Source organism: Zophobas morio, unplaced genomic scaffold, assembly GCF_036711695.1.
Source record: "Zophobas morio isolate AGI-343-1 ecotype UQ-CSIRO unplaced genomic scaffold, CSIRO_AGI_Zmor_V1 ptg000216l, whole genome shotgun sequence".
Taxonomy (NCBI): Eukaryota; Metazoa; Arthropoda; class Insecta; order Coleoptera; family Tenebrionidae; genus Zophobas; species Zophobas morio.
In genome coordinates, this window is record NW_026972320.1 from 99,650 (window position 1) to 168,453 (window position 68,804).

The window sequence follows — 68,804 nt, forward strand, 5'->3', positions numbered from 1 at the left end:
GACAAAAACCCCTCTTTTTTCCTCAACAGGAATACTAGGACAATTAAAAAACTGAGTCACATTAATATTGTTCCCATGGACCCTAATACCCCCAGTAATTACATTTTGTTGGGGTCAGCATCGCTAATTTAAGCTGATTACGATAAAACTTTTAACTCTTCCATCCAGTCGAATCCTAAAAAAAAATTTGCCATGTACAAGGACGTCTAGTATAGTGGTAAAGCCGTCCCAATATTTGTAATGTAATCTATTACTCCCCTTTAAAAAAAGGTACAGTGTGTCACCTACTTCAAGATTTCCGCATATTTACCTTCTTGTCATAACTTCTTTCATAAATTTTGTCTATCTTTTGCTGCTTTTCCGCCCATATATATTTCATATATCCTTCACCTGTCCCCATCTTCGCCCAACCTTTAAAGGTGCACCATCTTCATCATTATCCAGCTTCACCACTTTCTCCGTTTTCATTTTAAACCATTTATAAGTAGCATTTTCCTTAAACAAAATTCAATAAGGGCTAACTCCTAAAGCATTCGAAATCCTGTTTAACAGTATATATAATCGTCTAAAGTATTTATTACTCTCAAAACAATTTTTCATTATTAAGCTCTTGTCTAATAATTGTATGGCCCTTTCTACCATAGGATTACCTTGACGGTGGTTGACAGTGACTTACTCTACTTTTTGTGTTAAATTCTTTCATAAACTGCTTTACCTCTCTGTATCAAATTTTTGCCTCCTTATCCATAATTTAAAAGGCTGTCTTAATTTGAATATTTCTCTTAGCTCACTGACTACCTATTCCGCATTTAACTATTCGAAAGCCCGGGCTAAGACCAATCCAAAATACTTATCAAGTATAGTAAATGCGCTCTCGTAATCCTTCCGCATTTTAATCATTTTAAAAATATTCATAACCTTATGTTCCATAGACATTTTAGAAATTTCTTTTAAATACATCTGCAACTGAGTTTACAACACCTATCACAAAATCAGATATAAGTGTTACATTCACGAATGATCTGCTCCGCTAATCCATTATCCAGTTTTTCTCCAAAACCGCTTCATCTAATTTGAACCAATATGATAAAATTGTCTGTGTATTTCTCTATGAAGTGTTATAATAAAAACTTTATCTATTACTAATATTTCCTATTAACTAGATACTTACTAACAACTAGATTATTTAATCAATTACTAGGAAGATCAACCTTGTAGATGATCAATACATATTACGTGCTAATCCTATAGAAAATTATAACAATTATTAATAGCTATAACAAGGATCAATCCAGACCTATAGACTGGGGCCTAAAGCCGATCAAAAAAGATAACAGACGAAGCGACACGAAGCAGGGAGCAAAAAAACCTCTTCCTCTATTAAAATAGCTATATATATATGGTGCAATTTAGAATCCCTAAAATACTATTTGCACCCTTTGCCATGATGATACAAATTTACTTTGATATTTCCACGTGCGCTAAGCAACGCTTATTATAAGTGGTTTTCAGTCATTGGTACGTTAAGTAAAAAGTGTCGTTAGTTCATAAACCCCGTGCTGATGAGTGATCATTTCAATGACCTGGAGTTTATTTTTGCTACTCGTAATGCTCCTACACATTCAAAGTTTTCTCCTCCAAAGACGCAGTAAGGGTACTTTTCTCTCAATGTTTTCTAAACCTTTCTCTCCAGTCCACTTTGGACTAACGCAGTTTTTATCCCTCCCCCCCGTCTAGCTTAAACCAAGAGTAGTTCCCATGTTAAGTAGGTGGTAGAGCTTCGGGATTATAACGTATCAACATTCGTACAAAATGCATATAATAAAAGTATATTAAAAAATATTAAAGCAAAGAGTACTTGGTTGGCCAACTTTCTGTCTGTATTTATACCTTGCAAAAGGTCAAAAATGCTTTCATATATGTATATTTGTATCATAAATTTAATTAAACAAGGTTAGTTTTTATAAAATTTTACTTTGTAAAGTTTGCATCCAATTAAAAAAGTGAGTTAAAATTTTCTAGTATTTATTGGCGTTTTTCAGGTTTTTATTGGTTCACTTACGGACCATTTTTTTCTGTGAAAAGTTAGAATATTTGTGATTTCTGTGTTAGGATTGGGTACCGTTTTAAATAATTTCCTGACCCCGTAAGGTGTGTGTCCACCTTTCGACGTAGTGAGAATCTAACAGATTAAGAGTTTAATGCTCTAAGGTTCGAGTCCACCGTCCCTAAAAAAAATTGATTATAAAGTAAATTTGGACTTATGAAGTAAAATAAATTAATAATGCCCTTTAGAGGCGGGCGTCCACTTTTGAGGGTGGTGGAAAACCTAACGCGCTTGTGTCTGTAATTTAGGTTTGCGTTTCGGTGTTTGTGTTTTATGGTCATTATAGTTTATACTCAATGTACCCCACTATCTATTTTTGTGGTCTATGCTTTCTGTTTATGTTCTATCTCTTATTTATGTTTATCTTATTGTGTTTTCCGTATTTAGTGTTTTTTGCAATTTATTGTATTGAGCTGTGTCTGAGGTGTTTTTGTATACTGTGTTATCCCCATAAATAGCGTTAATAATATAAATATAACTGAAAGCATCAACAGTACTAGTAATAAAAATAAATGAAGTAGTAAATATAGAATTATTAATTATATTGGAGCTCAGAGACTCAGAGGAGCCCATAAAGCTTCGCCTCATACCGTGACATAAAGACGGGCAGTGTAACGGGTTATTCACTTAGAGCCATCACTCTATAATTGAGGGTTGTCGTTGCAGCTCAGAGGTTAAGAGTATTGACGCGAATACTCAAGATCATGGGGTTGCGTATTTAAACCTCGCTTTCTTTTATTCTAAAACGTTATAAGCAGACCTGGGTAGTTAGTCGATCTTGAGTGTTCTTATGTTTAGCTCATAGCATTGTGCTTCATAACGTATAAAAATTTATGAGGGTGAAGTTTACTAGCAACCATCAAAACCAAAAAAGAGAGCCGCGTCGGTGCGTCAACGGTAATTTTCGACCCCGAGACGTTGGCTTAATCTGTTAGTGTTTTTATTACCACCCCTATTATAAACGAACAGTCATTTATTGCAGCAATACCCCTGCGAACTCTTATAAAGAAAACCCCATCTTCACTTTATGAGAAAAACAACAACTTTTGCAAACCAACGGCATAAGGATCCCAAGGTCAAGAGATACTCGCTTAGGAATTAAAATATCTTCGATTACGGCTAGTGCGCTATCACAAAGAACACTGAAGATTAGTCATTTAGATTTTTTTTATGAGAAATATAGTGTGAACTCGATATTTCCACTGGTCGAGGCGGACCTGCGCACACAAAGCATCGCGCCCCTCCGACTGCACACGAAGGAACGGAACACTCGTGAAAGTAAGAAGCGTCCTTTGCCACTAGTGCTTGGTACGTATCTACAACCGAACGACAAAAACACACTTAAAATTGAAGACTGCCTCACATCTTTAAACTGAATTAAAGAACTACCTAGAGTTTTCCCGTTCGCTAACGCAATCGTGCCAGCTCCTTGCTGCACCTCGATGAACCAAATGAGGTGAGGCGCACTTGACTGCGGAGTGCACCAAACATGAGTCTCGCCTGCTAGGTAGCGAAATTGTGGGGAGGCGAGGCTCGCACCCCTAACTACCGAGGGGGAAAATGACATCCCGGAGGCCTTAAACAGCCATGAATCTACTCTGTCAGAACATCCGTTACCCACTCCAGGTCCTACTATTACCCCCACTAAGCAAACTCAGCTGTTCAGCAACAGCAAGAATAGCAAAAACAATCGATATTGCGGTAACTGTTAGCTATTTTGAGGGCGAAACTCTCCACCATGCTCGAGCCAATAGAATCCATCAGACGCGTAAGCAATTTTAACTACCATTCCGGAATGCAGAAGGCGTTTGGAATAAAATACATGAACTGAGGAATTGATTCGGTGGATCGTCAGTAAAACGCAAATCTCTAAAACTTTTGTCGTGTATCGCCAGGATTTTAGCTTTATGCTATCGGTAAGGGAGTAGCTATCCGGATTAAACTAAGCCTCCGGCATTAACTAATAGCATTTCCTGCTCTGCAAGGCAATGAGACAGTTGGAAATACATTTAACTTTGCTAAACTTGGGTCGGTAACCGAGATTTGTATCTTATAGCCTCTCCAATAAGAAACAGCAATATTAACTCGCTTAAAGGCGATTGTTGACGCTCGTAACTTGGAGCCTTAGTTTAAATGTTAAAAAGAAGTCAACAAACCAACCAATTCTTCTCCTGACCAAGTGGAGGACCCAAGATTTATTTTAAAGAAACCCATTAACGCTGTCTTTCTCGATGTCGTCGAGAAGTTATTAAATGAGTAGAGTATGTAGGCTTCTTACTGAATCTGCACACTAGCGATTCCTGGTTGCGGCCTTCGTGTGCTCAAGTCGAATTGAAAGGTCTTATTTTCTATCACTGCCTTCTGCCAGGCAATCCTCACACGCTGGTTGTCCTTTGCGCCGATATACGATGATTTATTCGTTGTCATAATGGCCCGTTTTACTAAGCCAATATTTTAACTTTATCTCGACGCGTTTACAAGCTGGTGACTTCGTTATGACGTCGTTGTTAACACAGAAAAGAGAAGGCGACCTTTCTAGGAAAAAATGCAGAGTGCTGCCGACGCCGGTAACTTTGGTAAAACACCTGAAGGCCACCGTGAACTTTAAGATGTCGTGGCGACCGTACGAAAATTACGTTTAGATAAAAATTCATAGCATTGACCTCAGCCGCTTAATACTCTACTGTGCAGCAAAGTAAGTTTTCGTTGCACTATTAGCGAAGGCTTTATGTGTTGTGCACTCATCTTATTAATGACATATGCAACTGCTCTCTAAGCCTACGATTTCCGGGCAATAGCTTTCTCTCTGCAAGTATGGCAAAATCAACTGCTGCGCCTTTTAAGAAAAGCTCCGTTTTTTTGGGCACAATGATACTCTTCACTGCGAACTACAAATTGAACCCTGACCATAATCTTAAAAGGTACTGTCTTCACCCTTTACGGACGAATAGCTCGACAAGTTCTTCGCCTTTTACCAAGTAAAATTCTTGCGGATTGTGGGGCGGCGCACAATACCGTCCTCCGCGTCTCATGGTTAAAGTAAAGTTGGGGTTGCAATTAAACGTAGACACATTTTTCAGATAATAGTTACGTGTGACTATAGGCGACGAAACCTACTTGAGAGCTCCAGTTTACGAGAGTGTTAGCTCGGTCGAGCACAAGAAAATTCCATCTATAAATAAATCACAAAATAGAAAGTCAGCTGCACTGCAAAATTTTAAGATATCGACTATGATGCATGAATATTTTTTAAAGTTACCCAGTTAAAAGTTTGTTCGTGCGTGGTCTAGAATACCAAGTATATTCCAAATAAACGTAAAACGTACAGAAGGGATATAAATGTATTATTTTTATGGGAGGATCGGTAGGTAATGCTACGCTCAGCGTTTGCTTAAGGCTTAACCGAGCGTTTACTTCTTACTAGCCGTTTGACCCATATTTTTTAATAACAAAACTTTCACTAAAAGGTTCCACAGTAAGCTGGAAATATTATACCGCTAGCTTAATTAGAAGTTGGGTAAACCCAAAAAGGCTACAATATACATAGACGAAATTTTACCAGTTACTATTTATTGAGGTCTAGGAGACCATAAGTGTGGTTTGTGAAGTTCTTCATAGATAGAGCTACATAAGAAACCGACTCACTACATCAGCAAAACTATCTTTATTTGATGGTAAATTGAACATTTGAACTCCTACGAGTTGAAGTTGCTGTTGTTTTTCAGTAATTAAAGATAAATATAAATTTTAAAAGGGAGCTTTACCTCGTGACTACCCTCCAACAGGTCCAAGCTCGGTGCAAACTCGTCGCACAAAGATTTGAACATGATCGGTGCGTTATATTCACAAGTTTTTAAAAGAAAACCACAGAATTTTATAAGAAGGGAGCGTTCGTAAACGTCGTTATGCGGGGAGAGTGTCCTCGAGTAAAGAAGATTAGCTCGGCGCAGATCTCCAATGCTTAATAATTTCAGAATAGCAATCGTAAGTAAACATTCGATAGTCTCCTTCAAATAGTTTAATTAGAATTTAGAGATTGCAATAATAAATTAAGTAAGTTTTATAAATAACACTTTATTATAAGAATCAGAGGCACAGTTGTTTAAAGTTTCAGCCCATAACCTTACGGATTGGTCCTCATAACATTTGAGAAAATATTCTTGAGCTTCGAGGTATTTACTTTCCTTTAAACAATCTAAACCGAAGTTCAATAGAAGAACGGGATCTCCTTCGCAATATACTCCCTCTCTTTGGCTCCATCTTTATTATTTTTAACAAAACATATAAAAATATTCCAGGATTATAAATTACCTTAGGCAAGAGAAAATAAAGCGATTTTTTAGTGAATGGTTGGATGGGAAAAGAGAAAACAAATGTATTATCCTATCCCTGTTCTCTTCATTTACTTGAGCTTTGCACTCAATATAAGTTTCCAAGACAAGAAGAGATAAGTCCGCTGCAGAGTTGTTTTGATTATATAAAAACAATTTTTTTGCACCATGAAAGACAACAAAGAGTGCGTCCCCCCAACGTTTTTGGTTCATATACCTATAGTTGAGACATTAATATAAAAATTTATTGAAAAATCATTAATATTTTTTATTAAAAAAAACATAAAAACCTAAAATAAATTGTCTTATATAGTTGATGGGCTTCATAAAATTCGCCACTTTCAATTTTACTTTCTGCTCTTTTTATAACTTTTAAACCTCCCTCGCGAACATCCCTGGGGCTGCAGCGCATTCTGTAACGCTATATATATGATCGTGATGAAATTTTTTTCTCTTATATACGCAAGACCACAAGAAAGCTTCAGTTGCCCAATCTACCTTTCCGAGGAAAAGAACGGACCACCTGCACTAAATGCGTATAATTAGCATAAGTTTAAGGACACTTTTGGCGCATACTTACCCTTTCCTTTTAAAGTGCCCGGAGTTATGGGCTAATAGCCTAAAAAACTCATTTATTTATAAACTCAGAAACTTTTAAACTAATTTAATTTTTACTTCATTAGTTGTCATTTATGTTAGCACCAACATAAGTTAACACCAAAAAAAAATGGAAATCGCAAACAGCTTTAAGAGCTGTGAGATCGCATTACTTTATTTCTCTACGGAATCTATTAGCCCTATACAAAAGCTATGAAAAAGGCCCAAGGTAGCTTATTGAATCGCTTTTCACACCCACCTCAACAGCAGCGCGTTACATACATATACATATCTTACAATAGTACTACGATCTTTACGTTTTAAAAACCTTTTTAGAAAGTTAAATAGTTTCCACTTTAACTCTTGATTAATAATAATAAGTGCTCTAACTTTTTCGTTTTGACTCACTATTTCCCACATTATTAAAGAACAAACGCTTGATGAGGCACTTACTTTACTAGAAGTAATTTTTGGTATGAGTACTAAAGCGTGCGATCCAGTTGGGTAAACTAATCTTACGCTTATATTTCTCCCGGCAACTGCATACACTTATATTGTTAAAAAAAATTGAAGACTATGATATATCGTTTAAAACGTCTTTGAAACACTAAAAGCTTTGCCACGTAATCATGTTCCCCAAGGCCTCTATCCTCAGTCACTAGGAAAATGTAATCATCTTACCTCGGTTATTCGTAGAAGTGCTCAATTAAAAAAATTGCAGGACTTTATAAAAATAGTCTATAATTTGTTACGTGTAGTTCTGCTTTCAAAAATACCATTATATTCACTCAATAGGCTTTCTGTTACGACTCTGCAGATCGTAAGGTTTTCTCTGATGAAAATAAGCGCTCAACGGTGAACTTATAGGAGTTTAAATATATAAACAGAAAAACAAAATAAGAAACTATTTAACTTTGAACAAAAATAACTAACAAACTAAGAACTTAAAGCAAAAGTGGAGCTGGTATACAACTATATCGAAGCTCTGCAAAGGCGGAAATAGGACTCAAAAAAAGCCCGTAAACTAAAAACAGAACTTAGAAAAATTAGTCGTAGAAGCCAAAGTAACTTAAAAGAAAAAATATGCGAAAAAGGCCCCACACAGAGAATATAACGGAGTCAACTCTTACTTTTTTTTATAATTATTATGTGCAGATTCCCGGTATCGAACGCAGACTGCTTGTCCTCGCAAATAATTTGTATTATTAGGTTAGACCATATTTAGTTTCGGAAGGTCATTTCACGATAGACTTTCTACATATATGTTAAAGGTATAACACATCTGTAATTGTGCGCTTAAAGTTCATCGCAGGGCCTTCGTAAGCGTTCGCCTTTCCAGTGTTCTTATGTAAGTTCTTGAATCCACTGGTGGTTTGGATGCCTACTAACACGTTCAAAAGAGACTAATGTTGCATTTTGCAAAATGACTTCAGTTCGTTCCAAACCCAGGTCGTCATGCAACGTTCCGCTCGAAATAAGGTGCACCAGTCATTATTCGCAGGGTCTTGCATTGCTGCATCTGGAGGGGTGCAGTTGTTGACGGTTTATCATACGTCCAAGCAATAGATGCGTAGGTCATAAAAGGACGACCCATACTTTACAAAGGCGCAGTTTTTTGTGCAGGGACATCGCGCTTTTAGCATATAGCAGCGGGTAAAGTGCGTGAATTACTGCTTTGACCTTAGTCGTAACCAACTCTACTTGTTGCCTCCAAGTTAGTGGCTTATCGGTGGTAACTCCCAAGCATTTGGCTTAAGAGGCTCATGGGATCTTAACATTTTAGAGAGTTTAAGGAGGGGTAGCGGGATGCGTCTTGAGACGAAAATGGCTTTGCTCCTCGTTCCATTGTTTACTCCCCTTTGCCTACACCAGTGGGCAAATGTTTCCAAATAATTCTGCAGGAGCTACAGTAATATTGAGGGACTCCTGGAGGACGGATAAACTGCAGTGTCATTGGCATAGAGTGCAACGCGGGTGTGAGGGCTCGAAAGGCGCAGAATATCTCGCATGTATAGCGCGAAGAGTAGGGTGAGACAGAAAGCCTTGTAAAACATCAGCTGTCAGTCGACGGTATGGCGATAGCGCAGCCCCACCCTCACTGGAAAGGTGTCTCCGCGTAGAATCGACGCAAGTATGCTGTAAAGGGCCAACAAAATAACCTAAGGCGCGTAGTTTGCATAGGAGACCCTCGTGCTATACGCGGACAAAGGCCTTTTCAACATCGAGAAGTACGAAGCCCTTGGATTTCTTAAAATTAGAGTTCCGAATTGTCTACCCAACAAAGAGCAAAAATTTCTTTGTTATCGAGTGACCTCTTCGTATTTAAATTGGAATTCAGGAAGCATTTTGTGTGTTTCTCCAAACTCTTCCAGTCTTTGGAGTAGAATCGCCTCCATGGTTCTGTCCACCGCTGAAAGAAGGCTAATGGGGCGATATTTACTTGAGCCGCGAAGACTTATTTAGCATCACGACAGTGGCCGTTTTCTATAGCGTTGGTAGGAGTCAAGCGATATTTCAGGAGTTACAAGACAGGAGATTGTTAATTGCAACTAGCGGCAGCTTTTTTTAGCATTTCGTTGGTATACCATCGTGGCCGGGTGCTTTCCGCCATAAAATTGCAGAAACTATATCAGAGATTTCATCATGTGAGCTCGGTTTAATAAGTCCGTCAATAATAATTGGGGGATCCTGCAATGTCTTGTCTTCGTCCTCAAAGGTTGCCCAGCTTGGAGATGCACTTTGAGCAGCTAGATGTTCGGTAAAGAGCGTCGCCTTCTCTTCGTCGCTTTAGCCGCTATAACGTCATTATTAATTGGTGGAGGTGGTGTGTGGCAACGATTTTTAATCGGTTTGACAAAGCGCCAAAAGATAGCCATTCTTCTTCTGCCGCTACAGACATGCCCTGTAGCTTCGCCTCCCAGCGGAGGGCGGCCAGCTCCTTTCTAGTGTGTCGATGAAGACGGTTTAGAATCAGTTTGGCGCCGGGGTTTTTTGTAGCAGCGGCCAGGCGTATTAGCAGGCGACGATGGCGAATAAGGCTCATCAAAGTAATCCGGTAGAAGTTAGGGCGATACGAGACTTTGCGGCTGGTTGTCGCGGATCATGAGCAGCTGTCAATGCGACCTCAAAACTATCAACTGTGTCTTCTAATGGAAAGGGAAACAAGTCGGGGTAGTCATTCATTTGCTGCTGTAAAGTTTGTCCAGTCCTTTAATGATCGCCTCCAGTGTTTCGCTGTAGCCTTGCCTTCGCCTAACCCAATAAGACGGGGAGTAACTCTTTCACTCTAAAGGTTGAAACCTTAAATACTTGTTTAAGCGCTAACGCAAATTTTTGCTGCATTGGTCGCATTCAACTTAGGATATCCAATAAAAATAATGATAGGGATGCATGCTAGACCAAAACACTTTTTGAGCACGTCCGGACAGCGTTGAATTATAAAGAAGACTATCAAGCTATACTCACGATAATACCAAAAAAATTCAAGTGTTATTATTTTAAAAATTTTCTTCAGAAATGAGGAATTATATCTAGCTAAACCAACTTAAGGATTGATGCTATTTCTGAAATTTATATAGAAAGTTATCTTTTAAAGTGCATTTTAGTTAAAAAGTAAGCCGTAAATTACCAGCATTAATAATTTCATCTAAAAGAATCCTCTTACCAGATTTTTTCTTAATAAAACACATATGAATAAGTTTCAACCGTGTACTATAATCTATAAAAACACCAAGCACTATCGTTACCCCAGGGGCCGCTTACGCGTCCTTTTTGAGACAAAACCCCACAATATTTGGTTAGTTTCCAAAGCTCCTGGCCACTCTTCTACTACAAAGGCTGATCAGCAACTGCAACTATTACAGAGGACCTTACGGCAGCTGTAAACAATTTTAACGACGAATTTATCCTACACGCATAAAAATATGAAAGGACAAGAATTTGTTTGCAACGGTTTCTTAAACAAAAAAGGCGCCGCCACATTCGACTCCTGTTCTGGAATGCGAATGATACTTAGGGTAAGAAGGATGATCTTCAAGAGCTGTTACAACGTGAAAAAATTGATGTTTTCGCCATCCCCCTTTAACTTTTCACGTATCGCCAAGGCCGGATTGACGCCCGCCGCGGCGTGGCTGTTTAAGTAACGGCGCATTTCCATATTATTCGATATATATTCCAGCTCTACAAAGGGCAGTAATAAGGGATTTTTCTTAACTCTCCCTTATCTTTATACTTGTCAGTTAGAGGCGCTACAATTCAGTCGAAACAACTGGGTGTAAAGGAGGTCGAATATAACAGAATACATTAAAGCAAATAATAGGCAAAATATTTTAGTAACTTGCCTTCATATTAAAAATTTATTAGACGAAAAATAATGCAAATGTACAAGTCCTAACAAAATTGAGAAAGAAAATTCTATAAAAACGTTTAGTATTATTACTTGATAGTAGGAAGTGTAATTAATCAAGTCTTAGAAAATACGTTATTACTAAACTAATCTAATATTCTCACTAAAAGGACTACTAGCAAAATTAGCATTTAATAATTATTCTTCAAGTCCTATATACTTTTAAAGTTAAAACTTTCATTTTACTACTTTAATCCATGATAACTTATGAAAATTTCTTATAGGAAAGACTACTTTAATGACTGCTGATTGAAATTCAGGTCCCAAGTGTTCTCTGTAAACTTCTAAATTTTTTGAATAACTGTGGGAAAAGAGCAATAGTATATTAAATAAGACAAAAAATGGGGTTTCCTTTGCTTTCAGTTTATATGGCCTATATACATAATTTCCCAGTAAACTTTTTAGAAATTAGAAATGCTGGAGAATAATTTTATTTCAAAAATAATTTAATGTTTTGGTAATTGTAAGCCCATTATTAGTCTATACTAGATATCAATTTTTAATAGAAAGGTTCTTGAGAGTTATGTGTTCCATCAAGAGTAGTTTTGCAAATATGTCCGTTAATATTCTAAGGTGTATACTCAAGGCGAGTACTGTAACGCACCAAAAACTAACGTCATTCGATGAAAATTACTGGAGGTTGTGTATTATGAGTGATATTTACTTCGACAACTTTCAGAACAGTATGTAGTTGTCGCGCTGAATTTCAATTTGTTTCATTTTCGGTGTAAAATGTTAACTTGGTATTTATAATATCAGATAGTAGGTTCTTAAATTAGGTTTTTTAATAGCTATTATTATTATAAAAGCATTACTCAATGTTGTGTATTCAGACGCGCAAAACGATTTTTCCTTATACAAAGTATAATTATTATTTTTGCATAATTTAGTTCTTCCATGCTGTCCGTCACTTATTGTTGTCGGTAAGTTATTGTAGTATTCTTGACGTAGATTTTTTGGATATAACTTGTCTAATTTGACTTGCTAAGGGACTTTCGTATACAGTTAAAGAAAGTTATTTTGCAAAATTTTGTAGCCCTATTAAAGTGTCATAAAGAAAAAAAAGAGTCAAGTGAAAGGCGCACATGTGATTATAGGCTTTAACATGCATTTATATAGAAGCAGCTTGGTACAAATATTTAAGATACCCCTTTTGCATAGTGGAGGGTATGCAACGTTATTAATAGTTCTTATAATTTTGGTAAAATAGCCTAATAAAGGGTCTAACTTAGACAGGATCAATAATCACTCCAAGATACTTGGACCGCATAACGAGAGAAAATTATTTTTTTGATTGTCTTAAATTGCTCACTGGGCGATATTTCCCTCTACGCGAAATTATCAACTTGCAACTTTTTGAATTAGTTTAAGTTTAGTAGATGTAAACCAATTTCTTAGGGAGTTCGAGTATGAATTGCATATTTATATAAGCTATGGATTTGACTTAAAACTGAATATGTTGCAGTGTCATCAGCATACTGGCCAGAGAAAACATTCTTTACTGAGGGGTTGTCAGAAATGAAGATAGAAAGCAATCGAGGGACAAAAGGGAGTACATATCGGAGTTTACGGCTTTAACTTTATGCTATATTTTATCTTTTAAAAAATACTTAATTAATTGGGATTAGGTACGTAGAAATATCGTAGTATACCATTTTTAAGATTTACTCGGTGCTAAATGATACTAAGCTTTTCTCCTCATTAGCTAAGAGTACAAGCATAGTAGCCATTATCAAATTTTAATTTAGAAAGAAATAAAATAGAGTAATAAATAAAATTAGAATGAATAATAAGGGTTAATAAGCAAAGTGGACCCAATTTTCAAGTAACGAAAAAGAAACGAAATAAAACAGTAACAGGTAAAACGCATTTATAAAAAAGTAAGAAAAGAGATATAAAACCTTAATTTGAGCTTTGTTTTCATAAATGACAGTTGCTAGTGCTCGATCGAGTCAAAAATTGCGAATACTCGAGAGGAGTATCGCTGAGATAGTATAAAAGAGCTTTCAATTGATAGTGTCATTATTTTCTTAACATTAACTAACAAATAGAAAACTAGCATTTACACGAGTCACGTGAGTGACGACAACAAGCATTATCCCATGCTAGTAAATAAATTCGCTCACCTGCAGACGATTTGTGTGCCTGGCTAACCTATCGTAAAGGGCATTAGCAATTCTTTTGGAAGACGACGTTTAAAAGGTTTAGCAAGAGGTTCCGGTGAAGAGTTTCATTTCGCATAAACCACAACGCGTTTGTCATCAGTCGCACTTGACGTGCCGACCTCTTTTTTACACAGCGCGGTCAAAACGTCCTCAGCCACTTTGCCGACCGCTGACAGTAGGCTGATGGGTCGATACTTGCTAGCTGCTGATTCCGGTTTAAGTGACCTTGGCAGCATCACAACAGCTGCCGTCTTCTATCAAATCGGAAAGGCCCCAAGGATCAATGCAGATTTTACTAGGAGATACAGATAATACAACCTTGTCAACGTCATTTTATTCAGCATCTTAAAAATGATACCCCTGGGACCAGGTGCTTTTTGTTTGGGTAGCGCTTCGACAATCGTTTGAACCTTGCCAATACTAACTAGCTCAAATGGCTCGTGGACACCGAAAAGGGGTAAGATCAGCTGAAGAGCGCATCATTAGCAGTAAAGTAAGAAGCTGGTACCTTTTGGGTAGCAAGGAGATTAGCGAAGCGTAGCTTTGTCCCCATTACTCTAGGTCACTATATTTCCTTTACGAAGGGACGGTAGTGGTGCACGTCCCCCATTTTTGATTCTTTTAAAAGTATTTTAAAGGAGGAGAGGTTACAGCTATCTAATTCTGATATGGGGCTACTTGGTCTCCCATTTATTGTTAATAACGGGCTCCTGTCTAGCGCATATTTGTATTCGGTGCTCTGCGGCAACGATGGTAGATAAGTGCTTTTAGTGCATCAAACAGGCGATCAAGGTGGTACATTATTTCACGGGTTGTCATGGCAGTGTTCAGTAAGCTTCAATATGGCAAAAGCATCATTGAGGGAGGCTGGCAAGGACGGTAGTGACGAACGGAGGAAGAGCGTATTTTTTAATAACTCAGCATATTTGTCTTAGTTGGTAAAAAAGTGGGTGATAGTCTTCAGTGTGTCCTTCTCGTCGCCTTATTCGAGAATAACTAGAAGTGATCAAAGGAAAGCTCTTGTAGCGCTTTGAATGCTATTGGGAGATGTATATCTTATATTGCGGCGATATCTCTACCTCCATTGTGTCTGTAGTAGTAGTCAGGTGTGTTGGTTGCTGGGGGCCTAGTATGCACAGCCGGTACTCATCAGCATAGACCTCAAGGATGTGGCCCTCTACATCATCGGCTCGGTTATATAATGAAGGATGCTTGCAATTTAACTCACCACATAAAAGGGCAGAGGAGTCACTCGCAAGGATGGCCTCCAAATAGGAGTGCGGTGGTAGCCTTCAAGGGGATTGTAGACGGCGATAACAGACCCCGATCCTTGGTCCACCATCTATCACATTGATTTAACACAAATTGCCCACGACATAAAGATATACTATGTTATACATATCTATTTAGTTATAATAGGGAGCAGTACCTCGGCTCTCATGGGCACTTCACACCTAGCGTAAGAGGGAGCGTTCAGGTGTGTTTAACTTCAGGATTAAATAAGTCGAATTAAACGGTTTAACACATGTTATCACATAAAACACTGTGCATCACAACTTTATCTATTTTTTTTAATTGCGTAGATGCTCGGAAATTTCGAACGCAGACCGCTTAGTTTTGCTAATGGCTTTAGTATATAGCATACTCGTATTCATACTCCGCGAGTCTTCTCGTCATTTCATACATATATATATACTTATGTATCTAAAGGTTAACAAACTATGATTGTTTGGGTTAAATCGCATAGCGGGGAGCAGTCGCATGCGCCTTTTTTCCAGTGGTTTTGTATGTAAGTTCTTGTGCCCACTACTGGTTTAAATACATACGAACGCGTACAAAAGAGCAGTAGTGGCTTTGTGAAAAAAGTCTATAAGTCGTTCCCCAAACCAGGATCGTTGTGAAACGTATTATCGCGTACGATGTAAGGTGCGCCTATCAGTTCTCACAACAACTTATTAGTTGCCTCTGCTCGTGCAATCGTCGAGGGTTCTCCTCATTGTTAAGCAACAGATGCGCAATTCATTAACAGAGGGTACGCACTCAACAACCTTTTTTTTAAAATGATCTTTCCCTGGTTCTCGATCGAGTACACAACTTCAAATAATTGTGCACTCAACCAAGAATAGTCGCGGACAGAACTGTGGGACACCTGTTGTTATTCTGAAGAGCTTCATGACTTTCCCCCGCTACGTGGTCTAAGGTGGTAAAAAATTCGCTAAAAGCCACCACCAGAAAACTTGACTTAAGCCCTTACGGAAACACTCGCCGACTTTTTTAGTATATAATGGCATTTTCTGGTGCTCGTAAGGGTACGGCGCACAATTTGTCAAGCAAATTCTTATACCAATTCGGTCAAAAGCTTTTCGACGTTATGAAAGATGGCGCCGGTTGTCCTAATTGATTGAGGCACTAATTTTCCACTTTGTTAAGTGATGGAGCTAATGCTTCATGGGATGTCTTTTTGAAAATTCAAATTGGAACTCTTGCAGGGAGAGACTTGCGTCAACAAATGCTATCAAGCGACGCAGTATAGGGCTGCTTCAGTTATGCCAATGGCTGACAAAAGGCTAATAGGCCTCTATTTGCTTGGCGTAAATGCTGGCCTTGGTGTCTACGAGAACGTTAGTCATCTCCCGTGGCAACGAACGATCCACCTTTACCATTTTCTTTTAATTTAACATCACGTAGGTGATACCATCGATACCTGGATCTTTCCGTCTCAGTAGAACTCTAAAAATCTCCGTAAGTGCGAGTGTGGTGATTGGCTTTACAGCTGATCTTAGGCATCAACGAGGAAGTTCGAAACACTAACACTTCAGCTGCAGCTAAATAAGCAGATGGTGCACACTGAGTAGCGAGGTATCAAGTTAAAATGAAAAACATTGACTGCAACGTTTTCCGCCAATGTTGTCGTCTCGTATGGTAAGAGGTAATAATGCTTTTAAATCTTGGATCTCCTGTTAAGCTTTTAGAAAGAGAGTCTTGTTCCACAACAGGTTGTGATGCACCGTCATCTCTTTCCCTTCTCTAATCCTCCGGTGTAGCCTGCTAAGCGCTAATATATCTGCGAGGCGTTGTGACACCGTGGCCACTCTAATATGGCGTCGCCTCTAACAGATAATGGCTTTCAATTCATCAGATAAGCATTAGAACGGAATTCAACCTCACGTGTTTTTTGCGGTCTGGTACGCCATGGCCGAAGCGCCCTCGAATTCAGCACAGCAAAAGTAAAGTAGGATGGGCGTCCTGAGTAAGGCGGAAGATGTAGAAAAAATTATCGCAAAAGCCACGAAGATTGAGGTCAGTCCCTAATAACTCCTTTCTGTCGCCCAACTTGAGCAGGGCTCGCAGATGGTTCAATGAGAGTTCATGAGCTACCGTTGCCGATAACCTATGAATATTTTTTTTCAACGGCAATATTCATTCTATCCCCTCTTCACAATGTGCTTCGGGTACTGTGGTTGTAAGACACTTAGTTCGTGCTTGGCATTGTAAATTTAAGGTTTCGGCAGTGTAGGTTACCGACGCGATTGTTTCAGATGAGATGCCTGCAGTTAAGATATCCACTTATGACAACTAAGGAACAATAAAATTAGAAGAGAATCCAGGTTTGAGGTAATAAGTGGCTTGCTAAAGGACTTGTAAGCTGCAATGACCGACACGGGCCTCTGGCCGGCTAAGTAGAGGAAAACCCAACCTTCTCTAACATCGCCGGCAGGTATAGACATGTTACCCACAATAAAAGCAGTAGATGAAGTGTTGTTAACGGCTATCTGGGGGATTTGTCTGGGAAGTTGCCTTTCTTGCGAAGCGAGAGGCATAAGAAATTGACGGAGTTACATTAGAAGAAAACTGCTTTTAAAACGCAATTATGAAAGCTTGATTGGCTAATTAAGTCTTCTCGAGTAAGTGTTGGCAGTCACTATAGTTGCCGGTGTGCGCTTCACCGAAATTGCACGACTGGCAGGCCTTTTTCGTGCTTTTGTGCGCTGGGCTGTCAAGTGGCCTTCGCTATATTATACGCGTTAGAAATCAACAGAGCAGAAAAACTTGCACTTTTCCCAATGGCCTAGCAGCGGTGGTACTGTCAGTCTCGATACTACTTCGGAGCTATCCCACCATAACCTAAAGATGAAAAGCTCTTTAACTCCAACAGCCTTTTGTCGATCACAAGTTGGTATATGAACTAAAACCATGGTATAGATTCGAACCGTGCTTTTTCCATTGACAGCGCCCTCCATGTGCATCCTTGCCACGTAGAGAGACGAGATACCTTGCGTGCTTAAGTTTCCAACGATGATTTGGACGTCAAGATCGCGATAAATTCCGCGGAGGACACTTAAAAGATTCTGTCCTCTAGGCGTTAATAGATAATTATATGGTAACGCTTCATCACGCACAATCGACATGATGGCTCGATCTTGAGAAAAGATCCCAATTCATAATTTTTAACGCAACTTGCCATTTTTAGGAAATTCTTTTTATTGTTTTTAATTGTTTTATAGCCAAATTACTAGCATATAAGTGACAATCGCTTAAAAATAAACTGGTCGCATTAATTTTTCCCTGCGCTTTCGTGGTGGACTCGTCCGTACAACTTTGTACCTTATATATATATCTGTGTATAGCTAATTTCCAAGGCTTAAAAGGTTTAAATACCCTAATAAAAGATCAAGAGTTCAAACTATACCCATTAAGCAAACGCCATGTATTTCAGCGTACATGAAAAACTAAAAACGATGGTTGATATCCCACTGGAAATCCAGGTTGACTCCTACCTTAGAAGAAAGTCTAATTGCTCTTTACGACCCGACCTTAGATGATGAAGACAAGATAACTATAGTATCGGACGCCATGATAAGCTCTATCGACAAGGGTCTTTTTCCAATAGTAAGACCTTGTTGAAATTATGAAATGGAGTAATTTAAAGCTGAATGAAGTAAAAGTATTATAGGAAGAACTCGAAAAAAGTGTAAACGTAAGGATACCGACCACTAGAGTAGGCCTCGAAAAGGAATTAATGGAATTGAAACTTGCGTGATCGGATCAATGGTTTCGCTTCAAGAAAGAATAAATAACATAGTCGAGCGTATACACTCACACAACTATGGTTTTAAAATCTCAGAGCACATGAAAAAAGACAGTTAATATGCTCTTCCGGATAAACCCAACTAGGATTATTTAAATTGACAAATTCATGAAATCGGAGATTCTACCACTAACATATCATACCTCGAGCTTCTATAAATGAGAGGCATGGCACGTTGCCTGCAGTCGTTCCCGAGTAAAAGGGCGAACAAGAAGCCGCTTTAAGGGGCGGTAAGGAAAAAGATAAAAATTTTACGCGAAAACATTTTAGTAATAGCCAGAAATGTACAATTTGTAAAAGGGATAATCATTCAGAAGACTGTTATTTCAGGAACAGGTGTCAAAGATGTGGTAACTATAGCATAATGAAAAGGAATCTCCTTTCAGAGACAAGAAGTGCTATAAATGCAATAAAATTGGACACACAGCCTCCCGCTGCAGTACGAAAACACATTTGGAATCAGCTCTTAAGGCAACTAAAGGACATTCTAAATTTATTCTTGACTTTGGTGCTAGTTATCATGTAGTCAATTATGCATCCATTCTAAAAGGTTTTAGGGATATTAAAGAATATGTACTTGGAGATCTGAAAACGCTTTAGCAACAGGTGAAGGTTTCTACGCAAATTATTTCCGAAACCGATAATAATTTACTTAGCGAGGGGAAGTTGTATGATAAAGGAGAAATAGTGTGGTTTTGACAAAGAAAAAGCGATCGTTATCAAAGAAGACTCAATACTGCAAGGCGAGCTTACTAAAATCCCGCCATGGGTCTTAGCTCTAGGAACAGCGAAGGAATTTATGAGGTGACCAAAGAGATAGTGTGACCAGTGGGGCTATGTTTTGGCTTGAAACACATTCGTTACATCGATATCAAAAAGATCAAAGGTTTTTAAAAAACAATGGCATTGTTCACAACTTTGACGGCAGCACTTTGAATTGCGACGTATGTGCCGAGGTCAATATAAAGAAAACCGAAGATAATCGAAGGCAGATAAATGATTATTTCTACTTTAACACTTGCGAAGAAATAGATGAAGACCTACACGGCCCTATCCCGAGTCTATTGGCGGATATATCTGGGCCATCACGATGGTTTGTAAAAAAACTAAATTTGTTTAGGTCAACTTCTTGAAAGGCAAGAAAAATGTTTATTTGGTGGTTGAAAATTTTTTGGATAAAACATTGGGGAATAGGTATGAAATCAAAAAAAATTCACAGTAATAATGGGTCTGAATTCGACCCGGATAAATGAGTTTACATGTGTAAAGTCAGAGGCATTACTCCCACCTATACAGCACCACACACTCCATATCACAAACCGATAGCGGAGAGTTACAATGGCACACTAAAATCCATGATCGAAAGCGGGGCTATTAGGTGCTAATTTGTCAAAAGTCTTTTGGGTAGAAGCAATGAGTCAAACCACCTTAATAGTTAACCAGACATCTCAAGCTTAAGAACTTTTTTGGCACTAAACCCGAAATAACTAAACTAGTCATGTTTAGCACGAGAGTCATCTTTCAAGATACTAAACCAGGAAAACTAGAGGACAACGGGCCTAAGGATACTTAGCCTAGCAGCTGACACATGTGGACGTTGTTTTAAGATTCACAACTTATAGACTGGTAGAGTAATTAAAAAACGCATATTTTTGCCATTATGCAAACATAAAAAAGACTCCAATGGGGGGAGGGATTTCGCATCGTGATTGGCGCGAAGAGAGAGACAAAACGTCAGAGACTGAGACAGGATATAGGGAGATGGTCAAGAAAATAGGACATCTCCCCTACAAACGAAAAACCCTATCATAAATCAAAGAACCCAGGTCGAAAGCAAAAAATCCTTGACTGGTAGAATAACTGGCATAAAAAGAAATTGATATGTCGTTGAATTTAAGGACGGTGAAGTTATCAACGACATAAAGTTGGATGGGATGAGATCGGGTGCATACGAAGTAACTATTTACCTCCCTTACAGTGATAAATTCGGTTATTTAGAAATAATTACTTTGACTCGATCTAAGAGCACTGGTAACAATAATATTATGTACAGTACTAAACCCAATACTAATAAAAATTTAAAAGAATTCTTTCAATCCAAAGCCACTCTAAACCGAGCGGAAGATAACAAGCCCTAGTTATCAAACGTTAATACTTGCCAAAGTTAGATTATGGAGTTCAACTTCAGTAGATAAGCATATTAATGGCACTGGAAGGGTGCCCTCTTATCAGTGTCGTTTCATTAGTACGCTACTTGCCGGTAGCTTACCAGGTTAACCCTGCAAGTTTCAATCCTGCTTAATGTAAGCATACCACACCGCTCTCAGACTTATCAGAAGCTAACTTCGGCTTGTTTGGTTACTAACTATAACCACCCAAGAATGCTAAAAAAGATTTGTTAGTCGGCAATGACCCAGGGAAAGTTGCATTGTATCGAGTAATAATTCTTCTTTAAGTAAACGACTCTTCAAAAAAAACCCCTTTCTTGGGGATACCTGATAAGGAGAAAAATTTTATATTCAATAATTGTACAGTTATGTCCCAGTAGCCCGCAAGGAGAAAAAGCTAACCAACTACTTAAAAACAAACTGTAAATACTCTGGTCAATCTAAATAAGTACTAGTAACTGGTAATGCTTGGTTCAATCGTAAAACGCTAATATTAACCCCTAAGTTCCAAACTCCTAATGAAGAGGCTCCTAAGTTAACTCCAAGTTAGCTAAGAAGCACTAATACAAGACCACAAGACCACATAGAGCATAACATTAGATAATAGAACTAGGTTTCAGTTAGTACTCAACTTAGCTTAGCTTAGCCCGGATAGATGTACCACTTATCAAGTACAAGATATAGAGGCAGTAGAGAGAGAGGTTGAGTGGTCCAACCCGTCTTGTAGGGATAAGTAGAATACTCGAGTTGCACTAATAATAATAAGGAAGCACTCTTTATTAAACCAATTGGTGAGTCAGCTAGAATGCTTCCAAATTAGTAGGATGCTAACTAACATAACACTAGAAAGTACATAACTTGGTAAAATGTAACTAGTTCTGGAAATAAAGGCTTCTTAATTGAGTAGTTTTCTTAACAGAGCCTAATATTAAAAAGGTGTTCACGAGGCTCAAACTAGTTTCTTAAAAGGGCTAGTTTCACTTTAATTGAAACATAAAAGTGGTTGCCAGTGAAACGGAGGATTAATTGCGCACGAGAGCTAAGATATCCTCGGTTGTAGAGACTTTTTAATTTAACAATGTTACGGAATAACCAAAATAGTGCTAGTAGTATGCACTGTTTAAAATAATATTAGTACCTAATATATAAATATACCACCCTTGTTCCCAGAGATATCTATATAGATTCTGATGCAATTGTTATAGTTAATTTTAAAGATAATAGAGAATCGAGCGATATTGCTCGCCAGATATTCAAAAAAGGAGTACGACCCATCTTTACACACAATCACGATCCCACACTAAAAAAATCGCTTGTGAGGCCGTTGCAGGCTTATTTACACTTTCAAACTTGAGCATGCGAAACCAAACAACTCCAACTCCATGAGGTCTTTCGTAAACGTACACATACAATAAAATTGTTATAATTTACGCGGACCAGTAGGTGAGCATATAAGAAAGTCTAAAACTACTTCAAGAAAAGCAAGCTTTATATTAATAGTTGTGTAAAGGCTTCCGAACTATAAAGAGATGCCCCGGCGTCACTATTTTAAGTCTGCCAGCTACTTTCCACAACTCCGCAGACTGAGATAGTAACTTTTGCACTGCACTTGTTCCCTAAAGGTGATACTAAGTAATGTAATATATTATAAAAGTACCCTTCAATAATAAACCGTTGGTAAAAGTTTCAATGTTTCTCCTATATAGCAGAAACTCGAAGTGATAAACATGCCAATATTCGAAGTGGCAAAGTTGACACCTGTAAATAATATTTAACATAACCAAAACATAGTATATAAATATTATAACCGTTAGCATCTTCAAGACTCTCGTGAAAATTGTAGTCGCTTCCTGCAATCTTTTCAAAAACGTCCTCGTCTAAGAGGATCTCAAAACCCACCTTCTGAAAAGACTCTCGAGTAGATTGCGCCGTTCTTCCAGAAATGTAGCAGCCTATATTAATTATGTAAAGCTTCATAATGGTGTGCAGAAGCTTTATGAAGATTAACCGTTAAGATTATCAATCATGCGAATTATGTCTTGGTGCTCAGAGTGGCGGTAGGCCTCTTTTAAGCAATACTGTGCGCTCACAAATATTTTTCCAGGCTTCAATACACGATATATTTCTTTAAAAGTTGTCTCCAAGTCAGTGGAGTGGAGAGTCGCTTCCATGTCATAGGCTGGAATGAATAAGATGTGATAAAATCATATTAATTAGAATGGTTTTAAAAAAACCTGCATCAAAAGTTGAATCCTGAACTGGAATGGTATTGAAGTCACACTCAATAAAATTGCAATTTTTGATGTCCTCCCTCTCATTGTAAACGAGTGCCCGTTTAATGTGTTCGTGAGTAATGTTGACCTAAGAAAACAAATAACTATTTCTCAAGGTTTATAAAACTTTTAACAAAATTGACTTACACCCGTGATTGAGACGCGATACTTAAAAAACTTAGCAATTGTGCGCATTGGGCCTCCAACTCCGCAGCCTACATCTAGTATACATTGCTTTTCATTCGAGGTTAAGTCTAAACGGAAATTAGCAGCAAAAAAGTGCTCGTAACGCGTCATTGCTTCCTTAAAAGTTTCGCATTTATAACGCGGTGCAAAATGAAAAGAGCGGCCCCAACCAAATTCGTAAAAATCGGTTATTAGGCCATAAAATAGAGGAGTCATCTTTGCATAATTGCTATTAAAGTTTGAGTTGCGGTTGTTATTGAACAAAAATTAGTAAAACTCCTTTTTCGTAGAGCGATAAAAATGGCAACTATAAAATCACGTAATATATTTTTAAAAAATTTAAAGGTCAATGTTAGCTAACATAGTACACTAGTCAAATAAAGTAGAAAATAAAGAGAAAAGAGTATTAAGTTAACCTTTTTCTAGCTGCGAAGGTCACTTCATTCGACGTGCTGAAGCCTTTGTAAAATTTTAAATAACTTTTCTCTAAACTTTGAATGTGTTTGTAACTAAAGCTTTGCTTTAACAAAGCCCATATTAGAATAGATAAACTAATCGGTAATTTAAGTATGTAGGCTGCTATATCGGAAGCAGCCATCTTTGAAACGAGCAATAATGGCTAAGAGGCTAGACGATTGCTCAACCAATTTTCTCGATTGTTATCACGCTGTCGGTCGGTTGATAAAGTTCACTGCTACAGGATACTTGTTTCTAAGTTAAATTTCAAGTGCTCTGCTAAGTGACCATTAAAGCTAAATAACTGATATATTTCTATTTAAACTTACCATCCTTTAACTCTATAAGCTCTTTTCTTTTTAAGAATTCATTAAACTTAGTATGAAGAGCTTAATAACTTAATTATTGAGAGCAGGGGGCGTACATATAACTTAATAAAGGATAACATTTTTTTTAATTTAATATATTGTAATTATATTAAGTCTATACTATGATATCCAATAGCTTTAAGAAATTTACCAAAGATTGTAGTTATCCCTAAGATGATATTATTACGCACAATTGGTAAACTTACTAGCAGCACCCAAACTACGCCCGTTGCTTTGCTAAAATAATCAATTTAATAATACTCATTACTTGGTTTAGTTAATTAAACGACAGTACTAAAAGAGCACTTTTCTTAGTTAGTTTCTGTATTTAGAAGAAAATTCATTAAAGGCGGTAAATTATCAACTATATTACTCTGCAGTTTCGCAAAGATCGTCAATGACGTCATAACAAGTACGCTAAGTGTAGATTAAACAAAAAGTTCATATTTGAGTTATGTCTGTGTACCTTTAAACGTACGCTAAAAAAAAATTTAAACATGGACTACTGCAGGTGTTCATATTTAATATTTAGCTGTGCGACATTTACTTTAAGTATCAAAGTCGCTTTCTTAGTTTTTTGACATCATGCCCTAACTCAATAGGGGAAATGATACCACTAACCTCAATAAACCTCTCTGTTTTTTGAGGAAGCAATTAGAAAACCGTCTTTGAATTAACTCTGATAAAGAACGTGTCATCCATGTGCTGTTTTCTGTCTCACAACTTATATTTCCTCATTTACTCTCTTATCTTTCTCCCTCGAACCGAATAAAGTTTTTTTATTAAAGTGGTTAATGCATGGGTAACTACGGAGTTCGAAAAACCATGTTTTAAAACTTTTAGTAAAGTAAACTCAAATACATGCTAACTATTATTAAAAAAAGCTATTTTTTTTACCCTCCTTACGATATCATATCAAAGGGTTAAGCAAGGCCGAAATATTGCTAGTTAACGGCATACCCAGTAACAATGGCTTAAATAAATACTCAGTTATTTTTTTAATAGTAACCCCGTGTTGCTAGTCTCATGGAGAACTAAGGCCACTCATTTCACCTGAAGGAGGTGTAATATCTTTTACCCTATCATGCAGCAAGTGGTGTTACAAATAAATTTCAGCCTAGTTAACGGCATCGGGGCTAACCCTCACTAAGCTCACTATTGATGTTTAACTTTGAAGAACAATATTTCCTATATGATTAAGAGGCTAAAGAATATTTTGCCACCAAAAGTAAAGGTAGTATTATACATATCAAGAACCCCAAAAGAAATAGTATATGAAATAGTTATAATATAACTTCATAGAAGTGGCGGTAAACAAAACTTGAAAGCTCAACCATATGGATATTTAAAAACTCAACCCTCACTAAAAAAGGTTATAATCGTGATCCCATATTCAAAATTCATAGTATAGGAAGATAAATAAAATAAGTTAAGGCCCCGATAGCTGTGTTCCTCATAAAGATGGCTTTCGAGAGAAAAAGCTCCCAAGGAACTCCTCTAGGTCCAGATGTTAAGTTTGTCCAAATACTTTGGCTCAAGTAAAACTTAAGTATATATATATATTAAACTTTAAAGCATTTTTAAATAATATATTAGCAGCAAAATATAAGCATCTTGCCTTAATGGTTTTGCTTAGCATGTGTATATAAATAAGTTATTCATAATCCTGTCTTTGAATTTATTGAATTCATTAAGGGTAAAAATTTTGTTCAAAGCGGAGTAATATATAAAATATTAATCAAACATGTCATCAGGATGGTAATACTCACGAAGCAGTCTGTAGATATAAGAAGGGGCATAGCCACCGCTACAAAAAAGGTTTAAAAGCAAAAAAAAGGGAAGTTATTGGATCTTACTAGTTTGTGATAAGTAGCTCAATTAACTTCGGAGGGACGTAATCATCTGCTGGGGTATAGACTTTTACAGAGTCCAAAACGCCCGCTGCAGGAAAGCCAGAAGTAAGGATAAATATATAAAAAATTTTAAAAAAATTTGTAAAAGAAAAGAAGATGGAGTCCCACCATAAGGTAGGGAGTCGCTAGGTGAAACCAGGACGTTCAGTTCGTCGGTGTCGCACGTGGGGTAACGTGGGGTCAACTTATAGATGGCCGCACAAACAATGATGGGAATGGAAAAGTGATGGGCTGCCTGAGCAACAGAGTATGTCCCACTGGCCGCCTTTAGGCGTAAATAGGAGATATCTCCAGGAAGGACTCATAAAAAAAACTTTGTGACCATGATCCCGCCATCCGCCATAACGGAGTGGGCCCCAATGATGACTTTATTTACACGTGACATAAGAGCGTAAACTGCGGAATCTTAAGTGTACATATAAGCTTATCGCTCATCTTCTCTAAAAATAAAAAGATCACCGTCAATGACGGTTGTCTCGATTCCTGCTGCTGCAAGTTTGGCCGCCAGACGAATACCTTTCGAGGTCTACATTAAATAAAAAGGCGGAAGACAAAGAAAGTTAAAGGAAATACCATCATGTAATGGCGCCGCCTCAACAACAATTACTTGAAAGTCCGTGGTGAGGGACCGAGCAGCGCATAAAAAAAACTCTTCAGCTAATATATATTTGTATTATACTAATTCATTCCGATAAATATAAAATACTATTACCCGTGTAAGAGTACCCAAAAGTTAATATAATTTCTTTCGCATGGATTAAATCAGTGGCAGCAACCGCAATATCATGTCGACTACATGCAAATTATAAAACGCTTTATTTCATTTTTAACTTAAATAAATAAAACTTGAAGAAACTAAAAGAACAGATCAAATCAGTGTAATTTTTGAATTACATTTTCAAAATTTTTAAAGTATAATTGTGTTATACTAATAAAAGTATTTCAAATAACTTGCGAAAATTAAGGGATTTGTTAGAAATTTCTGAAACAAAAAGTCAAAAACTTAGGCATTCTTACAATAATTATTTTATTTATAATAGATAAAATTAAAAAAATCTATCCTGAAAATTATATAAAGTTAATAAATAAAGGATAGTCAATGCCTAGTGGCAAGTTCTTCTAGCAAGTCATTGATAGCTTCCATTACTTTCGGTAAAATGTTAATACGTTGCTTTCTACAGGAAAGGTTAACTTAAAGAAACTACAATTATAAAAACAAAAATTACGTGTAATCTCTTCTTTTATCCGTATCTATAAAAGAAATCAGTGATTGAGTCCTATCGACCATTGAAGATCTACGCTCAAGTGCGTTACGGTTAGAAGTTACTATTGTAAGATATTAAAGGAAACGTGGATCATGGCCCAAAAGATAGAAATTGTTTTAGTTTTCCTACCATGTTCGTATTCTTCTCTTATAATAAAAAGAACTCTTCTGAAAATATTTCCGATAATCATTTCTTAAAAAAAAGGTGACAAATAGAGGTAAGGCTTAATATCGCATTTTTAAAAGTTCTATTTATAAAGCCACTCACCATTAGGAAGAGATTTATCAAAGTGAGAACTATATAATTTTATTTTATCCATTAAATCCTGAGCGCTATTCCAACGACTTTTACTAATGACGTCGCGTAAGAACAAAAGAATTCTTCCGCTGCACAATAAGTTCCTATTACTTGTCTACTTGAAAGTTAAATCAATTGAAAGAAAGAAGAAATAGCTTAAACCTCCTCTTAAACTTTGTTATTAGGCTGTTTGCTTGGGAATCAACATCCACCACCATTGCACAAAGAGACGAGCAAAAAAAGTCACGGTGTAAAAGCTTTAAGGTCGTGACTTGTTATCACGAGATGAGAGCAGGTAGGTAAGGATGAAGACTCCTCCTTTGTACTAGATTTTTACCTATAGTAACCGCTGTAAAGCAGATAGTTAAAAAATGGCATCATTAAACTGTTAGCAGGTTGGTAATTTAAATCCTACCTACAATTTTTTTATTAAAAAAAAGTTTTTATCCATCCCAAATTGTAATAATTGGTTATCCTTTAAAAATTATTTTAAATAGCGACTTGTGGACAAGTGTTCATATACCCTCGAGACTTAAAGTAAAAGTCGACGAAAATATAGCAATTGTTATAAAATTTACACCTTATTAAATATTTAACTACGTAAAGGATATCAATAAAAAGGTAATGCGGTATCTGAAGACCAAGAAAGTTGCCTAATGCAATCTTTACTTTATAATCTTTACGGGAAAAAAAAGTGTTGGGTAAATTTTAAAGTTTTGCACATTAATTCTAAGTAAAAAGTTTATCAGTAACTCGAGGATTTAAAACATAGCTTGTCTCTTACTATTTCTGTAATTGAGCTTGTATAAATGAGTAAGTTTAACTTATGTGGTAAAACTTACTTTTCCCCACCTTTTTGTAGAGTTTATAGGCTTTTGTAAACTCGGCCTGTTTTATTATATAAATTAAGCTGGGAAAGACCCACCTACATTACAGGCCCTCCTAGTTTTTTAATAATTTACCCAAGCAAAGAAGCCAAGCAAGTTTATAAGAGTGTTAAAACGAGAATAGACGAAAGTATTTAATGATAAGTTGTTAGTTATATAATTTTTTATTTATTTCAAAAGAAGGATTTTGCATACGAGATATTGTTTTTTATTTTTCCTGAACTACAATTACAACTAATAATTTTTGCTAAAACGCAACTAAATTAAACAACTGACAATTTATGTCGCTAAGAGTAATTTTCGAGAACTAAGCTGTAATACCGTGACAATTACCGAGGCAGCGTTACTGCAAATTCATTTTTATTGTTTCATTACGAATGCTAAATTTCTCAGTACGCTAAAGAGTGGGCGCCTCCATAAGAGGACTGGAAATCATTTATTGAGTCCTAACGCGCTCTTTTACTTACTTATTAAACCGGAAGGCATCCCACACCCAAAATTGAAAGCTAACCGGAAGCGGTAGAACTTAGTTTCTAATAATATCATAGACCTGCAACCAATAAACATGAGAGGAAAAAGAAAAAGAGGCATGGGACTCCTTCAAAAACGTAGTGCATAAGTTTTTGGGGGACGCTAACGACGCTATCTACAAAACCTATATGCAACGCAGGTTTGGCTGCAGATAAGGGTCAAGGTTGGAAGATAAGCTTAAAAGTTTATTTATACACTCCCTTGTCGATTATTTTCCCGAAACTTGGAATCCTATAGTGAAGAGCAGGGCGAAGATTTCACCTGGATTTTCGTGATATTAAAAAACGCTAACAAGGAAGGTTGGAATCGAATATGCTAACTGACTACTGATAGCGAATAATCAAGCGGAAATCGGAAAATGAAAAGCGAAAACGTGTTCGGAGTAGCATCAGAGAAGAAGAAAGGGCTTTACAGAAAAAACTGGTGAAAATAGAATGTTAAATATATCATGAATAATTTGTTTAATTACCAGAAACAATATGTGTAGTTCAATGCAATAAATTTAGTAATTTTTTTCATCGCTATGATTTTTTAATGTAAATCCCTATTATTTTGCAAAAATCCGTACGTAATAGGGATAAATGGAAGTCATTTTTGGAGTCAGCACCCCAGAAAACATAAACATAAAGTTTACCTTAAATACACCCTGCAGCTGAAAAAAATATTTTTGCAGATCTGTGTAATTGAATTACCAAATCACTTGACCTGTTCAACACGTGGTTTTATTGAAAAAAAAAGTAACTTTTCAAATCGTTACAATCTCTTGGCTTCCGTCAAAAAATTTTTAGTTAGACTTACAAAAAAGATTTCATATTAAATTTATTATTTTTATATTCATCCTTTCATGACAACTGCTCACAGACCTACGTGGGACCCTGTCAAGGGAGGTGGGACTGCAAGAGATAAGGGTACTACTTTACAGTATAGTAGTAGAGATTTACCTTCTCATAAGACCTTGAAGCATAGGTTCCAGATATATAGTTTTTTTTTTATACACTTACTTTTTAAAAAATAGAATTATAAATTAGGCAACCTGGGCAGGGTCGGTCAGAAGATTTAATTGGCCAGGATCTAAAAGCTAATTTAGAAGAAAGGGAGAAAAGGACAAAGAAAAAAGGAAAGCTTACAAGTTAATTTATTCCGTTATTTTTTAGCTTCAGAATGATGATGTACTTAGCGCACATAGAAATTTATTTTTCAGAATTTATATAAAAACTTACATACCTATAAAATGTAAGACGAAGAATTTTTTGGGCCTGAAGGGCACTCAAAGCAGCCGACCCTTATCTTTGATCCTATTACACGTACTAATATGTTTTTTTATATCGATGAATTTTAATATTTGGATAACTAAATTAACTTTTTAGTACAAGTTGATGCGGATGATGAAGATATTGATACTGACGAAAAGTTTTTAAACTACTTCTTGACCTTACGTAAAATTTTCATTTTTTATTTAGCGAAACGGAGGAGGAAGATGATACGGAAGAATTGTTGAGACAGTTAGAAGCAATAAAAAAAGAAAAAGAAAGTGAAAAACAAAAAAAAGTATTTATTTTGAAGTCTTTCTTCCCTCTTATATAAAATTGCAAAAGATTGCTGAAGAGCAAAGAGAACAAGAAAAAATAAGAAGAGAAGAATTTCTACTAGGAAATCCATTGTTAAATCAATCGGATGATTATTCTTTGAAGCGAAAGTAATAAATTTTATAGAAATATTTTTTTAATTTAACTACTCTTTTAAGATGGACGGATGATACAGTTTTTAAAAACTGTGCAAAAGGAATCTCTGATAAAGTGGAAAAACGTTTTATTAACGACACCATCCGCAGTGACTTTCATAAAAAATTTATGAAAAAGTAATTATTTATACATTTAAACTTTATTAATAACTTTCATTTATACAAATTATTAGATACGTGAAGTAATCCAGCTTAAATATTAAAGGTTTTAACTTTTGTAATAGCTTTTCTTTCAAATATTTTTAATTTATTATAATATTTTCCTTTTACTCCCGTGAAGTTGAAGATGAACACTCACCTTTTATTAAAACGTTTTAAATTTTTAATAATTTTTTAAATTGTTTTAGTTATTCGTTTGAGAGTAGCTTTTATTATTAATAATATATTATTGAAAGCTAATTTTTTTTGTCTTTTTTTGAGATACTGTAGCCAGAGTTTGGTAGTTAATTTATTGAATGAGGGCCTTACGTATTGAAGTATACAAGTTATAAATAGCAGTAAAATAAAGAAGAGATAGTGAAATACCTACAACTATTTCTCAAGAATTTGGGATTTAGGAAGTCATAGAAAAATTAAAGAATCATATCTTTCGTCCTTATACATTTTACTCTTTTAAAGATAAAGGGAAGTATTAAGCAAACTTGAGCTCAGGGTCCGGTTTATTTTTATGAAGTTTTCTATATAGTTATGGAAATAAATAAATCCCCTAGATTTTTTTAAATAATTCTACAGTAGTTTATTTTATTCCATTTTCGGATGTAACAGTCGTTTGTTAACCATGTTGGAAATAATACTGATAAATTGTACCTCATGATCCAAACGTTACGTGCAATTCAAGAGGTCTGTTATACATAAAGCTTAAAACAGTTATTTTGTAGGAAGTCATTTGTTCAATTTCGGTCGCCGTAGGCCTTGATTAAAAAAAATTACTATTAGTTCCAAACCCCCATTCAGCTTAGTTTTATGAGCAAACTATAGCTTCGAAAATAAATAGTTAAGGGAGAGGATAGAGTTAGATCTTTTTTACTGAACTACTTCGCATTACAATCGACTTAACCAATATCTTAAGCGAGCACGTTGTTGTAAGGTTTACACTTCTTGTGCGTCCATATATTGTTTACATTTCAACAAATTGGCTTCTACAGCCTTATCTTTTTTATTTGCGCTTCTATATTTAACCTATTATTGTAACACTAAAATGAAACGCCGTTGGCCAAAACAAAGTCTTGGTAAATTAAAGATGTAGCTTTTGAAAAAAAAATAATATATAACTACTCATAAAAGACAAAAATTGTACTCCGTGGTCGAAAAGAAACAAATATCGCTCGCGTTCTTAAAACTTCAAGACAAAAATATATGAGTATGAAATACCGCAGAATTAACCCTTTCTATGTGGAAACAGAGGTGCAAGCCAGTGGGGAAGAGCCATTGGCTTTGATCTTTAAATTGTTCTTATATGGTAGTTGCATTTAACCTGAAAAAATTTACGAAATCGTCAAAATTATTTTAAAGGTTAGTGCTATTTGTTACTGCGAGTTTAAGTGCTCTTCTTTTTTCACATCTAAATAATGTTTTTAGGAGACCTAGTAAAACAAGTTCGTTTTAAGTCTTTTTTAGGGCCAATACGTATTACAATTGCTTTTAAGTGTGAAGATAACTATTGCAGATTAAACTTTTGGGTTTTACAATAAACTATATTTACCTTTTTATGAAAAAGAAAAGGAAACTCTACTTTTACTGTAACATTTTTATAACAGTGGTAACATAGTTACTACTTTTTATTTTGAATAATGATCCCCTACTTATAGTGACTTTGGTTCAAAAAATAACCTCGACAGCAATTTTTATAAGTAAACTTTGTAGCATTTTCTTATCTTCCAAATATAGCTAACAAACTTAAACCTCAAAACTTATGAATTCATTTTTTAGGTACAAAGTAAAATTTAGTTATGGTAGGGCTGTTAGTTATAAAGTGTTAGGAATTTTTTGCTTCAATTTAAAAATAGGTGAAGGCAGAAGGATTAAAATGACTAAACTTTACGTTAAAACCAATACTAAATTTTTATTTTGTACGACAGGAGGACTCCCTAGCGCAATATAACTTGAATGCTGCACCCTTCACCTTGAAGATCAGTAAAAGAATATTCATATCTGAATACTTGCAAAATAGTTGTATGTAGAAATTTATGAGGCCCCAATCCCGAGTCTACTGACGGGTATATCTGGGCTATCACGGTAGTTAATTATTCTTTAAATATAACACGGGAGCATAATATTAACAAAATTTTACAATAGTCCTGATAGCCTATCAGACCTGCGCTTAGGTAAAATTCTATGGCACAAGGGCCCCCTTTTCACAATTAAACTTGGAAAACTAAAGAACAGTGGTCTAAAGGCATATTACTTGGCTTAGTAGGTGACTCCTGTGAACATTGTTAAATGACTCTCGACTTAAAAACTGGTAAAGTAATTAGAAGCAAAAATAAAGGGAGTAGTAGCAATATAAATGAACGATTAGTTTTTTTAAAACAAAAAGAGTCACAAGTTTTCTCGTTGCCACAAGCTATAGATTGAATAGTTAAGTAATGCATTCCGCGTCAAACAAAAATCCGCTTCTCATAAAATAACGAATTAAAATTGGATTTTTCAGAAAATGAAAAGAAAAAATCCTTAACTGATAGATTGTCGGTAAAGTAATTAAGACATATTGTTAGATGATATGAAGTTTGACTTCTTATAACTTGACCATTTACCCTAAGTTCAACGAAGGATAAGAGGAAGAGCGATCAATTTATTGTTTCGTAGAGGAAGGGTACTTATACTTTTACGGAGAGTAAAAGGTTAATTAATGATGGGGTGTCGAATAATTTGTTACCCTTTTAACGAATTAATGGAACTTAGCAGTGCGGATCTCTCCTTTTGGAGTTGCTGTAAAGCTAGGCAACTAAAGACCCAATATATTCTCCAGTGAGTCATGGTGCTCATGACCCATGCAATATAGTTACTCCACATTAAACAGAATATTAAGACACATATAAACAAAGACTAGCTCCTATTTATATAATATAGCAGCAAGGCATACTATTAATCATTAATAAATAAATCTTTATAATGCTATAAATTTTGCTGTCAATTCAATGTAAAATCAAGCAAACTGCTTAAACAGCGTTACGCTTTTAATTAAAAATTAAAAAAAAATTTGAGCAACAAGTAAATAAAGGGAAGATTAACTAACTAATGAAATATAGCTCGCTTACCTCTGTGCTTTTACCTGTTGTTTATGTTTTTATATTTTGGGGTTCGTTTAATTTTCTATTTTATAATTTTTTTAACTGTAAGGAGGTAAAGGGATAAACCTTCAATTAAAAAATTAGTAGCTAAAGAAAAAAAAATCATACATTACAAAACCTTATTTTTAACTTTTAACACAATCCTTGGGATTGTAGAAAAAATTATAAAATGATAGACTAAGTAAAAATTGTGTTAGCACCATCTGAACCGCACGTCTTTCAACATGTGGTACTTTATGTACTTTGTACATTGTAATTTATAAGAGGAATCTAATTTATAGAATTGCTTTACATCCACACTCAAGGTCTGCTTGAACCGAATGGATTATTTACAGACATATATATAAACTAACTTATAGTGACGCATCGACAGCTATAAACAATCTTATAAGCTTGGTTGGATTGCTGTAATAAGTGTACTTCTACATGTTCCTATTATCCCTTTAGACTACTAATTTTTTTTCTTTTTGGGATTTCCTAATTTTATTTTTTGGTTTTAGTTTAACTGATGTTAAGCCCAGTAGACAAAACAAACCGCTATAAAATGGAGTGTAAAGTAGGATAATCTTTAATTTTTTTTTTTAAAGGTTGTGCAGTGCTTGGTAACATAGAGTGCAGACTGCCTGATGTCGCAAAATAACTGATAGTATCAGGCTTAAAGCGTATTCAGTTTGAAGTTGCATTTATTTTTTTGGTGCTGCTTAAACGTAGTGTTTTTTTTTATTTACTGGTTTCTGGCGTAGAATTTATTTTTTAATGGGAGGTGGTGGTTTAACTTTGCGATTTTGTATCTACCTTTGTATTCGTTTGTTATATTCCCTCCGCCAAGGAACCTCGTGCCTGAACCAAATTAGGTATGAAAAAATCCTTTCTGGCTATAACAGCTGTTAGAATCCCTCCTAGAACTCATTAGCCTTGACCTCTTATAATTCAGTCATCCTAAGTTGGTAATAGGAGCAGAGAAAACTAATGATTTAGCATCCAAACTTCTTAATTTTGAACAATATTTATATCTAAATTTCTATCTAAATGTTGATCAATCTTTTTAAAACAATGATATGGATACCCAACAACAAGCCGGCGGAGTTACACCTTAATTTCGGGAACTTTATTTATTATAAAGTGCAGTCAATCTTTGTTCCTTTTTAATTTTTAGTTCCGACTTCTCTTCCAATTGCTTCCCCGTTCCTTCCGTATGCTATGAACCTAGCATGTGGCCCTCTCTTCGTATTCATTGGATATTATTATGTTAGGTGCGCCAATGCGTGAAAATTATCTGATGTGCGTTTGCTTTTAGCGCTTAAACATATATTTAAGGACTCCAACCTTAGGGTGAGGGAGCCGATTCTGTTACTTTTTTTATATGAAGTGCCTATCGCGTGTTTTCTCTTTAAGATACTTTTGCTTCTACACACAATTTCTAAGTAGTCTCTTTCTACTGTCTAAGTTCTATTTCCGCTTGTGCACAGCTTTGGAATAGTTGTGCACATTAGCTTCCCGTTTGCTATAGACCTTAACCTGTTAGCCCTTATTACTTAAGGTTAGTTAGTTTACTCTTGCTTTTTGCCCTTATGTCTTAAATCTTATAAGTTCATCTCTTGGCGTGGATTATTGTCAGAAAACCTTGCTATCTCTAGAATCGTAACATTGTGCCTGGTTTTTCTCAATTGGTCAGATGCTTATCATCTCTAAAGTTTCGACCGTTAACTCTTAATAACTGCAAAAGGCGAGAATTAGCGCTTGGCGCTAAGCGGTACAAAGGTACCATGAAAGGCATTACTAAAAGGTGTAAAGAATTTATTAAAATAGTGCACCTTTGGCAACTTTTAGACAAACCATATTTATTTGTTATTATCGATGACTAGTTTTTCAAGGCGCTAACCCATATGATCTCTCTTGGCGCGTTTATATTATATAGCGAAGAAGAGGAGGGTAAAAGAAAAACTTTTTCGTTCTGGCTTTTTCCTCTACTCAGAAATTATTATTTTTTTATACCGTCGCCTATATGGTAGCGAGGTGTCAATAAGCCCAACAAAGTAATATAAAAGGTGTTAGTAATGCTAGATAATTGAAAGCAGTCAAGTAAGTCTTCACTTCATATATTGCAAAAAAAGGAAATGGTGAGTAGAAATGTTACTGCTGGCGTTCGGATCTAAATTTAGTACTGCAGAGATTAATATCAACTACCAATGTTACTACAAAACTAAAAACGGGAAATTTCTCGAAATAAAGAAACATTATAAGCTTTTTTTGAGCCAGTTTACAATATACTTGTTTCTTTTTTACTTTAGATGTTTTTTAGTATTTTATAAGAAGGCTTGGTTCACGGAGAAAATGTTTTATAGTCTGCACGTAGCTTTCAAGGGGGGCTGCACTTGTCTATGCAAAGACTTTTATAAAGTTTAACAAAATATTAGTAGAGGCCTATATTGTCTGTAACTATCTAAAAATTTTATGTTTATGAAGTAGCTACGGTTCAGGTTGTGAAAACGGTTTCTTCAGTACTTTACGGATCGGAAAGTTTAGTACATGCCGAAATTATTACTTTTTAAATTATAAATATATGATTTTATTGTTTTATCACCTATAACATAAGACATATTGCCTGCTTTTCTGTAGCCATTATCAAAGATATGAGTAAAAAAGTCTCGCAATTTACCAGCTTGCTTTAAATAACGGCTTTCCATTCTTGTTGAATAAAAGTATATGTAATTTATGATTCATTAGAAATCATTAGCTTTGCTAATCTTTTTCTATAAATAAATTACTTATAAACTGGTTTACCATGAATTTAAGTATATCATAAATTTTATAGAGTGAACAAATCTAAAAAGATCCTGTATAAAAATAAAAAAATATAGGGTTGAGGTTCCACTAAATAAAGTGCAACTTTGTTCAATTATCAGGAATCATTTGGAAAAAAGTGGCTATTAATTATAGTCTACACTTGAAGCGCGTTTCTACGCTGGTTATTTAAGCTTAATTTTACTTTTAAACTCCTTAACCTTTGACGAAATCTTTTTACCATCAAAAAAAATTCAGAGAAAACCAGGGGAATGTATTTTACAAAACTGAACAAAAGCTAAGATATAAAGTGAAGTTAATGTTAAATAGGAAACTTTATTATATCCATACACAGTTAAAGCTTCTGTTAATCTATACAGCAATCTTTAAGAGCTTGACTTTGTTTAATTTTTTTAAAAAAGAAACTTTCTAAGTTACCTCCCTTATAACTCGTTATATAATAGTTTGCACCTGTTTATTACTTTCTTTATTTCAGTTGGAATCTTTAAGAAAATTTTTTAATTTGTGTTATTTACTTAAATTTTCATATTACTTTAAGGGTTTATTAAATTTTTAACTATAAATAATAAACTTATTAACCGGCATTCTCAAGTCAAAATTTTCATAGCTAAATTAATTTATATAAAGGTATGGATCCTTGGGCTCGCTTTTGTTTTAACTTGTACTTAATTAAACTAATATTTTTATCTTATAAGAAAAACACATTTGCAAAACTGAACTAAAATTTTTAAGGAATTGTTTTATTAAATATACCCTTCAGGTGTAACTATTTCAATACGTTGCACAAAGTATAAAGCTTAAAAATATATATTCGCTTCAAGTTTTCGTAATTATTTACTTCTCTAAGCTTCCATCCTTATTGGGTCATCATAAAACTGGCAACTAACTTTTTAGTATTTTATTTAAGGAGGTAAAAACATAATCAGAAGTTATTTTAAACTTTTTTTATAAATATCAAAAAGCTTTTATTTATTTTTTTTAAGCTACGGTGTATGAGGGTTTTGTTATATAAGTGCTCCTTGAACATTTTTTTCAACATTTCTTTTATTGCTTTAGCAATCCCTGTCCATTTTCTTTGGCATACAAGGTATATCCTTAGAAAATTGAAACCTTTTAAATTAGTAGATAAATGGGTATAAATATATCGTAACAGCCAGCCTCTAGGGCACCTAGATTTATGTAGATGATTGCTTAGTGTTTAGCGAAAGTAAACTTTTCCGCTACCTCGCTTTATATTATGTAGTGGTCTGATGCGACAGGTTAAATGTTAAACTTAGTTTGGAAGAATGTAATTTTTTAAAAACTATCCTTAGGTACTTAGGGAGTGAAGTTAGTAAAAAAGATTTTAGAATGTGTAGAGGGGATACAAGTATTCTAAAACATAAAGTGCTTGAAATAAGAAAGAATTATGTAGTTTACTGCAATAGTAAAATTATTGGGATGTGTAAGTTAATCCCTTTCATGCAGTTATATTAGAGCCTAAAAGTGGTCTACTGAAGAAGAACCTAAATATTTTTGGGGTGAGGTGCAGCATCTTATTCTGAAAAAAGTTAAAAATACTAGAGGCGAGAATAAGCGTAGATCAAGGGAGGCCAGACGTGATCTTTAATTTAAAAACGGGTGCCGGTGGCATAGGCGAGGGGATGTTCTTCTACAGCGTTATGCTGAGGGGACCACTATGTGGCCTTCCTAGAGTGTTCTAACTTTAATAATACATACAGGAACTATATTAGAACGGATAGAGAAGCGTCAGTAGTAGCTTGGTACGCTACAAAACTATTGAATCTGTTTAAAGATGTGGTAAAGGACTACTTATAGAAACAGATCGTTAAAGTCTAATAGAGCTCTTTAAGAACGGTATAAAACGTGATTTTGTCCGAAATAAAGGTTAAAGGGGTGGAAACAGATCTTAAATTCGTCTACTTGGGCACTGCGTTATTTACTATGGACTGATAATGAGATAGCAGCTTTGTATTTGGAATGGTGTTAGCAGATAATCAAGCGGCTTGGATAAGTGGTCTGAAAATGTAGTAGCAAAGGTTTCTAAAGGAAAAAGCTTTTCAGATCTAGTTCGTAGAATGCATTAAATTTTTATGCTTTGAAAAAGAAATTAAACCAATTTTCAAAAGTGAAAAAAAGAAGTGGAACTGATGAATAACACATAGTAGACAGCTGTGTGGTTTTTCAGAAATTTAGTGATAAATCAAATAAGCGAAAGCCTATGCACATAATATATTTGATCGGAATTACGTTATAGCTTATCAGTAAATGTAAAACCAAAACAGGTTACGATAGCGTTTTGGTAGTCGTAGCTATGAATTATAAGACTAAAAAAGGTTTATTTTAATGCGGGTTGCAATTATCAAATACATTCGGTAGTAAGTGGAAACCAACGGATTTATATTAGATAAGCACTCAGTTTTTATTAGCTTTAAAAAAAAGTTTGTAACTCGGAATAATACTGAAATCGTGGTTACCGTTATTAGACAATAGAGTAATGGGGTCGTTGGAGGGGTCATTCAACCATAAATAAGGGGTGGTAAAAAGTTATGAAAGACCCGTGGAGTAGGATGAGGTTTTTTGATATTTACCTCTACTGTTATAACAGACTGCCTGACGTTTTGAGAGTTCCACCTAAGCTACTGCTTTGTAAAACACAAGCAGATTACTCTGAATTTATTAAGGGGTTTGGTCGAACTAAAAAACTATTGGACGAAGTAGATCATAGCCGCCTCAGTTTAATATAGTCTCCAGTGAATGTGAGAGTAGTGTAAAATCTATGAAAGGAAACAAGAATTTGTATGAAGAGAATTTATATTGTATATGATAAGAGAGTAATGAGCCAAGAAACTTAAGACTTCACATAATATAATATAATTAAGCTTTGGGAACAAACCGGTCGCAGAGACATGAATTTAAGTACGTTGGAACACAATGAAAGTAAGTTGTTGAGTTATCAGATACTAATTAGGGCCACGAATAAGACTTTTAAACTTAAATTTTAATATAATGGCTGCTTATGATCTTCAATAACAAAACCTTTCGGGACAGTATTCCATTCAAATTTAAATCAGTAATTTACAACAACAACTTTAATATAGTGAAAAGGGAAGGCTCTAGTATGCAACGTGAGGGTTGAGCGCTTGAGTGCACACCACAGTTGGTGGTATAAAAGGGATGGTATGTAGTCATTACTCCTTTTTTTTTGTTTGTTTATTTTAGGTGTGCGGGTTATTCTTTCCTCAGGCAGCTCAAAAATCAACTAATAAATAATTACAGAGTTTTTGTAATTGTGATCTTTTTTGTTTATCTATAATATAGTTTACGAAAACATTAAGCATTAATAATTGATATTTACTAAATGTCCCGCAGGGGCAGTTGCACGCACATTACCGTTTTAGTTAATTATTTACGTATTAATAGACGAATGAACTGCACTTCCAGTCTCTTGACCTTGTCTCTTGGGCGCAGTTGCACCCTCTATTTATATCAATTTTATTATCGTTAGCGGTACGGTCAACTCGAGAGACTACACGAGTGGTGAAACATATGAAGTTTTGCAACTGTTTACGTGGTGCGCTAGTATTAAATTGTATATTTTAAAACCACTCGATTAAAAACGGTTCCTAACTATATTTTGTACTGGTAAAACACCTGCCGCGACCATAATTACGTATACTTATGGTAGAGGCCTATCATGTCACAGTGTCTTAGCTGTATGTTATACATACGTGTTTCTTTTTACCTCCAAGTTGAAAAGCACGTGATATAAACACATGGTATAGTGGCTCAGGCATAATGTACCACGTGGTATGAATAGTAATATACAGATTTAACCACTTTTTAAAATTACAATATTTTTATATTAAATTTAAAGTGAGCAGATTAATACAGTGATGTTTATTAATTTTTTATATAATATTTAAACCAAGGGGTCTTGCCTATAATTGTATTAAAGTTATTGATAGAATTGTAAGTTTGGCTTCGGATTTTCTCTATAATTATAACGTATAATATGAATAAATCTAATTTTTTAACTATTTTTTGTATAATTGTGATAAATCCTACTACTTTGGTTAGATACACTGTTTTGATCAAAACTACGATTAAAATCGCAAGTATTAAATAATATCCTTCGTACTAAACTTTTTGAATTTTTGGCAGGCCTTTTAAAAATTAAATCATATAACGACATGTCCGTTAACTTTTAAGAGCTCTTTTAATTTAAAAATGGAAGGCTATATACCTTACATTTAATTGTTTTCAGATGCAGTACTTATTACTTAATAATCCTATTCCTTTGAATGGAAACCTTTGCGGCTTGATAATTTTAACAATACATTGAAGTTTTTGTCAGTTTTTTAAATAAAAAAAAAAGGAATGCAAAACGCCAGGTTAACACTGCAAACTCGAAGCCTTCGGATCTCTAATGTAGACCATTTACTTAATTTGTTTGCCCCTTACCCCTATTAAAAAGTATGGAGCAATAACTACTTTTTATTGGCAAGAGAAAACACAATAAAAACGGGTTTTAGCTAAAAAGAGACAATTTTTCTAGAGGGTTAAAAAAGGTAGGCTGCGTAAAAAATGTATAGATTTTTTTTGTGATTTGTGATACATTTTTTTACTGACCAGCGTCTATTAGTTTCTTTTTTAGAGTTTATTAATTAATTAAAAAGGAAACTTAACTTTAGTTAGGTAGAACTTCGATTTTATTACTATAAACTAAGTGAGGTTCTTATATGGCTATCCCAAACCTCTAGTGCTTTGCACTAACTAAGCTACTAAGGCTTTTAAATAACCCATTAGTCGTGAATTGCTCAGATTACCTAGTTAAGTAAGAACTTTTTTTAACTCATAGCCAGTTTTTTGCAAGTTTGTATAATTGTATGTAAACAGTAATTACCTATTATTCGAAAACGTTTCGTAGCATGGGCCTTAACTTTAAGATATATTTAACTTTTCTCAATGGGTCCCCAAAAACAGTTTGATGTAAGCTTGATCTTGTGTTATGACCCAATGTAGAAGTTGATTCAGTGTGCGGTTTGTTTGTATACCGGGTGCGCAACGCAATAAACTAGTCAATATATAATTCTTGTTAATGTTCGCTACCTTTTGTAGGCGCTTCAGTGACACAATGCGCGACAGGAGGGAGAAATTCGTTTAACATAATCTAAAATTGTTAGTATCCGTGCTAACCTTTAATGAGTTTAAACATTGTTATTTTACACGAACCTTTATACTATTATTATATTTTCTGAGCTCTGTTAATATAGAAACTAACAAGATCAACGGGATTAACTTAGTAAAAGCGTAAATTTTACTCGTTGCAAATTTTTATTATTGGGGCCACTCCTTAGCACAAGGAAAGAAAGTCTTTATTAAGGTTGACCGACCTTCACATGCGAAAGGCTTTTCCTTTCTAGATGAGGAGCTCATAGACAGGGCGTCCTGGCTGGCATGGTGCTGGTCGGTGTCTCTAGATGGCCTCGCGTTTTGCGCCTAAGGCTGCCCCTCTCCTGCTGGTGGGTTTATAGCGGTTTTCTACCACTAAGCCGAACGGCGAGGGCCCGAGGTTTTCCGCTTTTTCAGACCTCGGGACAGTCGCAAGAGTTGGTGCCCGCTTAGATCAGATTAAGCAGTGCAGTATATTAAGCCCTCTTTCATAGGTCTGCTATGGTATTTCAGGTAATAATAGTAATAACAAAAGAACGTGTGTTAGCACATCAAGGAGATCTTTGGAGGACAGTTAAAAAAAATTCTTTGCCCTCTAAAAGTTTTCAATCCGAGTAGTCATAGATATAAAAGAATGTCTGTTTTATATCAATCCCAATAATGCAAAACATATCAATATAATGGCGTTACTATCAAGTTGTACGTAAGATGACTCTGAATCTGTGCGCTAAGTTATTTTTTTTTAAAAATATTACTGCGTAAGACCCTACCGTAATCACCCCCGCGAAAAGAGATCGCTCACCATTTTAACATTGTATACTAAATAATGCGTTAATAGTTTTAACTATCTTCGGCTTCTGACCATTAAGTTAAGCGAAGTAAGCATTTTAAATATCATCGCTATAAAATGGTACTTTAAAAGCTATTAAGTCTCTAAAAACATACTATATAGAGATTTCAAGGAGGTATGAAATGGGTCTCTAACAATTTACTCTTAATGAAGTGTTGACAATGGTTAATAAAACTCACTTGGTCTCAGGTCTACTAAAAGTATTTTAATATAGTAGAGCGGAAGTGATAAAAGTGTTAATTAAGACATATAGTGGAAGAGAGTTTATTCCTCAATAAAAATAGCAGTAAGATCTTTGAAAAGGGTGCTTAGCAGAAAGCTGCAAAAGAACAAAGGAAAAATCAATATTATAGGCAAAAAAGAGAAAATCTACCTGCTTATGCAACAATTCTTAAAGATCCGTTAGGGAACAGTCTTGTAGTATAATTCACCGTTTAAGAAACTAGGAGGCCTTGAACGTCTAACAAGGAAATAGCTGGATTGACATAGTATATTCTAGGAAATAACACAACCTATTTACCATGAAACTACTAAGGCCAAAGCAGCCCACCATAGCGTTCTTATTGTGGTAAATAGATACTCACAATACGTATGTTCTTAGTTAAAAAAGAAGCTATCTACTTGAGAGGTAGTAAAATGCAGGAGACAGCGGAGGCTATAATATATTATTGCTTACTTACTACTGAATGAAAACTCAAATTCACTTGTCTTATAATAAGGTTGCCCTCTTCCCCTCTCAAGGAATTTAGGTTAAAAAGGTAAAGGAAAACAATATTAATTCAGCTCACTAAGATAAGTATTTTACTAAATTCCTTAAGAATTTCTTTTTTTGTTCAGTGTACAGTTACAAGAGTTTACAGTTTCTGATAACATAGCTAAGAATTAAAGTCAATTTGTAATTTAAGATCAGAGCATATAAATTCTCCTGTAAGCTATAACAAACCAAGGCTACCCAACAAAAACTTATAAAAATAAAATATTACAACATCGTAACCTTAGCTTAAAATATACACATATATTTGTATTAAATTAGCAGTCAGTCGGAAAGAACTCACAAAAGGGGATCTTTAAAAATGATTTAAATATACATAAAAACAATGTTCTAATTTATATGCATAACGAAAAACTAACCGAAAAGGCGTAGTAGCAGAATAGTTAATATAACGGCAATAATAAAAAAAATGGATATTTATGAAGCTTGCAGATTATGCAATACGTCTTTGAAGAAAACTCAACTTAAGGGCAAGTTGTAAGTATTTAACAAAATTTTTCATGAAATAAAATGAAAAATAATTAAGTACTTGTTAATACTAAATAATTTGTTTTAGCCTTTGGCAGTCATTATATAGAATACTGACGAAGCCGTACGGCAGTAAGTATTTGTTGCCGAACTGCGGCAAAGAGTATAAGCCCTCGGGAATGACCAATTTCGCTGCCTGGGAAGGAGGCTTTCTTACTAAAAACTTACCTGTAATAGCGAAGTTAACTGTTTTTCTTAGTATAATATTATAATGGCTGATCAAGGCTGGGATACCGGAGAAATTGCTTATTTGGCCGATATTCAACACCCCTTTGAATATAAATCCGAAGCGCAAGTTAACAAAACGGAAACAGAAAATTTATTTTATAACTTTCTTTCAAGTTATCGAGATTCCGACGATACCTTTTATTATAGGTTTTTTTTTTTAACTTTTAAAGGTTTACTATACCTTTCTTAACTGCTTTTATACATAGAGATTTGTTAAGACGGCAATACAATTCTGGTAACTATTTCGTTACTGTAAATTTAGAGCACTTAAGTAAAGTAAATGAAATCCTTGCTAATAATATTATTGAAAATCCTACGGAATACCTTCCTCTTGTACTTTAATATAGTTTTTAATATAAAATATTTTAAGTTATATATTACAGTTCGAGAATGCTATTAATAGAGCTGTTGATGAAATGACTCGCCCGCGGCCACCTACTGCTCCTTTTAAGCCTCTGCAGTTGACAATTTCCTCTGACCAAAATCCTATACCAATTCGAGAGCTGGATGTAAGTTATGACTGTACTTGTGCTACTTCATATTTGACTAACTTTAAACAAAATTATATTTTCTCGTAATTTTTTGTTATTTTCAAACTTTAATTGTTGGCAATACTTTAAGGAAATATGAATTTGTTATTAACTATATTACAACTAAATGGTTAATCATCACAGGCACAGCACATTTCGAAATTAGTAAAAGTCCCTGGGATTGTTATTAACGTTTCATCCGTAAAAGCTAAAGCTACCATTATTTTTTTAGCTTGTAAAAATTGCGGTAACACGAAGCGTATTTCTTTAAAATCTGGTTTCTCTGGGATTAACTTTCCCCGCCGATGCGACAGGTTTGTATACAAATTCTAAATTCTTTTCAAGAATTTAAAACGTAAGTAACTTAATTAGTTTAATAAAAAAGGTTATTTTTTTAATTACTAATTCACTTGGTAGTAACAAAACTTTTTATGTGATAACTTGGTAATATGAAAATATAAACCTTATATATTCTGAATCGATAACATACTGTATATATAATTTTTTACAACTATCTTTTCATTATTACTAAATATGTATTATTTTACATAAAGTAATTTTATAGATATATATGTTCTAATTTCCTTTATAATTTTTAAAAAATTACTTTTTAACTTTTTTTTAATTGCTCAGTTTCTTTTTTTTTCTTATACACTAATACGCTTTAAACTTTTTATAATTATGAACTTTTTAACTATTGATAAAGTAGTTTATTTTCTTTGCGGTGAACCTTTAGAGAACCGATAGGTGGGGAAGAAGATCGGTGCCCTTTAGATCCGTACGAAATTGTTGGCGACAAATGCACGTTAGTGGACCAGCAAGTCCTCAAATTACAAGAAAGTCCAGAAATGGTGCCCACCGGTGAGCTACCTCGCCACGTGCTATTGTCGGTCGACAGGTTGAAGGATTTTGCATCTTTCTTGCTTAGCATTAACCTTTTACCGCATTTGCTTTTAATAATTTTTTACAGTTAACTCGTCTTTTTGCTTTTTTCTTAATTCCTTATATATTATATGTAATTTATATATATTTTAGAACAAGTCAATATAATTTTTTACTTTTTTGTTATATTCTAAGCTCTGCGTTACTTTGGAGCTTTTTTTTTTCTTTTTTTTATTAAAAACTTTTTAACGTTTGGGGGTGGATTGTACGATTCTTACCAATTCCGTACATTTGAATTCATTTCAGTATTTATTATAAATACTTTCTTTAAATATTATACCTTTTTTTATTTTATTTTAAAGCTGTATAATCGATTTCATATAACACTATTACTGTATAAATCTCGTCCACTTCTTTCATTTTTTTTTTTCTTACTTTTTTTTTGCAATTAGATTTTTAACGAATACCGTTATGGCTGGATCACGTGTCACGACAGTGGGGATTTTCGACATTTATCAAAACTCAACTTTCGTATGTTTTCTTTATACCTCAGTTATTTAATACTTTAATCTTTTTAACGGCCGGAAAATTACTATTTATTGTTTATTATTCTTTTAGTAAAATATTTATAGACACTTTAGAATATTTTATTTGTGTTGTCCACAATAATAAATTTTCAATATTTTTTTAACTGATACCATATATTTTTTATCCTTTCTTTTGAGTAGTTTGTTGCATATTTGTGTTTTTATCTTCATTAGCTTTTTCTTTCGTATCAAATTAATAAAAAGTTACTTTTTTATGAAAACTTAAAATTTTTCAACTTTATTTCATTAATAATGGCGCGTTGCCTTTTTCGCTTTCTGCATGTACAAGAAACTTCCTATTCTTCTTTTTATAAAAAAGTGTTTCTAAGCTTTTCTATTGGCGATAACCATCAAGCTTTGATCGGCTAGTACTCTAATCTTTCTCCTCTGTTTCCATGACCTACCACGTGGTGGTGCATAGTTTATTAGCACCATAACAAGTGTTTTACGAACCTCATATTTGTTGGCACCTTTTTAAATTGGGGCTTCGTCGTATATTTAAGGATTTGTATCTAAACTTCGTAAATAGTTATTGCGCTCAATATACTGATCCTTTTATTCGTATTATCTCGATATTATCAAAATATTTATTGCATTTTGTGATTTTTTTCTCGTTAGTTTGTACAAATTATTTTTTGCTTGCGATATATATTTTGGGTAAAAAATTTAATCCATCTCATGTTTCTTCCTTTATTAAAAATACGCCTCTCTTTTTTATTTTGTATTCTATAAATTCTTGATTCTCCTATTATATTTAAATATATAAGTGTGCATATTGAAGCTTTTCGAAAACTTAAAGCCCTGTTGAATTTTTTTATAAAAACACATCTAAAACTTTTATATTTTACTCACAACATTATAAATGTTTGGTATATAAAGAAAACATAATTTATAAACTTTTAGCCAGTTGATATCAATTTACATTTTATTATTTTTTTATTTATAATATAAAATATTACTTGTTTCCTGATGAAATTAATACTTTCTTATGTAAACCATTTAATTTATTATATTATTAAAGTTGTTATATTAGTTTATTGTTAAAATCACTCTATAATTATTATTAATATAATCTAAAAAACCTTAAGCAATAAATTTATTTATTTATTTAAATTTTATTGTTTTCAAGTATTTTAAGTACTATTATTAATTTTTGTTCTACAGAAATCGAAGAGCGACTTGACCACACGCACTCCATATATAAGAGTGGTTGGGTTCATGCACGACAAGGAAGAAGACGGACGCGGTTGCTATAGATATTTTATTCTCTTTATAATATTGAGCGGGTTTTTAAATTAAATTATAAAAGTAAACTTTTTATATAAAAGTAATTTCGTTTCTTCGCAGTCATATATTTTCTATAAATTTTTTTTAATAACGCTTAATAGTGTTAATGAAAATGTTATTAAATATAAGTATTATCTATAATTTTGTGCAATAGTTATTATAAACAGTGTTCTTCTTAAGCGCTTATATATAATACTGAAAATATATATTGTTATTGTAGTAAAGTTTATAAAACTTTCAATCGTAAAGAAAAAGTTTGCAGCGGGGCTAATCTGATAGCCCGTAGTGCTTCTTTTATATATTTTTTATAAAAAATCTTAACCATTTTGGAATAGTTATTATATTTTCTTTCTACATACCCCACTCTTTTTTAAAACGAATTCTAAAATATAATATTTCAATTATTTTTGTTACTATTCCGTAAATGGTGGCGAGTTTGTTTTATTTTGCATCTGTAGCTTGTGCTTATTATTATTATTTATATATTGAAATTTATGAATAATTTTTTTTAATATCATTATAATTGTTTCACTTAATTTTATCCACTTGCACAATATTGTAATATTTATTCTTTATTAATAATGAAGCATTACTATTTTTAACACTAGCATGCTAAGTTGCTTGTTATAATCAAATAGTTTATTAGTATTTATCTACAAGTATCGCTGTAAGTGGGAAAAGGGAGGCTGGCTATAGAGAAAACTGTCGTATTTTAAGCCTACTTTAGCCAATCAAGAGTGCGTTGTAAGTTACTGTATATAGAGTGCAGCAACTATTTGGTGAAACTTTAGATTTCATTGGACGTAGAATGCCTTAATCGTAAAATATCCGGAGGACTTATAAATTCTATCGATCCACTTTTAAAAATGCTGTGGGTTTCGCTAAAGTCCTAACATATTTTATACATATAATATTGCTTGTAACAATAAATTCAAAGTATTTAAATTTTGTTAATAATATTGTTTATAATGAAGGCCACTTAAATTACAGCAGCGAGGACGAGACGTTATTTATTGCGCTTTCAAAACTTCCCGATATTTATGAAAGGATTGCCCGTTCGATATCTCCCACGATTTTGGGGAGCGTCGGTCTCCTTTTTAAAGCTTCAATTAAGCATATAAGCTCGTTACTATTCTGGCAGATATTAAAAAAGCACTTGCGTGTCTCCTATTTGGTGGATCCCGAAAGCGCCTTCCAGACGGCCTAAAACTTCGGGGAGACATTAACGTGCTGCTATTGGGTGATCCGGGCACCGCCAAATCCCAGCTGCTGAAGTACGTTGAGAAAATGGCTCCTGTGGCAGTCTATACATCCGGAAAGGGCAGCTCGGCAGCTGGATTGACTGCTTCTGTTATACGGGATCCAGCTTCCGTCCGTCCTTTCTTTCTTGTGCTGTTTTTGCAAGCGCCCCACTGGTTCATTGCTCCGCAGCGGGATTTTCATTTGGAAGCGGGCGCCATGGTATTGGCGGATGGTGGTGTGGCGTGCATCGATGAGTTTGATAAGATGCGCGAGTCTGATAGGGTTGCTATCCACGAGGCCATGGAGCAGCAGACTATTAGCATAGCTAAAGCGGGTCGTCATTATTTTTATTGTGACAATATTATTATTTTTTTTTTATTATAAATTGTTCAGGAATAACTACAATTCTTAATTCGCGCACTTCTGTTCTGGCTGCCGCTAACTCGACGTTCGGGCGCTGGGACGATTCCCCTGGCCCAGAACAAGTCGTGAATCATTTATTTATTAATTTATCTATATTTATGAAATAGTTATACTGCAGAATATAGACTTTCAAGCTACCATTCTATCCCGCTTTGACTGTATATTTATAGTTAAGGACACTTACGACGAACATTCCGACTCAGTGATACTATATTAATAATTGAGGGTCATAATTATAGTAATAACTTACGCATCAGAGCATCGCCATGCATGTGATCCGATTCCATCAAAAGTCTACCGAAGTTGGCTCAGAAACATCTCAAACCATTCTCGACCCTGAGTTGCTTAAGAAATATATAAACTATGCAAAGAGGTATTTATTATGATTCTTACTATCATTGCTATTAAAATATTACTATAAGGACGTGTGGCCCACGCTTGTCCGAGGAAGCAAAAGAACGACTGATCAGTGAATTTGTCTCCTTCCGACAGAGCACCCGCAATAGTAGAAGTGCCATTACCGTAACAGTGAGGCAATATTATTCTTATTATCATTATTATGTTGGCTCTTATTGTTGTCCGGGAGCGTAGGCAGTTAGAAGCCCTTGTGAGAATAAGCGAGGCTATTGCCAAAATGAGACTTGCTAAGTTCGCTTCTCTTGGGGACGTGGAAGAAGGTTTTATATTATTATAATACACTCACTTCTGGTTATGTATATTTGCTAGCTTTGCGTCTTTTTCGTGTCTCCACACTGGACGCGGCCAAGAATGGCGACGTGACAAGTGTGCTTCATTCATTATTACAAAGCAATATATTTAATATCTTTTTTATTTTTTGGTGTTGTAGTTTTGGAGGGTATGCAAGGAAGTGGCGATAAAAGTTTATCCAGAGAAATAGAAAAACGGATACAACGTCGATTCTTCATTGGCGCAAACGTCAGTGAACGAGTGATTATAGAAGATTTCTTGCAACAGGTTTTTTTATAAACTTTTTATTATTATCTTTGTTATAATTAATTATAAGGGGTACCCCGAAGCGGAAATTCGGAAAGCTCTGTGGATTATGGTCAAGCGAGGAGATCTTGAATATCGCTACCAAAGAAAAGTTCTTCATCGATTTAGATAAATCTTTAGAAATTTTTTTTTCATTCTAATAACTGGAAAACTTGAAGAAAGTTCATAATTTATAAAGATAATTAAGATTTATGAAAACCCGAAAGAAATTTATAGTCATTCCAACTATATGATTTTCATAAAAATAAGTTGGCCGAGAAAGTTAGCTTAAGGCATTTTCCGGTTTCTTTGAAAGAAGATTTAGCTCATAGGCTGAAATAAGTAAAAGAAGGTGCAAATTTGTCTGCTTTAAAGGCCGGCGGAGGGGCTATAGAAAAACACAAAGGTCATTCTTATTAGTTCCGAGAAAGAGGGCCGACCATACGTTACCTGTATCCCACAAACCATCGTGGTATCACTAATAAAGCTAAATTGAAAATAATAGTTATTGTTCTCCATAATAGTGAACTTATGATCACAATAAGGTCAACTATGGCACAAGAATATATTGTCGCCCTCAAAAAGTAAAAGTTTTTATGCAAGTAAATGGTACGAAAGGTGCGAATACCACAGCAGATAAATAACAAAAATTCGTAGCTCGGATATTCTTGCTGTTTGAAATGCTGTAGGTAATTAAAAAATATGTATTAAGGACTTGGAGGCTACTATGAAACCCTATTTCATTATCTTATCCCTATAATTCACCTATTTATAGCGAGTTTTTTAATAAAGCGCCTCGTAGTTTCTCAAGTTTTCATAAAATGATTTATGCCATCTTGCCAAATATTTTCTACATAGTTCGCTGAAGCCAATTAATTACTAAACGCTTTCAGTAGAAAAAATAATAATAATTTTTGTCATTTATTTTAAATTCAGGGCATACAAAATTATTGTAGGCGATATGAACGCTTCAAGCCATACAACTTTGTTTTGGCGTCTCAAAGTGATGCAATTTCTATTACTATTTGAATGCGCTATTATTTGAACTTAATCACTTGTTTAAAAAATTTGTACTCAGTATATATCAATTTTTACAATTGAAATAATACAGGAGAATTTTCTTTATTCTGTGCTGCCTTTTTCGCTTTCGGCGGTGTTCTGCATGTCTACAGGCTAGCAATTAAAAAGGATTACATTGCTTTAAGTTCAAAGAAAAACAACTGATAAAAGTTACACTCGATAAAAAAGTATTTACATTTGCTCACACGCTGAAGTCTGTTTAATGTTATTTGTAAAGCCATTTAAAACTTATACTAAACAATTCTCCGATTGGATGGTTTTGCCTTTTAGCTTTCAGGGTAGTGAGGTCTTAACCAGTTGGTTAGTAAGGTTAGCAAGGGTAAATGTAAGATAGTTACAAAGCTATATAATATTAGGATAAATTACAAAATACTGGGAAACGGGGCTAGAACCCTGCAGTCTATATAAAACCCCACAAAGATATCACCATTTTCTACCTTTAAATGAGACTGACATCCTTTATTAAACGAATGTGCTAGTCAAGAAGTAATTAACTCGCCTCAAATAAAAATGCGAGTTATCTATTATTTTTAATGCCTTTTGCAGCTGCTTATTACCCTCAAGCGCAAACTTCTCACTCTGAGAATTTTAAATATGAAAAAAGAAGGGTGGTTAAACTTTTATATAGAAAATGGGCCTACCAAAATTCATTAGATAGATTTAACTCTTTTACCGTCTTTCAAAATTAAATTCTTCTGGTAATTTTAAAATATATTAAGTCTACTATATTTCTTTCCTTTTTTATAAAAAGGCAGGTACGAGTGTGTTTTGTTCGTTGTCGTTGTCGAGTTACCTTTTTTCTTCTTTTCCACTAAAAAACTAATTTAAGGGGCTCCAAAACTTAACTAAAGCTGCTATATGGAGTTAACTATTGGTAGATAGATTCGGTGAAATGATTGACCAATTTTTGGGGTTACTTTGTGGTGAGTAATAAATATACGGAATCTAACTCTTCCCTTTTAACAAGAATCCTTAAGAAAAAGATTACGGTATAACGTATACTGTTGTTAATTTGAAGTGAAGGACAATTATATGACAAGAACTCGTATACTAACATGAGTTACAAGAGGAAACTTTTATATTCTTGTCTACAATATTATAAAACATGGGCAGTACCATAAGGTAGTAGAGTGCGTGTTCTTATGGGGTCAAACACTACAACGGTGTTTTTATCAACTTTTTAGCTCTATGACAATAATGCCTGTATTAGGAGCACGAACGTGTGGTTACTGTTAAAATATTTACGTAGGAGTACCAAGTTATTTCTGAGAATTTATGTTGTCCTTAGCATATAAATTTTTTTTTTTATTCACAAGATTTCAACGAAAAGGCCAATTTTTTGTAGATGTTTGCGCACACAATTAGCTTTTATAATCTGCAGGTGTGAAAAATTTAGGCAAAAGTGTAAGTATGTTCATTAACAAGGACGACTGTACGACTTATTGATTCGGTACCCCTTCTACTTATGCACTTTTTCATGTAGTTTTGTGGTGGATACAAAAAAAAAATTTTTAAGTTTTTCTTTTCGCGGACGCCACTTGAATCTATAAAAAATACTTAATTTATGTAATAAATATATTAGACGGAAATTTTTGGATATATAAGTTTTTAAGCTAGTTGACTCCAACTATAATAGGCTTTAAACATCCTGTATTTACTCTCTGATATGAGGACTTGATTCCCTGTGCTAAAAATTAATCGCTGTGGGTATTCCAATATTTTGAGCATTTATAAACTCTGACACTTTTTTTTTTTCCTATAATGAGTAACTGGATTAATACTGTATTAGACACTATTATAACCCATAAGAATTTTATATTATTATTCTCGCAGCTGCTGTTACCGCTTACGACTCCCTTAAATTTTGATTAGGATAGTGTGCTCAGTCGCTCAGCCCCTAACCCATATTTTAACCTATAGCAAACCGCAAATTGTTAAAAAGTTATATCTGCGGATGGCTACTTTTTTAAGTAGTATTTTAAAGTTTTAAGGTGATGAAAGATAAAGAGTGTATAAAAGAAGAAGATCTAAAAGGGAACCAGGAAGGGGCACACATAAAAGATATAGATTTTTCTAAACTCAGTGAAAAAGAAGCCTTCGAAATTTTAAAAGTAAATTTTTATCGCCTACTGTAGCTATTTGCAGTTAAACTAAATAATAAGTTTCTGTACTTATGTACGTTTATCTTTTGTGTACGTTTATCTTTTGTAATAGGTTAATAAGGAAAGTGGACTGGCAGATAGCGAAGTGAGGCGGCGTTTAGAGATACACGGAGAAAACTGTCTTGAGAGTAATGAAGAAAGTCGAATTATAAAGTATTATTACATTTAAGTCGTTATATCTATACTGTATAAGTCTCTATCTTTAAAGGTTTTTAAGATTCTTGTGGAATCCTTTATCATGGAGTATGGAGATTGCTGCAATCCTCTCTATAATTTTGCTAGATTATGTCGATTTCATCTTAATTTTTGGATTGCTTTTTCTAAATGCAATAATTGGTTACCACGAAGAAACAAGCGCTGGTAACGCTATAGCCGTCCTTACGTCCACTCTTTCGCCTAAAGCAAAAGGTAAGACTTATCTTATGTGTGTTTTTAGCTGTAAACTTAATTTATTTTATCAGTACTTAGAAATGGGGAAGTTTTGACTAGGGAAGCTGCAAACTTAGTACCTGGCGACATTATTTTTGTTAGGTTAGGGGACGTAATTCCAGCAGATTGCAAAATCTTAGAGCAAAGCAATTCAGAACCACTAGTAATAGATCAAGCTGCCTTAACCGGGGAATCTTTACCCGTAAAAAAGTCAAGTGGTGGGTAAATAATAATACACTTTTTGTTGTTAGATTACTTTTTATACCATATTCAGCGTGATTTATTCCAAAAAAAAAAGTAAAAGAAACCAAAAAATTTTATTTAGATATTTATTATCTATTTAGTTTAACTTTTTGTTAAGCTATTTAAATACTATTAGGTCAAGTTGTCTTCTCTGGTTCATCAGTAAAGCAAGGCGAAAGCTTTGCGTTGGTGTATGCAACAGGCGCCAATACGTTTTTTGGAAAGGCTGCTTCCTTGGTCAGCGGGGTGGACAACCCTGGGCACTTGCGTCAAGTCATGACTGCCATCGGGGCCGTCTGCTTGCTAGCCATTCTACTCTGGGCAATTATCGAACTTATAGTCCAGTTTGGAAGCAGAAAACTGTATTGTCGCTTGGGACCCGAAGGCAGCTGCCCCACCATCTCTAACTTGCTGGTAATTATCGTGGGGGGTATTCCCATTGCCATGCCTACCGTCCTCTCCGTCACTCTGGCCATGGGAGCCTTCCGATTGGCCTCCAGCGGAGCAATAGTTTCTCGTCTAACAGCTATTGAGGAGATGGCCGGTATGGACATGCTCTGTTCTGACAAAACTGGCACTCTAACTCTGAACCAATTATCGGTTGACATGGATAACCTGGAACCTTTAGAACCCTTTAAAAAAAATGATATATGCTTATATGCAGCTTTGTCAGCTAAAGTTGAGCACGGAGAACCTATAGATATTGCAGTTCATGAAGCCTGTGAGGAGAAAATTGAATTATGGGAAAAGTACGAGTGCATTAAATATACACCCTTTAATCCCGTAGATAAAAAAACAGTAGCCACTATTAGAGCGAAAAATAACGGTAAAATTTTTCGATGCTCAAAAGGCGCGCCTCAAGTTATTTTAAAAATGGCTCGCAATTACGCCGAAATAAAAGAAAAGATTGATAAGCGGATCGTCGAGTATGCCAGCCGTGGCTATAGAGCACTAGGGGTTGGTTATTCTGAAGGAGAAAATAATGACCACTGGGAATATGTCGGACTGATCCCTTTGTTTGATCCACCTAGACATGACACAAAAGTCACCATAGAAAGATGTATAGAATTGGGAATAGGCGTTAAAATGATCACTGGTGATCAGTTGCCTATTGCTATTGAAACTGCCAAGCAATTAGGCATGGGCTCCAACATGCACGATACAAGTGTCCTCGAGCAGGGCGGCAGGAGAGGACTTGTGCAAGGCACCCTTCCACTTAGAGAACTTATTGAGCAGGCAGATGGTTTTGCAGAAGTTTTTCCTGAGCATAAATACGAAATTGTTTCTCAGTTGCAGAAAATGAAACACATAGTGGGTATGACGGGTGATGGAGTAAACGATGCTCCTGCTTTGAAGAAGGTAATTCTTTTGGCTTTTTATAGGAAAGATAGCTCACCTAATTAACCAGTCAGATATTGGGATAGCAGTAGCAGGTGCTACAGAAGCTGCTAGAGCTGCAGCAGACATAGTTTTAACTCAACCCGGCTTAGGCGTGATAGTAGAAGCTATCATCGGAGCAAGAAAAATTTTTCAAAGGATGAAAAGCTATGCAAAGTACACAGTAGCCATGACTTTTCGTATTTGCTTCACTTTCGGACATCTAACCGTTATATACAACTGGAACTTTCCAACTATCTTAATTGTACTACTAGCAATCTTTAATGATGGGTATTCTTAATTCCTTTAAGCAAAATAATTGATTATACTCAAATTGTATTGGTAACTAATATTTTTCAATATGCTAAAGAGCTATGATAGCACTGTCAAAAGACAGAGTTTCATCTAGCCCTTATCCTGAAAGCTGGCTTTTGCGCGAAATTTTCGTTGCGGGCTTAATTTACGGCCTGTATTTAACAATTTCCTCTTGGGTACTGTTTTATTTAGCCTCGCACACCGCTTTTGGTCAGTTGTTTGGTTTGTCATATAACTTGGCGTACACTGAGGCGATGGATTTTTGTAAGTACTTCCTTAATATAATATTAGCTACTTAGAAATAAATTTCAACTAGTTTTTTTTTTGTATAGGTAGCAAAATACCTAATATTGATTCTGCAGCAATTTCTACTTGTTACAACGACATAGTTTGGGAGCGACAGTCACGTTTACGAGCTCTAATGTATGCTCAGGGTAGGTGCAATAATATTTTTGTTTTTCTAAATTAAACTAATTAGCTATATCAAACAAATAGTGTCAATATCAGGTCTCTCTCTATATTTGTAACGAGAACGAGGAACTTTTCTTACATCTGCAGACCTGGCATTTACTTAATTGTGGCTTTCGTAATATCTCAATTAATAGCAACCATAGTAGCAATTTTTGGTTTTGGGGGCTATCCAAAGCCTTTAAATGGGTTTTAATTGAATATATATATATAAATTTTTTTATGCAACTTAAAATTACAATGTAGAAAAAATTGTATGTACTGTGAGCATCATGAGGCAACAGGCCCTACAAGCGACGTCAGAAGCTTCTTGCAACCTTCTGTCTTAGGTTAGTGTCCGCCCCTAAAGGTTAGGGGGAGTTATAATGTTATAAGTTTTTGACCCGATTGCGAGTAGGATGTGGCGGGTGGGTTCTAGTTGCGTGGATATGGTCCCTTATTTGGTACCTTTTGTTGGACCCGTTGAAGATGTTTATGAATTATATTTTCGAAAATGGTTTTGTAACGCTGTTCACTGGCCTTGGAATTAGGTCATAGTTTTACATTCATCCTGCAAAGCCCTAATTTAATTTTTATGGTTAGAACTACGTTTATTGGAGGGAATGCTTCCACAGCTATGGCAGCCAGCCGAGCAAGCACTAGCGCACGCAATAGTCGGACAGGTTATCCTCGACCTTCTCGGGCAGTCCGCAATTCCATATATTAGAAGACATAAAAGTTTCAAACTTCAAACTCAGCAGTCATTTTGCGTTAATAAAGTCAATTTAATATTTCAATAAATGGCAAGTGTATTTCTTGTTATATCCCACCAGTTTCATATTAGTACAAAAAATTAGATACTTAGAGAAGTGTTTGATTTTTAACTATTTTTATTATAGTTGCTCATATGGTAAAAAACGCTCATACTTACACTTAATCAGTTTATTACTCTTGAATAACGTATCCTGTGGGTAAGCTCGTATTTCCATGTATTAACTATGAAAATCAACGGTATTATTTACAGAGGGACGAAATATTAAAATTTGAACCTTATGCATTTGCGCCCACTGAGGCAACGTACCCCTCGGTACTTAAGCTTATTATTAAACTGTTGTATTAATATCATTGGAGTTTACTATGAAAGCTTAACAAAATAAGTGGAAGTGAACCAGGAATAAACCATGAACAAATAGCTAAGAAACCTTATAAAAGACTTTCAGAACTCATTAACGATATGAAGGCAATGAGTGTACTTAGTGCGAACCTACAGAATACAGGACGATTGTACTCTGGCAACTTCATAAAGAGACGCCAGTTATTTTAGCAGGAGCTTCTCTGTGTGTCTTTATAACTGTTAGAATTCGAAAACTTCTATAAATGATTTCCTCCCTTAAGGTGGTCGTCAACTTTTTTGGCGTAGGGGAAGTCTAACAGTAGCTAAAGCCTGCAAGCTTAACTAAAAGCCAAAAATTTCACTAACTCACTGCTTCAAGGAAAAAAATACCACCTTTAACGCCGGCCACAATTAGTCCGTGAAGCTATATAATTCGTTCTAGTTGCGGAAAACATTTCTACCACCCACGCCAATGTTAATTTTTAACTAGAAAGACTAAAAAGCGTATAAAAGATTCTAAAAAAAGCGTGAACTGCCAATCTGTAAATAATTATGTTTTTATGCAGGCATATAAAATTTTTAATAATGTAAGGCTATTATGTAAACATACACAACAGATTGAACAAAAGACTTACGTTAAACAAATAATAAATTTTTGATGAAATTTTCGTTAATATTTATTAAAAACACCTGAAAAATAAACGAAAAAAAAAAGGTACAGAAACCTAATAGAACACTGTAGTCTAAATTGGCGAAAGCAAAGGAAAATATTAATATTTTACTTTAAACAGTCAAACAATTTTAGTGTTGGGGTTTAAAGATTTTAATTAACTTGTGAAGTGTAGAAGTCATGTAGCTAAACCTTTTCTCTCTTGTACTCGTTCTAAAGGTTTGCCTGAAAGAATTTTAACTTATAAAATAGTTTGCAGTGTCTTAAGTTTTTGACTAATTAATAATTTTTTTAATGTTAATATATATTAGTTGCTAATTTTCAGGCCTGGAAAATCACGTAAAAGTTAAATTGAGTAGTTAAGATTGCACTAACTTTCTTAGAAGCCCACCAAGATGAAAAAGGTTTTATCGACTTAATGAAATATGTTTACGTTACTAAATAGCTTAACTGATGGTAAGGATGGGAAAACATTAAAAAAAAAATTATAAACGAGTGTGTACTAACCAAGCTCTTGGTTTTATAATAATTAAAATCACTGAACTCTGACAGTTCGCTATCAAAATTTAGGAAGTAAAAGCGAGGAAAGTACAAGGACTTTAGAGTGCATTGTTCGGGAAGTGTTAGTTAGTACCTTTTTATTTAATTATTTATCGTTTAGTCATACTACAGTCGTTACATCTGCTGTAACATAAACTATTAAATCTAATTCGCTCATTATGGAGAGGGGTAGAGGAGAGTGGCCTTTTTCGCGAAATTAAGGCCTTATAGCCAGCTCTCATGAGATGAAGACAGCGCTGTTCTTAAATTATAAGTTTAACATCTATCTCTTTCTTTTTTTAATAAATATTACTTATATAAGATGATAGATTTTTTAAAACCATTACAGTACTCGCTTATCTAATATATATTAAAAAAAAAATTAATTTTAAAATTGTGCAGGAAGGTAACTTATTGCGTTAGTTATTAATTAGTTAGGATGTCCTTCATTTAATTAACACATTACAAAACCGTCCAATAAAAGTAAAGTAAAATGGGTTAGATCTCACAAATCAAAATTTAGTTACATTGTAGAAACCAATATGCGTCTGTTTTAAAAAAGTTGAAGTCTGTTAATTTGCAAAGCTGAGTAGTAGGACGAAGAGAGTTACGTAACTCATGATGGGTTCGATAATAGCTATATGTATAAGGGGTTTCAAGATACAATAGGCTTCTTTTCAGCTAAGAGGATTTAAGACAAAAGTTAAATTCTTAAATTTTAACAAGCAACTTTACATGAGAATTTTAGGTACGCTACGATGTTGCTCAGTTGAGTCTTTAAAAATTGGTGGAATATCAGTTATGTCTGAAGTCGATTATCATGCCAAGATATTTTCCTGATCGCACCTGGAAATGGGCGTTTGCAATAGCGTTAAAGCTTTAATTATTCCTTTTCTTCTTTTTTTGTTAAGATGATTATCGCATGGCATTTGGTAAAGAGTTTATCGTAAGGTCTCGCACACAAAACCATATTACAGTAATTAAAGAAAGTCCTGCACATATCTAAAAACCAATGCAAGTAATTTTAAATGACAACAATACGGCAGTGTCATCAACGTATAGAGCTAAGATACTTTGCTAGTCTGAAAGGGAATACGAGTACTAAGAGAAAATGGTTAAAGGTGGACTATATGGAGCCCTTAGAGACTCCAGCTTTAAGGTTCTGGAAGCGGAGAAATTTTCTTATTTTCGTACAAACAATGATTTGTATATAGCACGCCCCTAAGCTATTCTGGCAACATGTATTTAATTAATAAATATCAAAAGATTTTTTGGTATCTAAGGAAACCTACAATTGTTAATTTTATGTAAATTAAGGCTTCTGTGTTTGTTCTCTACTATTCTTAATATTTTTTTTTCCCGAGAACCAAATTGTTGTGGGGTAAGGAAACTTGCATAATTTGTAAATTTTTGTAGTCTGGAGAGTATTAGGAGTTCAATATTTTTGCCAATACAGGAAAGTAAACTAATTGTTCGTTAGTCTTCAGCATGGCTTCTTGTATGTTACTAATTGGTATAAATATAACTTCTGAAGATTTCATGTAGAGAAGTAACGCTGCTTGGAAAAAAAATACCAAGTTATTTTGAGAGGTACGCAATTGCCAGTGGAGGAAAATTTATTAATATCAGATGCTATATACCATAGAGATTGCTTATTTTAAGTTTAAATTTGTCGGATTCAGTATAAACCTTTCAAAGCTTAAGCACTTTAAAACAGGAGATAATGCATCCTTGCGGAAGTATAATAATATTTGGTTACTTAAGTTTGTAACTAATATGTCGTTATTTAGTTGTCCCTGATTATATTATGGCATATTTTTTTAATATCTCGGCATTGGGCCTAATAAAATTAGCTCTCACCTCTCACCTCATGTAATTTCATTCGACTCTTGTTGCTTGTTTTTCTTTGTTGTATTTTATTTTGTGTACATATATATTTTTAACTTGTAAAATAAAACAGTTCTCCAAACAAACATATTTTCATTTATGAGGCTTAACTATGGAACACTAAGATATCAGCACATTTTTATAAGCAAACCCACGTAAACAAGTGAAAAAGTCGAGAAGGTTGTAGTTGAGAATGCTTGGCTAACATATTACTGGTTGGCCTCCAAGGGACCTCGACGTTTGCACTTGTGGCCGCCTCTCTCAGTGGTGGTTCGTAGCGTTTCCAGGCCCAATGGTGGGGGAGGGTGAGTCTCCTGGCCTTATATTTTCCACTCTCATTTAGTTATTTGTGACGCCTATAATATTTACGTGTGTTATTCTTGCTCCTTTTATCTCTCCCTTTTACTTTTTTATTATTATAATTTTTGTCTATTATGTAATAAGCATGGTGACATTCAACTTCAGGGTTGTGGTTATGTCCTTTCCTTTTTACGTTCACGTAACGTTACATTTTTTATGTAAATTTCCTTATTTTATTTTAATCTCAAAAAAAAAATTTTCCTATTTTTCTCGCTTTTTAATTATAAATCTTAACTCAAGTTAAACCTTTCATCTGGCCCCTTTATCTGTTCTAGTGCAATGAGAGCGTCTTTATAATTTAGGCAGTTAAAATACTTACTATAATATTTTTCAAGAAATTTTACATTATATTAAATCCATCTCCAATTCAGTGTTTAAGGTCAAAAATAATTTTTTGAATATTAGTTATATTCTTCATTTAAGAAATTAATTTTTGTACTGTGCATTGTTCCTCAATTAGAATCGAGAGATAGCTAAGCCAGATTGCGAATTGTTGTATTGTTTCATCATGGTTTTGTGACGTTACAAAGCTTAAGCACAGAGGACTTTTTTCCAAAGTGTCCATTACAATCTAGATAGCACGCTCTAGTTCATAATTTTTTTTAACTTAATGAGGATGAATCATATTTCATAGCAGACTTAGTCTTTATGAAAGGCTTATTTTTGGTACACCTATTTTTTCTTTAATAGAAGCAATCCTTACATAAGCTACATCAGCTTGCTAGTAAAGGCTATAGGGATCATAACTTTTTTTTAAAATTATTAAATTTTTTTAAAATAAAAAATACACTGAATTTACTAGCTCTTAACAGGATCGCGTACAAACTTGAATTAAGCTTGTCTCAAAGCTGTCTCTCATATTTATTATAAATCCTTTTAATTTTCAGTTTAACCTATATTATAAATATAACTTAAGTTTGAAGCCCGTTGCGCCGGCTTATAATTTGTAACCAAGTTTTTTTTTCCTGCTAAGTAAGTGTTTCGTATGTGGTATTAGCACTTCGGAAGAAACGGTAGCCAGGGGCTCAGTCTGAAGGTCTTGACATAAAGCATCGTTTCGTATGCGGAGTGGCAGTCGGTTCGTCCTACTTGGAAACGAGGGCACTGCTTCTGATAGTCGGAGTCCCAGACAGCAGACGCGTATCTCATGATGTATCGGATACATATCTCATACAAGCGTCGCTTGGTGTGTAATAATAGTTTTTTGTCAAAATGTAAAGATTACAGAGTTTAAGCTGTCTCTTAGGGATTCGCCGCTACATAGTTTACGTGCGCTACCACGAAAGTTTATTGTCAGGGATGATCACCACCAAATGTCTTACCTAAGAACATCGGTGGAATCCTTGGTTTCGATATAAGTGGCGGTGGTGCAGAGCACTTCTAATATAAAGGGCTTTGTTTTTTTCCGTATTTTAGTAACCATCCAAAGACGGCAATGGCTAACGAAATGTCACTAGGTAATACTGCAAATAACTGGGGCTAGCTCAGAGATTTTGACGAGGAGTAAATCGCCATATTATCCGCACACAAGGCAAATTGCATATGAACGTAGTCGGGCTGTGGCACATCGCGCACATGAAATGTAAAGAGTAAAGGTGATAGAACAACTCTTTTTATGGGGCCCTGGTTTTTTTTAGGAGGAGGGACATGCATAGATTACAGGTATGTTAAAATTCTAGCTTTTAAGATAGGGCCTGTTTTCGTCGGTGTGTCAGTGTAGTACGCGTCACGGCGCCCTCGAATTCTGCAACAGCAAAGTTTTTAATACCTACGAAGTAATTGAAAAGGTTCAGTCTTAACTGAGTCCTGGTATAGGCTCTTGGTGTCTCCTTCCGTCTTCCAGCTCCAGAAGAACTGAAAGAAGCCCGTAGAGCTTCCGGAAAGAGTCTCAATCGCCGTTGAAGTATGATTTTTTTTTTAAACGGCGATATCCAGTACTTCTAATGTAACGCTCCAGTCTTCTTCATGTACTTTGGAATGGTAATAAGGCGCCCAAATCCGCGCTCATCGGTTTAAGTCTCGAGAATTATTCGTTTGGGTTATGGACAAAATAATACAGCCGAAGAGATTATTATAAAAAGGGTGTCTAGATATGAGGTTTATAGCGGTTTGCAAGGAGAAAGCTGCAGTTACCGGCATGGGCCCTTGACTAGCCCTGTAGAGGAATATCTCAACTCTCTTTATGCTTTGCTGGGCTCTCAAAGATCGCACACTGTGTTCAATAATATAGCTTACCAGAATAGCTGTGCCTCCACCTCCTATAACGCGATCCTAACGGTATGTCAAGAAGTTGCAGAACTTGAATGAGACGCTTGGAAGGACATGTCTCATAATAATGCCCAGATCGAGTTTTATACAATGCATCAACCACTACAGCTCATGTTTCCTTCTTAGAACGCCATCTGCGTTCTAGATTTTCGTCTTTGTCTTAAAAACATTATAAACGGATTACAGAAGCTCAGCTGTTTCAAGCATCGTTTTCAGATTTGTGGCCAATATAGCGATACAGTCTAGTTGGTTCAGTACAAAATTTTGCTGACAACACTACACCTAATATATCATATCTCACTTCTAAGCTCACTTCTTTCATTGCAACCGTAATGAACAAATGAAGTGCATTTTACACTCATTAGTGTATCTTAATAATACTGATGAACTTGCTTATTATAAAGATTATCATGAAAATAAGGTACTGGTAATGCTACTGTGACGCTTCATGGGCTTAGTAGTCTTCTAATGTAAAGAATACAATAAGTCATTTTCGTGTAGCTAAAAGTATTATCGTTAGGAAAGCATTTCTAGCACATTTGAGGTCATAAATTTATGAACAGAATTAAAGGACATCACCGAGATCTATTTCTTAGCCATTATCGTTACAATGTGTTTTTGTAAGAAACGTGAAAATAAAGGACTTTTAGAAGTACGTGACAAGTATAAAGATGGGAACTTTTACAATTTTAACAAATGAATATAAATTTATCTAAGTAAATAAAGAAAGTGCGTGACGTTGCTCCTTTTTTCTTCCCCTTTTTCTTTATTTTCTTTTTCATTTATGCTAAAGAAGATTTTCTAAAAAGCTTGTGGAGACAATGCAGTAAGAAAGTCACATTAAATATAAATGTTACTTTAAGCAAAGAGAGTTATAGGCGTCGTGAAAAAATGGCATAGTAGATCAATTGTTACGGTATTATTTAAGTGTACAAAAAATTTTTGGAAATAAACTAACATAGTTCGTTTTCATTACACCTTGCAAACAAAGACGATAAAAAGTCGTAGAGACCTCAACGATTGACTTTCCGTTTGCCTTATTTTTTTTAGTAAAAGATTTATACGAGATATTAAACCAGCCAAGGGATTAGTAGACGATCGAAAACCAAGAAAGAAAAGGGAGGCGTTGGGAATCGAGCTCACGATCTTTACTTTCTTAACCGCTACTTAACTTATTGTTACCCTAAATGCTACAGTAAGCTTATTTCCGTTTATTATATACATACAATACAATTATGCTACTAAAAAAAGAATCGCGGTTTTGCTTAATACCTCACTTCCGTCTCCCGGTTTAGTGTTTCAGAGCTACTAGTATTTAAGGATGTGAAGGCCTATTGGTTGAAGTATTAATTTCTTTGTTTTATAGGGTTAAAAAAGAAAGTATATTGACATACAGTTTTAGTGAAGTACTAAATAAAATTGTTTTATTGGTATTGTGAGCGTTATAAGGGTCGGTGTATTTGAAAAGTTAAAAAATCCTAGGGATGATTATAGAAAAAAAAAATATTAAAAAAAAAATTATTTAAAGACGCGTATAAGCGAAATGGGGTGTTGATAGTCAACATTACACTGTAAACTAAACTATGTAAAGAAAAAATCTTGATAATAATTTTTACGCAAGTTGCCATTTTAAGGTTGATTGGTTGTTTTTTGTGTTATTTTAAAAAAGAGGCGTTCACTCACGAAATATGGTTAGGCCAGGTCTAGCTGGCAAAAGGGCTGGTTAGTGTCTCTAAGAGGCCTTGCGTCTAGTTATTTGAGGCTACTACTGGTGGTTGTAGGAGTTTTTCACTACTCTATAGGCTAAATGTCGGAGGCCCGAACCCGAGAAGTCTCTGAGTAACGCTGGTAGACACTCCGTAATGATTATGCGTTAAACGTCCCTGCAGGCTGGGCCTTTAAGCCAACGATAAAAATGGATAAAATTGTTGCGTTCATCTTTTTGTCAGCGCTTAGTATTTGTCACGTCTGCCACATAAATTGCAAAAGGCTAAAAGGTTTAAAAACCATCAATTAAAAAGGTATACAAGTTTCCAACTGGCATATAAAAGCTGCGTATGTCATGAAGAAATAAGCCTATTAAAAAAAAACAAAAAAATTGCCTGCTTTTAACAAACAATGAACTGTTTTAACTCGGTTGGGGGGCTTTCTTGCTTTTCTAACTATGCTTTTCTAAGTTTTTAATTTTTTAAAACTGCTTGTAGACGTATATCAAATTTTGTTATGGTTATTGTGTTTTTGGTCTATTTATATAATGTATTTTTATTACTTATTATTGTGCATCAGCTTGCGAACTAAGGAGAATACAGGTTTTTGACTGTGTTATTGACATATCGCAGTTTCCTTTTCATAAAACTTAAGAGGAGAGCACTTTCGGGCACCTCTTACATTACCATAAATATGAACAAGATGCACATAGATGCCTTGGTGCGTAAATAAAAGACGAATTCGTTATTTTTTTAAAAAAAAGATCAAAAAGAGCTTTATAATTGCTTAATGAATAATTATAAAAGCTAAACCGGAAATTGGAATTTTAAAAACTTCATATACTCTGGTTCCGCAGTTTTCCCCTTAAGAGCTTTTTATGCAACAAATCTTCCTTATATTTAGTTGTAAGTTTAGATTTAAATGAACATGACCTTTTAAGACAATAACAACTCTTATTTAACTTCAGTGCTGTATGTGATTTAAAATTTTTTTTTAAAACCACTTATTACATTTGAGTTGTATTATAGCATCACTCAACTATACGTTCTAAGTTAGCTTTAATAAAACTATTAAAAGTTGATAAAGAAGTTAAATTATGTAACTAAGCCCCTAAATATTTCATATTAACGGAGATTGCGGTAAGGTTATCTGAAAGCTATTACAGCAAAGGCATTCATATATGTCATCGTGTAGCTTTACAATAAATTACCACCTTGCACTTTAAAACATTTATTTTTTTTAAAGTTTTGTGCTTCGCATTGTTGTTATTGTTAATCTGGTATTAATTTCTAAAGGATTTACTAATTCGAAATTATACGTACATGGATTTGTTTTTTATAATGCAGTCACTGGGAGACTTTAATTAAACAGTTGTGATCTCTTGAGTCGCAGTTTTGTCTAACTTGGCAAAACTTAAGCACAAATATTTCAACGGGGGATATCTCAGGTATTGAACTCTAAATTAATCCCTCTATCTTGTGGCCACCGCTTAGTTCTAGGCTGAGCAGATTCCTTTATAAGTTTAGTATAATAGTAACCGTTGCCTACATTTATGGTAGGTTGCAACTTCGCACTGACTGTGGAACGGATATTGGGTTACAAAACTGGGGCGCTTGACATCTAAAAGAGGTTTAACTTTTCTTTTACAACAGGCGGAGTTGTAGACTGGAGGATTTATTGAATAAAAAACTCTATTAACTCAAGACAAACAGTCCTAGTAGCTCGAGTACATGAAATAATATGACAAAATGCTGATGTACTCCCACAAAAGTTCTTACCAAGCGAGAATATGGCAATGCCATTCATGTATGAAGCTTCTTAGATTGTCTTGTTCTAAAAGCTCGCTTAAGTAGTGGTTTTAAGATGAATGGCAAGGTTTTCTTTTGTTTTAGTTGGTAAATAGGAAATTTATAGAGTATTTATAGAAAAACTATAGGGAAAAAAGCATAGCGTTAATCTTTTTACCGCATTGAGGCCTCAAGAATTTTTGATAAACATTGGTCAGTGCCATAACACCTACTAAATGATTTCTGCTCTTTTACGGGTGTCGGCCATTCATAAATGTTGAATAAAATTTATTATTTACTTCTTAGTTAATATACTAACAAGTAAGGGATAGTAAGGATAACCAAAAGACTGTATAGAAGGCCAGATTCTCTAAATTTTTTGTAAAATAAGTGACTTCTCACCTTAGAGTTACATTGTTGATTTTCTCTTTAATGTAAATGAAGCTGTATTAACAATGTTCACTGATTATTAAAAATAATGGTATTATAAATATAAAGCAGTAGTTATTAATAAAAGCTATTTTACGATCATATAATTTTTTTAAAACAGCTTTAAAAAGCAATCGCTATCCCTAAAGCTAAAAAAAATAATTACTTTTTTAAGGTGTTAACTGTAGTAAACTTTGAGTTGGTGGAGTATCAATTAAAATCGTTTGGTTTGCTTAATTTGGAAAGAGTAAACGGAACTTAAGAAGCTTACTGTAGAGGTTTTGCTTGCAAGAACCTTGAGTGCGAGTGAAAAGCGCCGTAGGATTAAAGAAGCGTTTATCACTTAGTATAAAGAAACGTTCTTTTACAAAATAACTCTTAACTGAGAGAGAATTTTGAGAATTATTATTGATAGGCTTATCATGTCTGCGGTAAAGGATATAATAATAAAACATATTTTTTTTAACGACTTTATACAGCAGGGAATAGATCTTTCCCATTTTGACTTAGAAGGGATTGATGTTTCCTCCTTGAATCTTGATAGTAATTTATAACTTTTAGTTTTAAATTTAATTTTATGTAAAAAAAACTTATTTTTATAAAGTTGAAATATATATATTGGTGTTATTTCGTTCACTTTTTATATTGGTTTTATTGCAAGTTTTTTTACATATCAGAACTAGAAGATAAATTTAGGGAGCCTTTCCAAAGTAACTCATATGATGTAAAAATTCATACCACATAAAAAAAATTTTTTTTTAAGAAATTTTTCCAGAGTGATAATATTAAGTATGGCTTTGCTGATATGACCGGAATTTCTCGGTTGAACGAGAAATCTGTTTTGCATAATCTTATGATCCGCTTTCAAAACGACAGGATTTTCGTAATTTATGCTACCCTAAAATTTTTGCATATTTTTTTTTGTTAAAAATACTCTTCTGGCTTACTAAGAACCATTTAAAAAGCACAAGCAGTTGATGTTAGACAGTTTAAGCATTACATGCTTACACCATAATATGCTTAATAAAAGTAGTTGGGTCTTATTTTCAATTTATTTATTACTAATCTTCTTTATTAATCTTAACAGACTTACATTGGAAGCGTACTGGTTAGCGTAAACCCTTTTAAGCGTCTTTTAGGTTTAAGACGCAACACAGAATCTTAGTTCTTTACATACTCAACTATAAAATATCAGGTTTATACGACGAGCCGAAGTCGTTTAGAGGAAAAACACTCCAAGAGAAGGTGATGTCCCCTTTGGACAAGCAGCTATTCAACTAATTTTTTATTAACAGCCTCCTCACATTTTTGCTCTCGCTGAAAAGGCATATGCCTCCATGATGGGCGCACAGCAGAACCAGACTTTTTTAATAAGGCAAGCTATTACCGCTGAACATGCTCATCGCGTATGTCTGGTAACATGCCTACAGCGGTGAATCCGGCGCAGGAAAAACGGAGGCCATGAAAAAGATTTTGGAATATTATGCGGCTATCTGCCCGTCGCCCATCGAAATGACAGCGCCTCAACTCGTAGGATTTTTTAAATAATGTTCATGTTGCGCTTTTTTCTCTTAGCAATTCTAATAACTTTTATTTGAATTGCACTAAACTTGTCTTC

The 68,804-nt window shown here is 34.6% G+C and overlaps 7 protein-coding genes and 3 long non-coding RNA genes across 12 annotated transcripts in view; 5 read left to right on the forward strand and 5 right to left on the reverse strand.

Moving 5' to 3' along the window:
* Positions 1-5,674: 5,674 nt before the first annotated feature.
* On the reverse strand, positions 5,675-6,877 carry LOC135146238 (uncharacterized). Of its 2 annotated transcripts, XR_010283753.1 has the most exons (5): positions 6,729-6,877; positions 6,419-6,655; positions 6,181-6,367; positions 5,872-6,114; positions 5,675-5,818 (listed from the first exon to the last, which is right to left on the reverse strand). It is a non-coding gene; the product is annotated as an uncharacterized LOC135146238 (long non-coding RNA). The 2 variants fall into 2 exon arrangements; XR_010283752.1 differs by having other exon boundaries at positions 5,872-6,367.
* Positions 6,878-22,349: 15,472 nt separating this feature from the next.
* On the reverse strand, positions 22,350-24,027 carry LOC135146237 (uncharacterized). Its single transcript, XM_064078399.1, has 7 exons — positions 23,738-24,027; positions 23,283-23,550; positions 23,097-23,223; positions 22,871-23,041; positions 22,671-22,814; positions 22,535-22,620; positions 22,350-22,478 (listed from the first exon to the last, which is right to left on the reverse strand). The coding sequence occupies exons 1-7, from the start codon at positions 23,917-23,919 to the stop codon at positions 22,356-22,358; spliced, it is 1,101 nt and encodes a 366-aa protein (XP_063934469.1). The 5' UTR covers positions 23,920-24,027; the 3' UTR covers positions 22,350-22,355.
* Positions 24,028-25,780: 1,753 nt separating this feature from the next.
* On the reverse strand, positions 25,781-27,069 carry LOC135146239 (translation initiation factor eIF2B subunit beta-like). The gene is made up of 9 exons (XM_064078400.1): positions 27,062-27,069; positions 26,771-26,850; positions 26,632-26,715; positions 26,518-26,574; positions 26,381-26,463; positions 26,167-26,323; positions 26,002-26,086; positions 25,890-25,952; positions 25,781-25,815 (listed from the first exon to the last, which is right to left on the reverse strand). The coding sequence occupies exons 1-9, from the start codon at positions 27,067-27,069 to the stop codon at positions 25,800-25,802; spliced, it is 633 nt and encodes a 210-aa protein (XP_063934470.1). The 3' UTR covers positions 25,781-25,799.
* A 359-nt stretch (positions 27,070-27,428) lies between these two features.
* On the reverse strand, positions 27,429-27,859 carry LOC135146229 (uncharacterized). The gene is made up of 3 exons (XR_010283751.1): positions 27,783-27,859; positions 27,591-27,735; positions 27,429-27,515 (listed from the first exon to the last, which is right to left on the reverse strand). It is a non-coding gene; the product is annotated as an uncharacterized LOC135146229 (long non-coding RNA).
* Positions 27,860-29,840: 1,981 nt separating this feature from the next.
* Positions 29,841-30,972, forward strand: LOC135146247 (spliceosome-associated protein CWC15 homolog). Of its 2 annotated transcripts, XM_064078407.1 has the most exons (8): positions 29,841-30,004; positions 30,067-30,167; positions 30,277-30,342; positions 30,406-30,448; positions 30,499-30,586; positions 30,634-30,734; positions 30,783-30,896; positions 30,953-30,972. In XM_064078407.1, the coding sequence occupies exons 1-8, from the start codon at positions 29,883-29,885 to the stop codon at positions 30,963-30,965; spliced, it is 648 nt and encodes a 215-aa protein (XP_063934477.1). In that variant the 5' UTR covers positions 29,841-29,882; the 3' UTR covers positions 30,966-30,972. The 2 variants fall into 2 exon arrangements, 1 of the variants encoding a protein (XP_063934477.1); XR_010283754.1 differs by lacking the exon at positions 30,953-30,972 and having other exon boundaries at positions 30,054-30,167; positions 30,783-30,890.
* A 12,321-nt stretch (positions 30,973-43,293) lies between these two features.
* LOC135146248 (uncharacterized) lies at positions 43,294-43,745 on the reverse strand. Its single transcript, XR_010283755.1, has 3 exons — positions 43,576-43,745; positions 43,420-43,516; positions 43,294-43,359 (listed from the first exon to the last, which is right to left on the reverse strand). It is a non-coding gene; the product is annotated as an uncharacterized LOC135146248 (long non-coding RNA).
* Positions 43,746-44,357: 612 nt separating this feature from the next.
* LOC135146231 (DNA replication licensing factor mcm5-like) lies at positions 44,358-50,532 on the forward strand. The gene is made up of 18 exons (XM_064078391.1): positions 44,358-44,574; positions 44,634-44,760; positions 44,811-44,936; positions 45,102-45,271; positions 45,694-45,855; positions 46,292-46,370; positions 47,591-47,672; positions 48,688-48,801; positions 48,855-49,084; positions 49,145-49,289; positions 49,349-49,440; positions 49,497-49,580; positions 49,636-49,751; positions 49,801-49,911; positions 49,970-50,055; positions 50,105-50,161; positions 50,226-50,353; positions 50,403-50,532. The coding sequence occupies exons 1-18, from the start codon at positions 44,411-44,413 to the stop codon at positions 50,502-50,504; spliced, it is 2,175 nt and encodes a 724-aa protein (XP_063934461.1). The 5' UTR covers positions 44,358-44,410; the 3' UTR covers positions 50,505-50,532.
* Positions 50,533-53,445: 2,913 nt separating this feature from the next.
* LOC135146240 (uncharacterized) lies at positions 53,446-57,174 on the forward strand. Its single transcript, XM_064078401.1, has 12 exons — positions 53,446-53,562; positions 53,666-53,766; positions 53,822-54,021; positions 54,075-54,260; positions 54,422-55,644; positions 55,694-55,953; positions 56,033-56,241; positions 56,310-56,411; positions 56,473-56,634; positions 56,692-56,774; positions 56,843-56,975; positions 57,028-57,174. The coding sequence occupies exons 1-9, from the start codon at positions 53,446-53,448 to the stop codon at positions 56,502-56,504; spliced, it is 2,430 nt and encodes an 809-aa protein (XP_063934471.1). The 3' UTR covers positions 56,505-56,634; positions 56,692-56,774; positions 56,843-56,975; positions 57,028-57,174.
* Positions 57,175-67,553: 10,379 nt separating this feature from the next.
* Positions 67,554-68,622, forward strand: LOC135146241 (uncharacterized). Its single transcript, XM_064078402.1, has 7 exons — positions 67,554-67,617; positions 67,669-67,729; positions 67,864-67,910; positions 67,962-68,069; positions 68,274-68,325; positions 68,382-68,431; positions 68,482-68,622. The coding sequence occupies exons 1-7, from the start codon at positions 67,609-67,611 to the stop codon at positions 68,620-68,622; spliced, it is 468 nt and encodes a 155-aa protein (XP_063934472.1). The 5' UTR covers positions 67,554-67,608.
* Positions 68,623-68,643: 21 nt separating this feature from the next.
* The window catches only part of LOC135146234 (uncharacterized), a 2,577-nt gene continuing 2,416 nt past the window's right edge, over positions 68,644-68,804 (forward strand). The window contains exon 1 of the mRNA XM_064078394.1: positions 68,644-68,716. Within this exon, the coding sequence (XP_063934464.1) occupies positions 68,648-68,716 (69 nt within the window). The 5' untranslated portion in view covers positions 68,644-68,647. The remainder of the gene's footprint in view (positions 68,717-68,804) is intronic.

Excerpts from the sequence above, each read along its gene's own strand:
- LOC135146237 (XM_064078399.1), bottom strand. The coding sequence starts at position 23,919 with ATGGCTGCTTCCGATATAGCAGCCTACATACTTAAATTACCGATTAGT. Across the intron at positions 22,815-22,870 it reads CATGATTGATAATCTTAACG|GCTGCTACATTTCTGGAAGA; the intron begins GTTAATCTTCAT and ends TAATTAATATAG. Across the intron at positions 22,479-22,534 it reads CATTGAAACTTTTACCAACG|GGAACAAGTGCAGTGCAAAA; the intron begins GTTTATTATTGA and ends TATCACCTTTAG.
- LOC135146239 (XM_064078400.1), bottom strand. Across the intron at positions 26,324-26,380 it reads TGGCGGATGGCGGGATCATG|GCGGCCAGTGGGACATACTC; the intron begins GTCACAAAGTTT and ends TTACGCCTAAAG. Across the intron at positions 25,953-26,001 it reads GAGCTACTTATCACAAACTA|CGGTGGCTATGCCCCTTCTT; the intron begins GTAAGATCCAAT and ends CCTTTTTTGTAG.
- LOC135146247 (XM_064078407.1), top strand. The coding sequence starts at position 29,883 with ATGACAACTGCTCACAGACCTACGTGGGACCCTGTCAAGGGAGGTGGG. Across the intron at positions 30,005-30,066 it reads CATAAGACCTTGAAGCATAG|GCAACCTGGGCAGGGTCGGT; the intron begins GTTCCAGATATA and ends ATTATAAATTAG. Across the intron at positions 30,449-30,498 it reads GATATTGATACTGACGAAAA|CGAAACGGAGGAGGAAGATG; the intron begins GTTTTTAAACTA and ends TTTTTTATTTAG.
- LOC135146231 (XM_064078391.1), top strand. The coding sequence starts at position 44,411 with ATGGCTGATCAAGGCTGGGATACCGGAGAAATTGCTTATTTGGCCGAT. Across the intron at positions 44,937-45,101 it reads TACCAATTCGAGAGCTGGAT|GCACAGCACATTTCGAAATT; the intron begins GTAAGTTATGAC and ends TAATCATCACAG. Across the intron at positions 49,290-49,348 it reads TATTAGCATAGCTAAAGCGG|GAATAACTACAATTCTTAAT; the intron begins GTCGTCATTATT and ends TAAATTGTTCAG.
- LOC135146240 (XM_064078401.1), top strand. The coding sequence starts at position 53,446 with ATGAAAGATAAAGAGTGTATAAAAGAAGAAGATCTAAAAGGGAACCAG. Across the intron at positions 53,767-53,821 it reads GAAGAAAGTCGAATTATAAA|GTTTTTAAGATTCTTGTGGA; the intron begins GTATTATTACAT and ends CTATCTTTAAAG. Across the intron at positions 56,412-56,472 it reads AGCTCTAATGTATGCTCAGG|TGTCAATATCAGGTCTCTCT; the intron begins GTAGGTGCAATA and ends TCAAACAAATAG.
- LOC135146241 (XM_064078402.1), top strand. Across the intron at positions 68,070-68,273 it reads TTCAAAACGACAGGATTTTC|ACTTACATTGGAAGCGTACT; the intron begins GTAATTTATGCT and ends TAATCTTAACAG. Across the intron at positions 68,432-68,481 it reads GAAAAACACTCCAAGAGAAG|CCTCCTCACATTTTTGCTCT; the intron begins GTGATGTCCCCT and ends TTTTATTAACAG.